At 37.5% G+C, this 72,089-nt stretch overlaps 1 protein-coding gene across 2 annotated transcripts; it reads right to left on the reverse strand.

Annotated features, from left to right (window-relative positions):
- Positions 1-13,790: 13,790 nt before the first annotated feature.
- LOC110775621 (uncharacterized) lies at positions 13,791-28,420 on the reverse strand. 2 transcript variants are annotated; one of them, XM_021980229.2, is made up of 9 exons: positions 28,131-28,419; positions 27,816-28,043; positions 27,615-27,736; positions 27,350-27,410; positions 19,943-20,083; positions 18,312-18,419; positions 16,630-16,858; positions 16,300-16,551; positions 13,791-14,513 (listed from the first exon to the last, which is right to left on the reverse strand). In XM_021980229.2, the coding sequence occupies exons 1-9, from the start codon at positions 28,314-28,316 to the stop codon at positions 14,431-14,433; spliced, it is 1,410 nt and encodes a 469-aa protein (XP_021835921.2). In that variant the 5' UTR covers positions 28,317-28,419; the 3' UTR covers positions 13,791-14,430. The 2 variants fall into 2 exon arrangements, with proteins under 2 accessions (XP_021835921.2, XP_021835922.2); XM_021980230.2 differs by lacking the exon at positions 18,312-18,419 and having other exon boundaries at positions 28,131-28,420.
- Between the last annotated feature and the right edge of the window lie 43,669 nt (positions 28,421-72,089).

A 72,089-nucleotide genomic window follows, 5' to 3' on the forward strand; every position in this document is an offset into this window, starting at 1 on the left:
CCGGAATCGGAAAATTTAATCGGAAGCGCATCGTACGAATAAGCATCGGACGAGGCCTGCCGGACGAGGCCCAGCACGAAGCCAGGCCATCGCCCAGCAAGCCAAGCGCGCCGCACAAACAGCCACGCTAGGCCCAGCGCAAGGCCAGGCCCAGCAGGCTGCGCAGCGCGCACAGCGCGCACAGCACGCGCAGCGCGCAGCGCGCGCGGGCGCTGCGTGGGCTGCTGCTCGCGCGCACGCATGGGGCCCATCGTGGCTGCCGTGCGTGTGTGTGCAAGTGTTTGTGTTCGTGCACGTTTCCTAAAACATGCAGAGTTCGGTTAATGATTAAATTCCTAATTCTATTTGATAAATTAATTAAATTAGAGTTCTTGTAGAATTCTAGGTTTAATTAATTTGTATCTGAATAGGATTTCGATTCCCTTTCCATACCCCTATAAATATGAGGCTAGGGCTCACAATTTATAAGAAGTTTCAAAGTATTCAAAAGTGAGTTTTTTGAGAGAAAATTAAAACACACATCTTACTCATAAAGTGCCGAAATTTTCTAGTACCTTAAGGGCGATTCTAGTTGGTCAATCTTAAGGCGGATCCGGACGTGCTGTGGACTATCTACGGAGGGACGACACTTGGAGTCCTAAAGACTTGTTCTTGTTCGGTTCGGGCGCAGCTAGGGAGGGCACGCAACAAAGAGTATGCATCTAAATTATGCTATATGATTATGTGTAAATAATATGTTGTCCTGGGTTAATGGTTGTTTCCGCATGATCTATGTAATGTCATATGTATCATAACCTAACAGTGGTATCACGAGCCCCTTATTATTTTCATAATCTAAATTGCATGAACATGGTTAAATATTACAAATTTGCAAGAATTAAAAGGGGTGATTAATTTTCGTAATTGTTAATTAATTGCAAATTGCGTTTATTTAATTATACGTACGCAGTTTTTCGGCAGTTTCTTCGTTACTCATCCGAATTGAGTGATTTTTGTGTCAATTCCGCATGTAAAAGGCATTCTAAAATTTTGACAAAAATAATATTTTTCTGCCGAACCTAGAATTCTCAAATTCGAAGCCTAACTATGACTTTTCGAAGGTTTTAGTTTTTCGAATGCAAAATTTCGTAAATTTAAGATGTTAAACTAAATATTTGCGATTCTTGTTGATAAATCTTGAATTTTTGATTGACCTACTGCATATGTTTAACAAGTTTGAATGCCTAGTCTTGTTAATTATGCAATCTAATTTGTAATTATGATTAATTTGTTGAAAATTAGAATAATTTAGAATTAATTTGATTTTCCTAATTAATTGTAATTTAATTAGAAACCTATGATTAAAAACCACCATAAAAATTGTAAATTTATGATAAATTTTAAATTTTTATGACCTAGACTTGAATCCATAACAATCGGAAATCAATTGGATAATAAATTTTCGATTTTTTCGCCCTAAAATTATGAAATTAATATTATTTATTAATTTGTCATTAATTTTAAATATAAATTTTAAATTTTTTATGCGATTCGTTCATAAAACTTGCACACACGAAGCAATGGACGCTTCGTGTTACCCTTAAGGGGTGTTGTATAATGCGGGCATGCGACGACGAGCAAGGGAGCTCGTCGCCCGTGCGGCACGAATGCAATGAGCAAGGGCGTAGTGCACGAGCACAAGGCAGCAGCCCTGCCTTGTGTCGTGTGCCACGAGCAATGGACGAATGGGCATGGGCGAAGGGCGAGCCAAGGCAGTCGCGTGTGGGCAGCAAGCGAGCTGCGCCACAACGCGCGCTGCCTCGCACAAGAGCGCGCAGCCTCGCGCGCAGCGAGCGCAAGCTCGCGTGCCACGAGCGCTGCGCCCAGCATTGCTCGCGCGCACAACGAGCGAGGACTCGCGCGCACAGCCAGCATTGCTCGCGCGCACAGCGAGCGATGTCGCCCGCCCAGCGAGCGATGTCGCCCGCCCAACGAGCGATGTCGCGCGCCCAGCGAGCGATGGCTCGCGCGCCCAGCGAGCGATGTCGCGCGCCCAGCGAGCGATGTCGCGCGCGCACTGCGAGCGATAGCTCGCGTGCGATGAGCGCTGGCGCGCGCAGCGAGCACCAATGCGTGCGGAGGCTTGCGATGGGGATGCAGCAGCTATGCGACGAGCGCATGGGCTGCGCGCACATGGCCAGCAATGGCTGTGTGCGTGCGGCCCATGGGCGTGCAACGCGTAGGGTGTTTGTGTTACGATTAAAGATCGTTTTGAATGTTTAATTTGAAAATTCCAGTTCACGTAATTTTAATTAATTTTAAAATTAATAATTTAAATTATTTTCTTGGATTTTAATTTTGAATATTGTAATTATAATAAATGTTATTTATTCTAATTATTTTACTAAAATTAAAATCATGAATTAATTTAAATACGACTGAAATTAAATTAAACTTTTTGGATTCAATTATAAATTTATATGAGCTTTAAATTTTAATTAAATTTGTATGTTTCCGGTTAGACTAGAAATACATTTTTATGTTTAAAATCAGTAAAGCATATGAATTTATTGGTTTAAGTGGGAGCGCTTTTTAGTCATAAACTCTTGATTAGGTTTACAAATCCTTAAGGTTAAAACAACTTGATTAGAATTAATAAGGACTGAATAATTGGTAGATTATTGGTGCCCTTGATTAATTGCTGCAAATGTTTACGTGATGCATAATGTGTTTTACTAACCAGCTATGTGGGCCATTCATGATAATGAATGGGTGAATGGTATATATTGTATATGTACTGTTTTGCAGGTTATGAAGTGACTAGTATGGCCCAAATAGGATAGAAAATATGGTCTGCGTACCATTAATTTGAATGTAATTGGTTTAAAGTACCAAAGTTATTTTTCAATTCAAATATGGTCTGCGTACCATCAAATAGTTGTAATTAGTTATAATTTATCCTATTTGAAGAAAATGGTGCCTCCCACGGAGATTTTCAAGACGGACTTTGAAGTCAAAGCTTCAAGATGAAGTCGGGCCATACTAGATCACATTTATCTTATGCATGTTTTAAGTTATTTATTGTTTTAAATATGTCTTAAAATGCATGAGATCAAAAGCTTGATTATGTTGCATGATTAAGGATTTTAGTTCACTTAAAATCTAACCAACATAGTAAGAGCCTTAAGTTCCAAACTTAAAAATTGAGTTATAAGGTGCCATGCCAAAATATACACTTGCTTGGATATCCTTTACATCAATCTAGTAATAGTTTTCGCTCAGCGAGGTGTTACTTATTGGTCCTAAAGGGGCAAGGTACACAAATAATTGTGAGTACATGTTAGTTTTGGTGAAACTCAACGATATAAGTAAGGAGTCCTTTTATGTCGTGGGAAAATCGATAGGTTTACCTAACAAGTTCTTAGACGTACCTATCAACCAAGAGTAGTTTCTAGACTATTAGCAAAAGGCTTTTGCTTACCTAAGATATTTTAGGATTAAGTCGACAAACTGTGCTTAGTTCTTCAATGATTTTAGGATCTTGGAATCATTTTATTCACACCTGCCGGAACACATAATTCGAATAAAATGCTAATGACTTGCTTAGATTGCATGATTGCTTTCATTTTCAAGTTATTATTCATGATAAATGTTTAGACTTTGCATGCTTCAATGTATGTTTTAATTATTGTTTATAATTAAATATCCTGCACTGCAATAAATCCTTTTAGAAAGGTAACAGTAAATTTCCTCGATTGGTAGTGAATCCAAGAACGATTCACGGAAATGAGAGAAAGTGAGCAATTTAAAATGTACGTTTCTTATAGCGACTTTTATGGTTGTTTTCGAACATCAAAGTCGAATGGCAAACCAATTGGTGCTTGTGAATTCAAAATACACTGTAGTTTTGAGATCATAAAGCATTGAGTTTAATACGCTCAGCTTTACCAATGGTTAACAACCTAATATCTTTGTCCATTTAATTCTCGAATGAGTCTAGTCCCTAGACATTCGAATAGATCGATGCTTAGAGAGCTTTTGAAGCTTCTGGTAAGATCATCTAGTTGAAGCAAAATATTCAACATAAATTAAAATGGTAAAAACCTTGTTGGTGACATTGGACATGTCTAACAAAGTATAAAAGTCAACACTAAAGAAATCAATTCTTAAGACTATAAGAAAGGGTACAAGAAATAGGAAAACGAGGAACGAATGAAAGGAATTTACGATTCCGTTTCTACCTATAAGTTTATGTTTAAAGAGAAGTGACCTAGCAATCAAACTTCCTTGGTATCATATACCGCTTGAGGTTCTTACTTCGGTAATAACTCAAACAATGGAAGCTAGGATACACTAATGACCTACAAGTGGGAAATGAAGCATGGCAATGCTACATTAGTTGTAGGGTCATCTAGTTTGTTTTAAGTCCTTTCAAAGGCTGGAACTTAATGGCTATTTTGTTCCATAATCAACATACCTAAATTTCTGTTTTCAAACACAGAAAGACTCACATTCAAGAAAAACAAAAACAATGTTTGTTTGTTTATTTGAATGAAATGGTCAATTACAGGTTGAGTCAATATGCTTGATTAAAACAAACAACTCTTTAAAGAACTTTACTAGGTTCAAATCAACCCCTTGATTTGAGTTCCACTAATCTTTGGCACTGTTGCTTAGACCATATCAACAAGTTAACATTCAAAAGCTCTATTTTGATAGACTTTTGAAAATTGATTGATTTATAGATCAATTTAAGACAACTAGTCTTACTTGTTGAAAGTAACAAAAGATATGAACTATTGTTAGAACGCCTAGACAATAGAGTTCAAAGCTAAAGAAAGATTTTATGACTTTATTATGGATTTGAGTGAATATAGGTTTATTTACTCAAATGTGATATAAATTTGAATCTGTTTGGCTAGTTCAAAGATTCAGAAGTATAAAATCCACTTGGCAAGAAATCATAAAGATCTAGGTTAGATCATGTTCATGATTACTTGAGACCAAATATGATCATCAATGATTGTGTGTTCACAATCTAGGTCCATAAGATATGGCATATCTTAGTTGGGATAATCGAAGTCAATTAGTACTTGATTCGATTAATGATGAATCATAAAGACTTTTCCTATAATTTCTAAAACAAAATGCTCAACTACCACCAAACTAAACCAAATTCGTCAAAGCTTTTGAAAAGTAATTTCAGAATAACTTTTCATAAAATATCTAGAGAGTTGCAAAACTCAGTGGGAGCTTAGTGTTTTGTCATTCGACAAACTAAGGCCCAAGTATAGATATATGTTTCATTGTGATTTATTCAAATGAGACACAAGGGTATTGCTTCTACCACGAATTTTTGAGAACATAATGTTTGTTTGCTCGAAATAATGTCCTTTTGGAGATTCGTTTCCAAAATGACAAGTGGGAGAAAATAGACCTCGAAAGTTTTCGAGGCGAACAACAAACATAAACGGACATTCCGGAGGCTTTTCGAAGTACTTCAGAAAATCCGAACTTATTCTTTAAGGACTTTAGAAGTGGCTTTAAAGAAAAGATATCTCTTAGAAGACTTTACAAGTGCTTCAAGGAGAACAGAATATTCAAAGGACTTTCAAGTGGCTATTGATATTCTATTGTTTGATGTTCTATACCCAAGTAGGCATAGAATTCAAGTCACTGAAACTATGAGATTCTTCTATTAGATAGTGAAGAAACATAGAGATCAGGTCAATGAAACTATGAGATTCTTCTATTAAATAGTGAAGAAACCTACAACTTGCAGTCAAACTATTATCATGTAGATTAATGAGTTTGTGACTTGTAAGAAAGCTATGACGAAACCCAGATTCCCTAAAATGGTTAGAGGCCATATATAGACTCAAATGTTTTAAATGGTTAGAGGCCATAAAACATACTCAATGTTTTGATGACAAAATTGAAATTTTGTTGATTTGCAAGAATAGTTTCACACCTATTGGTTGCAAGTTTGTTTTAAGGATAAAAACCATCAAACATGGAATTTGTGTTCACACACAAAGCTAGATTAGTTGCTAAAGGTTACAAGCAAATTCACGATGTGGATTGTGTTGAAACCTCATGCATAATCGTAATGCTCAAGTCTATAATTCAAGCAATGATTGCATATTGGTACATATAGCAATTGGATGACAAAACGTATTCCTCAATCAAATGTTGGAATAAACTATGTACATGGTATGTCATAGGAATTGTGGATCCAAATAAATGCTTGAAAGAAAAGCTAGTTTATAAAATCTAAGTACAGATTTAAGCAAGCAATTGGGAATTAGAAATGTATTTTAGTGAAGCTAATAAGTATTTTAGTTTCATAAAATGTACATGATTTTTATAGATATATAAGAAGTTTAGTGGGAGTACATAAAAACTTATTTGGTCCTATGTGTATCACACACATATCTCTCTATTGTGAAATAACATTCAAATGCTAATGACTTAGATTTGAAATTATTCATCAATGATGGACCATGGCGAAACTTAGTACATACTGGGTATTAAGATCTATTTACAAAGATCTTATGATATTGTTTTGGATTAAGTAATGGCATTTACTAAATCAAACACGAAAGACTCCATTGGAGATATTCGACCCATATGAATAAATCTAAGTAAAGGATGTTTGAACTATGTATAAGCATTTACTAAGTTAAACATCAAAGAATCTAAGTAAGATTCTTAAACCTATATTATATGTCAAAGAATTTAGCTGGATTTAGTATCTACTGAAACTAGATGAGCTAAAGTTACAAGAATAGAATTCAATTGGGAATTATTCTGCAAAAGAATTTATCATGTATGATATAATATGAGGATCGCCAAAAACGTATCGTATGACTTTAGCCATGACGAACATATACCAATCTCTATTGATCTAAGTAAAGATCAACTAGATTGAGATCAAGAATACTTATGGTACTTGAAAAGGTACATAGGAATAGTTCTTGATTCAAGGAAATAAAGATATGCTAAATATTGATGCTACACGCATAAACACTGGCAAAGGATCAAGCAAGACCCTTTGGAGTTAACCATTGATAAGGACGAGCTATAGAGCATCGTGTTTTGAAATGGCAACATGGATTGGAGACCATGAGTTGTTGCGTGGGAAATTAAAATAATAATTTCTATGTTCTAAGATATAGTTGGAGAGTCTTCCACATATCTATGAACTGCTTGGATAGGTAAATCCAAACAAAGCATCACTAGCAACCTATACAGTTGAAGTAAAAGTAATTATTGCCTAAGAAGCAATAAAACAGGGTTGTTTAAAGTTCTTCACTGAACTTGGGTAGATCACCTATCTGCTGGCTTGATGGTTCTTCATTGAAAAATGCGTAGAACCACTCTTGAAGCAAGAAAAACGTCTGCTAACTTGATGGTTCTTCATTGCAAAATGAGTAAAACCACCATCGAAGTAAGAAAGACTAGATCACATAATAAACAAACTCGAAAAGATCTTATCATCATATCTCGAAGAACATTCGATGAAAAGGATATTAAGATTGGCAAAGCATGATAACTAAACCTATGCAACAAGTGAGAAGCAACAATCACATTGTAGCACTGGAAATCAAACATAGCTTTGAATTCCATGAAATGTTTTAAAGATGGGTTAGAGGCCCATGGTTGTAAAACATTGGGGTTGAACATTTATCATATATGAAATGTGTTTTCATATTCCATTTAATCTTGGTTTAGTGTTAAATGATGAGTCCCTTCAATTTGACAATGTATTCAAGATAGACTGTCAGGACCAGTCCTGTGACTAAGAAATGTCTATCAAGTGAACTTGAATGTCAAAAGTTGAAAATGGTCCCTAGTCGGAGTTTTCTATAAAAAAAAATTGGACGCATAGAAAACGTTAGACGACTAGAATGCAAGATGACTAGTAGTTCTGTTTCTTGAACTATGTGGACATGGCAATGTCATAATCATTTGCATAGATACTTACTTTGGGAAGACTAGTATCGGACAAGACCTATGAAACTTTACTGTAAGAGATGAAAATCTGTCATGAGTAAATTTCATTAAATTATTAGACACTAAATCCTCAATACCTGAGTGATTTGAGATTACTTGTTTGAGAACTGGTTGCTTTGACGTTGACCAACCGTCGCACCGTAAAAGGAGGCTATAAAGGCAACGCTCAGGTAATCACCTATCAAACGAAGTCTAATCTCAAGATCGCAAGATTGGGATTGTCCTCCCATAAATCGGGATGAGATGCTTAAAAGTTGTACAAGGCCACTCGGAGAGCTAGAAACTGTGAAATGCATGGCCGTGCTCGGATGAATCATAGGCTATGATTATCTGTTTATTTGATCAGTTGAACTCTGAAACCAAGGAACACCTCTGGACATAATAAGGATGACAACTCTTACCTTATGTTCAAGAGCAAGCATCGAGCGACAAAGGAATTAGGAAATGCACACTTGTCCCTAAGGACAAGTGGGAGACTGAAGGAAATAATGCCCTTGGTCCAAGTATGCATTCTATGTTAAGTCTAATAAATGCGGTTCAGTATTAATTAACAAGTTAATAATTCAGTGAGATCAAGTGAGCTGAATGCCTAGCTAGAGGCCGCTTCAGTTCAAGTGGAATTAATGATATTAATCCACAGCTTACTCTTGACTGAACCCGTAGGGTCACACAAATAGTACGTAAACGGATCAAGTATTTAATGGCATTAAATACTCCATCTATGAATATTCGGAACCGACGGATCTTGGTTTCAGTGGGAGCTAAGATCGTCACAGGCAAGAAATGAATACTCCGGAAACGATGATATTGCCGGAAACGAAAATATGGATCGTATCGGAAATATAAATATTATCCAAGTCGTAGATGTTGCCGGAAACGGAAAAATGGTACGTATCGGAAAATATTATCGGAAATGGAAATATTGCCAGAATCGGAAATATTGCCGGAAACGGAAATATTGTCAGAATCGGAAATATTACCGGAATCGGAAAATAATTCCGGAAACGGAAATATTAAATATTTGTTCGAAACGGAAATTAATTCCGGAATCTGAAATATTAAATATTGTTCGTATCGGAAATGAATTCCGGAATCGGAAAATTTAATCGGAAGCGCATCGTACGAATAAGCATCGGACGAGGCCTGCCGGACGAGGCCCAGCACGAAGCCAGGCCATCGCCCAGCAAGCCAAGCGCGCCGCACAAACAGCCACGCCAGGCCCAGCGCAAGGCCAGGCCCAGCAGGCTGCGCAGCGCGCACAGCGCGCACAGCACGCGCAGCGCGCAGCGCGCGCGGGCGCTGCGTGGGCTGCTGCTCGCGCGCACGCATGGGGCCCATCGTGGCTGCCGTGCGTGTGTGTGAAAGTGTTTGTGTTCGTGCACGTTTCCTAAAACATGCAGAGTTCGGTTAATGATTAAATTCCTAATTCTATTTGATAAATTAATTAAATTAGAGTTCTTGTAGAATTCTAGGTTTAATTAATTTGTATCTGAATAGGATTTCGATTCCCTTTCCATACCCCTATAAATATGAGGCTAGGGCTCACAATTTATAAGAAGTTTCAAAGTATTCAAAAGTGAGTTTTTTGAGAGAAAATTAAAACACACATCTTGCTCATAAAGTGCCGAAATTTTCTAGTACCTTAAGGGCGATTCTAGTTGGTCAATCTTAAGGCGGATCCGGACGTGCTGTGGACTATCTACGGAGGGACGACACTTGGAGTCCTAAAGACTTGTTCTTGTTCGGTTCGGGCGCAGCTAGGGAGGGCACGCAACAAAGAGTATGCATCTAAATTATGCTATATGATTATGTGTAAATAATATGTTGTCCTGGGTTAATGGTTGTTTCCGCATGATCTATGTAATGTCATATGTATCATAACCTAACACTAGCGAATCGGAGGCGGAGGCTATACTGGATATCCTTACATCTTATGAAATAGCCTCAGGTCAGAAGATTAACTTGGAAAAATCGGAAGTTTCTTTTAGCCGTAATGTTAGCACAAATATGCAGAATACCCTTCAATCGAAGTTAAACTTTATGGCGGTAAAGGAGCACGAAAAATATCTTGGGCTCCCAACCTACATTGGGAGGTCTAAGAAAGTTGTTTTCCAGGTGATCGAAGACCGAGTGAGGAGGAAGATCAAAGGATGGAAGGAGCGTAGTCTATCAAGGGCCGGAAGGGAAATTCTTCTTAAAACTGTGGCACAAGCTATCCCTACATACGCTATGCAATGTTTCAAGATACCAGAAGGTGTGGTTAGCAATTTGAACTCAATGTGTAGAAATTTCTGGTGGGGACAAAAAGGCAATGAAAGGAAGCTAGCAATGATAAGCTGGAGCAAAATGTGCCAACCGAAGTCAATTGGGGGAATTGGGATGCGAGACTTAAGGGCATTTAATACTGCCTTGCTAGCCAAGCAAGTATGGAGACTTGTCACAACACCACATTCATTTGCTGCAAGGGTCCTGAAAGGTAAATATTTCCCTAGAACGTCTATTTGGGAAGCAAAAGTAGCCACGAATTCGAGCTTCACTTGGCGCTCAATTCTGTCGGCTAGGGAAGTAGTACAGGAAGGTGCTAAGTGGATAATTGGGGATGGTAGAAGTGTCAGGTTATGGGGAGATGTTTGGATCCCTACTCTACCAGGGGGGCGTGTACAATCCCCTCCCCCAAACAATGAGATGGCAAGGAGCACGGCGTATGAATGGCGTAATGAGAACGGAGAAGGGTGGAACACCAATGCTCTCAGTGAGTATCTATCCAATGAGGAAGTTGAAGCAATACAGAGAGTATCGTGTGGGGAAAGTGACCAACCTGATTTTGTCTCTTGGGTCCATACAAAAAATGGTGAGTTCACAGTCCGTAGTGCCTATCATATGGTGATGCAAAAGGAGAGTGGTGGAGAAGGATCCTCTACGAATGAATGTCACAAGAGCCTGTGGAAGAGAATATGGCGAGCTGAAGTCCCCCCAAAGGTGAAGAACTTGGTCTGGAGAGCCGCAAAGGAGGGGTTACCCACCATGGCAACACTTGCCAAACGCGGGATCCCAGTCGACCGCATGTGCCCAAGGTGTGGTGAGGCAACAGAAACTACAGTACACATGGCCCTCCTATGCAGGGAAACCAAAACCCTATGGAGACTTTCTCCATTGCGGCTCGAAGTGAGAGAATGGCAAGGTAGCTTCCTGGAATGGTGCATTGAGTTTTCTGAAAAGTGTGTAGAGGATAGAGCATGGGACATGGCCATGATGTTCCTATGGCAAAACTGGAATGCCCGAAACATGTGGGTGTTTGAAAGGAAAAAAACAAATGAGAAGCTGTTGTACGACAGAACCATGAGACTAATTGGCGAGTACGAAGCTGAGAATGCCAGAATTACACCCCAACAGGGAACCGGTAGCACAGGGATGGAGAATGTATGGAGACCACCAGATGTGGGCAGATGGAAGATGAATACGGATGCAGCTCTAGAAGGAAATACGGTGGGGATGGGGATGGTGATTCGTGATCATGTTGGAGATGTGGTAATGACAGCTGGAAGTAAGATGGAGGGTGCAGCAACACCATTGCACGCAGAAGCCATGGCAGCACGGTTCAGTATGCGCTTTGCCTATGATGCTGGATACAGGAGCATAATGTTGGAGACTGATTCTTTGAATTTAAGCAGAATGTTACAAGAGAAATGCAAGGAGCAGACAGTCACTCAGGTGGTTGTAAACGATATCTTAGCATTAGCCAGCAAATTCATTAAATGTACCTTTCATTTTGCTAAACGATCTTGTAACATGGTGGCACACACCATGGCTAAGGCTTCCCTATCTTTCGAGGAAGCACTAGTCTGGCTAGATGAGTGCCCACCACACATTGCTCCACTCGTTTTGGAGGACAAAGATTCAATGAACTCATAAGCCACAGAGCTTTTCCCGTCAAAAAAAAAAGCAACGTTTGTTAGTTTCACGCATGCTGATGCCAACTTTAATCATTTATATCTTAAATTCTCTTTATGCAAAAATTATAAAAAGTTGATATTTTGAAAATACACATTGAGACGAATCTAACAAAATCCCATATGACTATGTTTTATCTTATATAAAAAACAATACGAATAGTCAAAGTAAATTATATGAATAGTGGCAAAAGTTCAAACGTTGCGAGTATTAAAAGACGGAGGAAGTACAAATTATGAATTAAGTTTTTAAATTTACTTTTAACAAATAACACGGCAAGTCAGCAACTCCTTAGTTGCGGTCTTTTAATCTTATTTTATTTAAATAAACACTTCGTAGTTTTTATCCCGTGCGATGCACGAGTTTCTTAATTTAAACATTCTGGTATATCATTTATTTATGTAATATAAAGTAGGATACGCAAATTTTGAAGTAATAATTAAAATGTGAAGCATTTGGAATATTAAGAAATTATATTTGGAATGTGAAACAAATAAAATTATTTTTGAAATAAAATGAATGATCTAATTAATTAAGGAGGAGATTGAAAAGGATGAATACAAATGATGATTTAACAAAAAATAAAATAATATAAAATAGATGACACGTGGCAGAGATGATACGTGGCATCACTTCATACAAACATTGTGTTTTAAAATATTAGAATAGAATAGATTTAACCTCGTAACAGGGGCTAAAACGTGCACTCTTAAACTTATAAGAAGTACGTAGTATGTCTTATTACACGATATACATTGCTACTCGTCCACTCTTAAACTTATATGGAGTATGTTTTTAAAATTGTTTTGTAAAAATAACATTGACTAGGTCTTTTCCCATACAACATTAGTTTTATATAAATTTATAGTACTTGATCAAACCTGGTTAAACTTATGCACCTAGCGACCTAGTCTAATCGAAATTTGTTTGAAATTATTAGACCTTAGTTTTATTTAAATAAGGTGAAGAAAATGCACATTAACGCCAAATTTTTCATCAATCAAAACCACAAAAGATCAACCCCTAGCGTTAATAATATAGAACCCATGACTCATGTTACCTATTCACTTACTACACAATGTAAGTGAATAGGTAACATGACTTATTCACTTACTACACAATGTTACCTATTATCTTTTCCAAACGAATATAATAAGTGCTAATAAATGACAGAATTTTTTTTAATAAAAATAGAAATTAATTAAATTATTTATTGCAAAAAAGACATAGTTATAACTCGGGAAATTGCCCGAGCCAAAATGAGTAACACGGTAATTCTCCATGATAATCGATACTCGTCCTGCCTCTACCCGTTCAACTAAAAACGCACACGGGACAACATATTCGAACTCTGCGAAGTATCATTTTCGGCTGTATTTTTGCATGAGAACATTTCCTCTCTTTTTTTGTTAACGTCTACATTAAGATATACATTCATTGTTTATTATTTCTCTCTCATGGTCCTCACACTTACTCAATCATCTTTTCTCAAAATAAATTATCTACCCACTATCGAATATTTACGATAAAAAATTATCACATTCACCACTTGTATCATTATTTTAAGAAAATAAACTCACTTGCTTTAATCTTTATATCGGTCAACATATAACTCCTACAAAAATAGAAATAGAATATTACTTATTCAATTTATAGAAACTGATTAGAATTTATCTAAACTTATTTATATAAGGAGAAAATATTACACCTTAACGTACACCACTTTTTTCATCGATCAAAACCATAAAAGATCAAACCCCTAGCATCAATATACAGAAGTGCTAGAGTGCTAGTGTTAATTCACACGATGCATGGGTGTTATTTAAATAATTTGTTCCTTAGACTTTGTTTGAAAACGTAAATTAGGAAATGATATTTAGTAAAGCATGTAAAGTAATTTGTACATAAAATGGCACCATCAAAGGCTCAAAGATGACGATTCTGCAGCCACCACAAAAGTTAGTAGGATCAGATTACATGATACTTTGTGTTAGAGAGCAAGATAAACAACCATTTTCATACAGAATGTGTAAATGGTTATCAAATCGTATTAGACCTAGACTGTGTACTCTAGCTATTCCAGTATTACTGTACTGCGCTATCTATTATTATTCGAAGCAAGTTAAACTCAAGTGTCGAGCTGTGGTCTTTCTGCAATCATATCAAACCACCCATCAGATTCAAGTGTTCAACAACATAGAATCACGGCTATTTCATGGTACAATAAACAAGTTGATATGCTTGGTAACTGCTCCATCCTCCATCTCAGGCGAGTAGACAAAAGCCTCAGAACCATAAAAGGTTACAGAGATGAAGATGAAAGCGATGTGAAACCCGTTTTTACATCTTTGATTGGTATTTGCCCACCTCCAAGCCTCAATTATGTTGATAAGAGACATCCAAAATAACAACGAACCTGAGTTGAATAGGCAGAGCACCAGAGCTGAGAGGAATGACAACTTAATCATCCATTTTCATTCTTTGTCAATCATGCTTGCATTTGCAAACCCATTTTCTGCTCACAATTATTGTTGCACAAACCAGTCCAGAAAATGCAAGGACCAACACTGCAACATTCAAGGTCAAACTTAAGTCACAAGCCACCAACGGAAAATGTATAAACAATCGTGACAAGGCAACTCATTTGACATCCTACCTATGACATATTGGGTCTTGGGATATCATGCACAATCTATCCATCAGCATGTCAACACCCACAAACACAAAGGGAGAAAAGAGGCTCAAGCACAAAGATAAGGTGTGATCTTGATATGGTCTATCAACTGAGAGGGATATAATTGCAAACAATTTCAGGAGTTATTTTTTCCGGGTTATCAAATTTGTGTACTTAAAGTGCATATCTTTTATCCTCAACAGATGTCATAACTGTGAAAATAGTAAACATATGAGAACCATGTTCGTGTTACCAGCAAATAAAGTGAGACGAGACTCATGAAAGTTTGTGATAATCCCCTTTGATATAATTTCTATAGACTGAGCCTAAAAATATGACTTGTATATGCATAAAGCTTTGAATGAGTAGGACTGTAGGAGATATGGACATGGGGCATGAAGGATGGAATTATGAGCATCTTAAAGCTAAGAATCAAGGACAGTTCTCAAAAAATATCTTTCAAGACTAATCAATCTCTCGACTTGACATGGACACCTAAGGTAGGGTATGTTCGGTACCACTGTCTGTTTTGTGTTTTAAGTTTTTACAAAACTGAAACTATTTTTGGTTTTGCTTTTGCTTTTGCTTTTTTACAAAACCAATATAAAATGCAACATGAAAAACTATCATCTCTAGAATTTTCATATTCGGTTCCTCCGCTTCCTTCGTCAAACACATCCATGTCTCACAAGAAAACCCCCAAATACATATAATTCTTTCGTGATCTTTAATTCTCTCGTGATCATTAATTATAAGAATTGTTAATTATCCAAGACCCCAACTAAATTGGTATAATACAACTTTGCTTATTCGAATTAATATTTTACTTTTTTGGAATTCACTTTAGCATGACTAGCAACCACCATTAACACCAACTAAGGGCTTCCATTGCCAGCTCTTAAAATTGAACATTTTTTTTAAAACTCAAATTTAATGTACAGAAATCAAATTAAAAGAAAATGTATTATAAGTGTGAAAAGCAAAATATTGAGGATCTTGAAGAGGTGGTTTAGGTTCTGGGTAAGCTTGGTAAATCACATGATTCCTAGACTCCTAGTTCATGATGTAGATCTTGTAGGTCGTAATGAAATCTTGTCTCCGACTGCTGCTCGACCACTTTTTGGAGCTTTCTCAGCAATGGCAGTGAAGGAATTGCTTAGTACCATCATCAATGGAGAAGGAACGGAAAGGAACTGTTGATAAATTATGGGAACTTGATTTTGGAGGAGAGGGAACATGAGAAGAGGGAAGAGGGATTGGCAAAGGAGAGAGATAGTGCTCGTCTTCCGGATTTTTTTTCTAAAAGCACTTTTAGTGGTTTTCCTGTTAATAGTTATGATTTTGTTTATACAGTCAATAATTAGTTTTTTTAATTGATTCTTTTTTGTTTTTTATTTTCTAAAAGAACACGGATATCACGGAAAACAAAGTGATGTCGAACACCGCATTAGAAATCTCCAAATGTGTTCCATCTCCACTGAAGAGTTTCCATTTTCCAGAGTTGTGAATATATATTAAACACTTAGTTTCAGACTTTTAGGTACAGGCGTACAGCCGAAGTGCTTGGGCCTTCTACTATAGTAGAACAAAATGGTAATTACATATAGCTGGAAGTAGAAAAATAAGAAGAGAAAATGTTTGAGACACTATCACATGAATGAAAAATAGGTGTAACATACCAGATAATGCGCAAAATACAAGAATGGCCAAGCGGTGTCGGACGATCCATGGCAGATCAACTTCAAGAGAGCAATGTTTCTTCCTCGAGGCTGATTCGTTGATGGCAGCTAGTTCCAAGTTTCTTTCTTGAATATCAGATAGCAGGATCTTCTTACTTATGACTGGTGACCCATTGATATCTCTAACTTCGACTTTCAAAAACACGGGATCGGAATTCCAATGCACCTCAATGACACCAAAATTGGGTTGCCCTGTACAAATATCATGATGAGATCTTGTCCATCACCCGCCTTAAATTATGGAACTAACAGCTGCCAAGACAAATTTACCATAAACACATGACTTGTATCTGCAATTTTGCTCCACAACTCTCGCTGTAGTTGGCAGACACCATGCCATCAGTCTCACTAAGAAATGCAATGATGGTGGGACTACCCCCTCAATAGATTGTGTCAGCCCACTTGAAGTAATGTCATACAGTGGATATCCAGTAGCACAGTTATATTGTGCAATTTCCGCAAAATGGACATCTCCGCTGATGAAAAGAACACCGTCCCTCTTTACAAAATAAAGATGGTCAGGTTAAGGGAACAAGCACTTTTATCAATTTAGACTCATTTCCAACTGATTTTTGAAAACCATCAATACTTTTCCAGCAATAGTAATAAAGAAAGACATTGCGTAGAGCCTAAGCATAAAAATTGGTCTTTGGATCCTATGGATATGTAATGGAAAATTTGTCAAAAATAACCTTCTAAAACACAAACTCTGTGACACACGGAGTAGCACATTTTTTTTTCTTTTTTTTTTCTTTTTTTTTGTGAGGAAGTACCTTATAAATAAGTTTTTATTAAAAAACAGCATCTTATCACCAGAATCCGGCTTAAAAGTCAAACATGGGCTGCTGACACTTGTTTTTCTCTCCTTTTTTGCACGTGTTGCACACTCTCCAGCCCCTCATCTTCTTCTCTTTCTCCCTAACATCAATCTTCCCCTCATTTTCTTCTCTTTCTCCCTAACATCATTCTTCGTCTCATCTTCTTCTCTTTCTCCCTAACCTCACCCCATTCTTTTGCTCTACCTCCTGATGATATCATGGAAGCCCCACAGTCAACCTCCTTCATATAACCTCACCCCATTCTTTTGCTCTACCTCCTAATATTATTTTTATTGTTTTCATCTTCTTCATGTGCCACTAAATCTTTCTCCGACTTTAATCTCAAATAAGACCAAAATATTTTTACCTAAGCAGTCACCTACAACAAAGTACCCCTTAAATTAAAATACCTAGGGAACGTAATCTTAACAATATATCCTTCACCAAATGATCTCCACCACATCTAAATATCAATATTTTGCCAAACGTTTAAAAAGAATTACCCTTTTTATTTTAAAGGTCACAGTAGTACAGTACATAATTACATATATATCAAGAGCGCTTTGAAAATCTTGGGGAAACATATACATTTGCCTATCCTAAAATTTCTTTGGCTGGACTTTGCAACATTATTTTTGAGGGGCCAAGTAGTGTTTCAAATTGGTAGAAGGAGATCCTGGAAGAAGGAGAAGAAGAGCAAGTTGTAGATGGAAGAAGAAGATTAGGAGGAGAGAAAGAGGTAAAGAGTATGTCTGCATGTGAGAGGAGAGCTGAGGAGACAAAAGAAAATAAAGAGAGTGTACTTCATGCTCAAAAGATGATGAAAAGGCAAAGGTCAACAACTGCAAAGGTTTTCTACCGGACTTTATCACAAAATAAAATAAAAATTATTAAAGGTCAACAACCGCAAAGGTTTTCCAAGGTACTTTATCACAAAATAAAATAAAATAAAAATTATTAAAGGTCAACAACCGCAAAGGTTTTCCAAGGTACTTTATCACAAAATAAAATAAAAGTTAATAAAGGTGTTATGTCAACTAAAAGGTTTTTTTTTCCCAATAAACGCAAAAATACATCTTCTTATGCTAGCAGAAAAATATCATGTCAAATTTCAAAGATCGAGAAAGTTGTCACCTTACTATCATTTATTAACTGAAAGAGGTGTTTCCTCTCTTTTGGAAACCGTCCCCAACCTTCGACAGTAAAGAAAGGACTAGTAACAGCTGAATGATTTGATAAGACCTAAATGGAAATGAGAATAAAGTTAAAAGTCAATGTAGCAATTTCCACATCATCCAACTAACAAGGAGATCAATAAGAAATAAAATTTCAATCTTAAAAACAATAACAATAGTAATATGTGTACTTCATTTGTTCCACAATGAGTTTCACCTCAGCCTTTGTGAGTCTGTGACTCACAAAATTGCGAGTCACAGATTATTAGGTGTACATTAATTGTGAGACACAAGGAATAATAACCACAAACACAGACACACACACACACACACACACACACACAAAGCTGATCAGAGGAGGAAAGTATTTCAATACAACACAAAAAAGGGAAGTGGAACAACTAAAAGAACGGAGGAAAGTATTACCAATCTAGGTTTGTGAAGGAGTTGCGAACCCCTCCTTCCTCTTCCTTGCTTTTCTTACTCCTCCTGTGAGTGGTCGAGAAAGGGGCCCTAGATTAAGTTATACTAATGAGGGGTTCAAAACTTCAAATACTAGCATTACTACTAATACTTTCACTACAACTGTTATCACTACTTTATGATTATAGTTGATAATTTTAACCCCAAAGAAGGAAGGTACTAAGTAGAAAATGTATCTGCGTGGGTCTGTCAGATACAACCTTTTCACCGGTTTCACTAGTTACTGCTAAGGCTCTGTGCATCTTTACCTTCCTAGACCCCCTCTCCCCTTTATGGAATTTACTTTAGTATTAGTCGATGAACGAAATGTTGTTAAAATCGCGATTTGAATTGTAGAATTTTACGATTTTACGATTCAAACATATGCAAACGATTAAATCGCAAGTAAATCACAATCTTAATCACAAGTACAACCGGTAGAATCTGATACAATCGTAACATTGTACATAGTCTTACGAATCTACCCAATTCTACAAAAATGTCTATATAGGCATTTAAGAAGATTTATAAGAAAATGAGGTAAGCCTGTAAAATATGTTCTCTTATTTCTTGTAACTTAACGCACTAAAAAACTACGAAAACCCATTGGAAAAGCCTATGTATTCTTGATACTTTTGAAAACACACTTTTTTTGAGGGGAAGATTATAGTTGTTAATTAAGAGGAATGAATGGTTAAAATAGTATAGGTGAAGTTTAATGAACATATAGGTATAAGGTAATTTATTGCATACATATGAGCTTTTAGTGTTGTTCAATTGTAAAACTGGGTAAACACTTGCATATTTGGCCACAGATCTTATTTCCACCAATTTGGTAGAATCTTACAATTCTACGATTCGATTTTACGGTTCGACTCTGAGAACCCCTTCTGATTCAAAGCAGAATCGGCATTTTAATAACATACACACTTTTGCAACCATAGTCTCAACTCTCAACAAAGGTGTTGCAGTCTACACAAGCACAAAGAGATTCCTCATCTTCCATTAAACACCTTAATCAGATCAGAATGATATGATTAAGGAATACTCATTAATAATTGACCAACAAATTTTCACTTAATGAAGTACCAGTACGCTAACAAAAAAAAGTATAATTTTCTATAGTACCTGTACAGAGGAGCCAATAATGGTAATGGCTGTTGGTGGACCATAGAGCTGTTTCTCCAACCATTCCCATTGTGAACTTCCCAAAATACTCCCATCAATTGATAAAGGATCTCTATAGTATCTAGTGTCAAGGAGAATGACCTGCACTTTCATAAAAGTGAAAACTGAAACAAGGCTAAAACAGCAAAATATGAGATATTATTAATTATCAGAATTGAAAGAGGAAGATAGCAACACTTCTACAGATTTAGACATGTTGCCTTGTCTACATATTACTCATGTGAACAGGTGTGAAGGAACTGTTTCTCACTTAGAATTTGAGTATGAATCAGACATCTCGATCACTATTAACTAATAAAGTCCTTCAATAGACCAAAGAGTTTCACCACAAATCAACAAATACTTTGTTGTTTCTTCCGCTGGAAATGCATTATGGGATTAATAAGTACACCATGATTTTAAAACCATGTTATCACCACCCAAGAGGAGCCAAAGATTCATTTCCGATGTCCATTTCCGATGTCCATTCCGAAGGAGCCAAAGATTCACTTGTTCTTTTGGTTGAAATGACTCTTAATACCTCTTCGCTTCCTTTCCATGAAGTAGAAGATGGTTGTCCCGTTGTCCCTTTTGGGTCAATTGGAAACAACCTCTCTGCAATTGCAGGGGTAAGGTTACGAACGTCCGAACCCCCCCCCCCTACCCCGCTTTTTGCGGGAGCCTCTTTGAGGCAATGGGGTAATTGATAGATGCGTTTTTTATATAGTTTTTACCCCCGTCCCAAGGGCACTTTTGTTCTCATTTGAGCTCTTCGGAGCCAATTTTTGTGCTAATGTGCGTTATGAAGTTTAATTAGTTGCAGGACCGCCCTTTAATGATAATTGGTCTTTTGAGACTCATTTCTATTGTTCCTAGACGACTACACACACCCCGAGCAAGTACGGGATATTTTAGCCAACTTTAAGGGGCCACAAAAGGCAAACTAAGCCCAAAGAAGTTAGGCTCGGGTCGAAGACTTCAAAGCCCGTGGAAAAAGCCTAATTGCACCGAATACCGGTGGCCTCGGTTTCCCAAAACGGTCGTTTTTCGGATCATGGAGATGTACCATTTGCATTCGCATTCGTCCGGATTTGGAAATCCGGAGGCACCGATTTTGAAGACAGTGGAATCTGGAGCAGGCATAGCGGTTTTCAGTGCTTTCCCTTATTTTGTTCGGTTTTCTTTGTGCGTTTTAAGGGGAAGCTATAAATATTAACTTGAGTTTTTATTAGCGGGGACCTATTATCTTATTATTCAGCACTTTTAGCTTTACTTAGTTCTATTTTTACTCTCAAACTTGTTCCAAATACATTTTATTGTTTCAATTAAAGTTCGAAGCTTTCGTTCAATTCGTCGTTCATATTTCCGGTATTAATTCATTTCTTGTCTAATTATTCTAGATTAATTATGTTTTCATTAATATTGATTGTTTTATTTATGTTTAGCATGTGTGAGTAATTTTAATCTAAGGTTTTAGGAATCCATGAACTAATATGAAGGGATGAACTACTATTGCTAATCGTTGGTATTGTTGGTTGATTTCCTATTGATTAATTTCTTTTACTATGCGATTAGATTTGCGCAGGTTTAATTGTATTAGTCTAGCAATATCAAGTTAAGATTTGAGAAATGCAATTTGATGTTTAGGCTTGTTTCAATTGGTAAAATCGGGGGTTAAAACATAGCGAGAGCATGCTAATTCCAAATCTAGGATTAGTATCGATCCGAGAGAACATGCTAGTCTAATTAATCGCTTTATTGATTATTAGTGATTGTTTATCATCCTGGAATATTGTTTATTGGTGAACTTATACCTTAGGCCTTTTATTAACTGATTTATCCCTATTTAGTTATTGTCGTAGTTTAATTACTTAAACCAAACCAATTTTCTGTTTCCAGATAGTCTAGACCTTGTTTTTAATAGTAAAAAGAAAGCTAGTTTCCCTTTGGATACGATCCCTACTTCCCTTACAATATTTTAGTTGGTGAACGTTAGGTTTATCTTTGATAGGAGTGCGATTTAACATGTGAATAATGATAATGATAATGATGTTATCACCACCCAAGTTCTGATAATATCCTGAGATGCCAGCTCAAACAGCATAATGAACGGATCTCCGACAACCTTGTGTCAATACCAGCCATTTTTATACCTCTGTACACTGGTCCCTGCCGTCAGCAAACATCATATTGTGCCAAAAGTATAGCATCATCTTTGCACTACTCCTGAACACGCTTCGTGAAGTCTGACTCCGGGATTGAAATGGCAGCAAACATCTCCTGGGATTTCGTACTCAAAGTATCCGGCACAGAATTATGTCAACCAGATTAGTAGCCCAAATTGGCTGAACATAATTGATCAGCTCTTGACACTTATATATTGGGTATGCACTTGAGAAACAGCAGCCATATTCATAACAGCACTGGCTACAACCATTGTACAAATAGTCAAATACCATAAAACATCAATGTTGGACTTTGAACCAATGACAAAAAGATCCCCTTATATAGTTTTTCCAAAACTCATGAAATCTACACCAACTGAGGTGCATCAACCATGAGTGCAAATTTTGTGGACGAGGCCAACCACAAGAGGCGTCAGCCGCGTCAAAGATTTTTAGAAAACTAGAACAGTAAGTGCCAACTTATATGAAACTTCAATTTGTATTGTTGTATCGCACGGACAGAAGCCAAAGAGGCTAATAGTTAGGTAAAGTGGGAACCATGGCCTCATTAGAAGGCTAAATTGGAAGTGCTTATTAGAAGAAGGCCTAATCTAGCTCTACATTTGATCCCTTGATGTTCAACTTAATATTCTCAAGTATCTCTCAACGCCTAATGAAAATTATATAATTCAAGAAGAATGTGGAGAAAACATCCACCTTGAAGATCCATGCAAGGAAGATCAAAAACAAAACTCATATATCCACTCACACGATTAGTAAAACACTGCAAAGTTTACATGGTTTCCCTTGTTTTAGAAATATATGTGATCAAAATACCTAGAAAAAAAATTTGAAGAGGAGTTTGGGAATCAAAATGGTACAGTGGTACTGTGGTACCTCGTGTCTATAATGTTATTAAATATATCAGATATGTATAGGTTATGACTTGTGCTAGCAAGATCAACCAGTATGTGGAGCACCTTATTTTTAACAAGTCACGTCAAGTTCAACATTGAGAAGGCCAAGTGTTAACAAGGCTCTTGCAGCATCCCATGCCAATAAAATATTAAGCGTTTGATTTGAGATTTGTTACAGGGTTCTACAAGATTAGCAGTGATACTTCCGCCTCTTTCAAAAAATGGCCCCATTCTTGTAAAAACATCACCGTCAAATGTACTCGATTCCACCAGTACCATGTAATCATCGAGGGAGAACAAGAATTTTGAAATGTTTTTACAAAATCACATTTCCTGTTGGCTTACAGCTTACATGATGATAACATTTATAGGTAAACCCAAAATGAGGCTGAGCTTCCTTGGAATCAGGGACCTTTGCGCCGTCTTGGTACTGATCTTCTTCCAAATCTGGGGTGTAAGTTTCAGCAACAATTTATCCCCAACGCTGAACTCCAAAGGACGCCTCACTTTGTCAGCGAGTGTGCGAGTTGACGAGCTGGGCGACTGAGTAGCTAGTCGGGCAGTGTGCAACCCTTGATGGGCGCGCACACGTGCAGGGTGGGCGCACGGCACACGTGTGGGCAGTTGGCATGCAGTTAGTGAACATATGCATTTGATAGAGACAACGCATGGCAATTTGGATGGATCGCTGAGTCAGCGGCGGTTGAGGATTAACGGATAAGATCGACAGGCTGTACAAGGCAGTTATGCTATGTGATTAAACTCATAATAAAGTGTCGTTTAAGAGTTGTAACTGCCGCCTAGAGAGGGGCTTGTCTCTCCCATGTGCCTATAAATAGATGACCTTGGGGGTTTGTAAGGCATCCGATTCCTCGGTTATGCATATACGCTTGTAACGCTGCCGGAATCTCCCATATAAAATATGTATGTTGTTGCCTTGAGAAATAAAATGCTAGTCCACGAAATAATCTAAGTGTTCGTACTTGTGCAATTCTGCAATAATGTCTAAGGGTCAAATACCCTTCTTAGTCATTAGAGTAGACTGATTTAGAGTGTACGTTCTAGAGCCGCACGGCGTGAAAAATTCAGTATGTGACAGTTGGTATCAGAGTCAGCTTTACGGCTTTCGTCGTGGTAGTTTATGTCTTATTCGAAGAGGAAATTCAAGAAGGTAGCTCGTCCCATTGCACCCTACCTTCGTGAACAGAAGCGGTTGAAGAAGGAAACGCTTCGTGAGTACGAGAAAATCTTTTTCCAGTCGTCGAAGTCCTTAGACTATACTTTGGATTTTCTGTATCTGGGTTACGATTATTATCAAGTGCATATCGGTAGAGAGAACACAATAGTTCGCGGTGGCTTCCATTAGTCCCACCGGATTGGCATTCTTTAAAAGTTTGCAAGAAAGGGAAAATCCAAAGAAGACGATGGCCTTGAAAACTGCCGAAGTTAACAAGGCAAGGATCCAGAGAATAGAAGAATGTTTGGGAACGTCGGGTGATGACGAATTGCCAGTTAACACTGTCCTTGATTCGATTCAACTCATTTCAAATCGATTGAACGAAATGAATGGAATGCTGCAGACCCTTGGCGAGAAAGCGAGGATTCCCCGACCGGAAAACCGGAAAAGGGATATGGAGGTAGATGTTGAATTGAACTTCCTCCAAGAGAAAATGACAATACTTCGCAAGGCGGTAGGCTCGACCCCCGATAATTCCTCTCACCATCATGATCGTAAGAAGATCCCAGAACCAAAGGCTTTTGATGGATCTAGGGGCTCCAAGACCCTAGAGAATTTCATATGGGATGTTGAGCACTTCTTCAAAGTCAGTAAGAAGAAGGAAAGCGGGAAGGTTGATATTGTTGCGTTGTACTTGTCCGATGACGCAAAACTTTGAGGGTGGTCCCGCCAAGAGGCAGACCGAAGGGAAAACAGAGAGGAGATAACTACTTGGGACGTAATGAAGGCTAAATTACGCAAGCAGTTCCTCCCCAACAACACCTCTTGGGTCGCTCGTGACAAGTTGAAGGATCTCAAACGCACGAGCACCATCCGTGAGTATGTTAAGAAATTTATGTCTTTAATGCTTGATATTACTAACATGTCCGAAGAGGACAAGTTGTTTCAGTTCATGTCCGGTTTGAAGCCTTGGGCCCAGAGTCCAGACCGAGTTGAGAAGGCAGATGGTTGAAGCTCTTAATTCTACGATTGTTGCTGCGGAGACCCTTATCATTTGGAAGATCAACAGTGGGTCCGATGGTAAGGAAAAGGGGAAGGAAGTTGACCGGGATCAAGGCAAGAAGCAGAAGTTCAATAAGAAGAAAGGCCACAATGGTTCCCGAGAAAAGTCCGACTATCAACGTTCTGAAAAGGACCTTCCCTCCTCCAGCAACGAGAAGGCCCGTTTCAGTGATGGTTGTTTCATTTGCAAAGGCCCCCATATTGCCCGAAACTGTCCCAAGCGTCAACAATTGTCCCCACTGTTAGCGGATAAAGAAGACAAAGAAGAGACCCCAAAACGTTAGACACGGTTCCTTGATATGAACACTATTAAGGTGCTCAATGCCATGAATGTCGAGCATCAGGAGCCCGTGGGTTGGTGTGAATGGCAAAGATATTCTGGCTATGATCGATACTGGTGCTACCCACAATTTTATCAAAGATGTTGGTGCGAAGAAGTTGGGTTTGCAAATTCAACCCTCTGGAGACACAATGAAGACGGTTAATTCCGCTGCTCTTGAATCAGTGGGTGTTATCAAGGATGCCCAAGTTTCCATCGGTTCATGGAAGGGGAAAGTAGACTTGTTGGCTGTGAAGATGGACGATTACGATGTGAAGATGGACGATTACGATCTGGTCCTTGGCAACAAGTTCTTCAACAAGGCAAAGGCGTTGGTTGCCCCTCACCTTGGTGGAATTCTGATTGGGGACGAAACTTCTCCTTGTTTCGTCCATGCTAAGTCTTCTTCTCGTGGTTCCTCTTCTAATGGAATGCTCTCAAGTCTCAACCATGCAGGTGTGTAAGGCCTGAGGAAAGGTGAACCAACATTTTAGGCTGCTTAGGTTGAGATGAAGAAAGACGTGTATGTTAATGTGCGTGATGAGATCGCGGTACTGCTGAAAGATTTCATTAGTTTGATGTCGGAGGATCTCCCTAAAAATCTTTCTCCAAGGCGTGTTGTAGACCATGTGATCGAGTTGGAGCCTGGTGCAAGGCCTCCTCCATGGATGTGTGGGCATACAAGAAAGGATCGTTTGAGGAATGAGATTATTAGGAAGAAAGTAGAGGTTGCACCGATTGAGTTTAAGATGATGGAAAATCGTTTAAGATGGTTTGGACATGTGAGCAGAAGACCAAGTGATGCCCCGGTTAGGAGGATAGAAGGGGGGCAAAGTGATAGAATTGCAAGGGGTAGGGGAAGACCTAAGAAAACTTGGAGGAAGGTGATTGAGCACGATATGAGCTTTCTTGGGATTGAGGAAAATATGGCGTTGGATAGGACAGAGTGGAGGGAGAGAATATACATTGATAACTTCAGTTGATTTATACAGATTTCATGTTTTTGTTTCTTTCTATTTTTTATTTTATTTTTATTCTTATCTTTATTTTTATTTTATTTTTAAAATTCTTTAATTTTTTTTTAATTTACATGCTATTTTGAAATATACTTATTTTACTTATTCATTTATTTTAAACTTTACTTATTTTTATTATCTCTTACAATATTTCTTCTATAATATATATACATTTTTCTCTTATCTTACTTTCATTAATTCCACTTTCTCTTCCTTGTTTTTTTGACGATCTCCTACGACGATTCATGTTAGCCGACCCCAAATCATGTTGGGACTAAGGCTTTGTTATTGTTGTTGTTGTTGTTCTTCTACTCTTGTTTAATTTCATTTTTGAAATGGAACCATCTATCCATATACTAAACTGGTGAACTCTAGAAACTTGGATTGTACTATTTTGAAGGTTCTAGCCTTCTAGGTACTATATCTCTTCCCTTTTGCGTCATAAAAAGCCATTGATATTTTTTTTTAAAAGAAGGTTTATAAGTCTGGGTACCCTGTGACCCGACCCGGGTTAATCGGGTACCCGGTTTTAAAGGGTCGGGTCATAGGCCGACTTATCTACTACCCGCGAATTCGGGTACCCGCTAATGAACACCCCTAGTTGCATGGCCCTCTACTGCTGTAACTTTTTTTCCTTTAATTTCCAAGACTTCAATCGGTTCTTCTTTTCAACAAAACAAAAAAATTACCCAGGAAAAATGAGTAAAAGTACCTTAATTTGCCTGCCAATTGGTCCAAATGTGTAAGATGTATAGACACCAGCTTGCTTTCTCCTGTCCAGTAAATAAAGATGCAATGACCATAAGTGAATAAGAGTACAAGTTTACATAATGATATGTTTTCGCAACAAGTGCCACAAAAGGCGCGAAAGTTGTAGAAATCGATAGTCTTTGAGGATCAATACAATGTGGGAATTCTGCAAGGAATGTGACAATAAATCAATAAAAAGGTTCATGTAATGGTAAACACAAAATCACCTGGGACTATCTAAAGGTTCATCCAAGAAATCAAGAAGAAGCCTTTGATTGGTATCCTTGGCAGCAAACTCTTTGCCGGCATCATTCAATCCATAATCATGATCATCCCATGTTCCAATAACCTACACCAAAATTACTAAAATTAGAATACTCTATACAAAACAAACAAACAAAAAGAACATCCTAAAGTACTCTGTATACCTTGGTATGGTTGCGGAGACGAGAATAACCTGGATGATTCTTAGCCATGTTGAATTTAGATTGCATTTCATGTTCGGAAGAAGGGTAAAACCTAGGAACATTTCGCCAAGGTCCAAAAGTGCGTTGTTTTCCGAATAATCGAAAAGGGCGTTTATTATCTCCATAGATATTGTCTCCTAACCAAATAAACAATTGGGGATTGAATTTATTGATTGCATTCCATATTATCTGCATTTCAATTCCAAACAATTTTTAATTCATACTCACAATTTTAATTTGTTATTAATCTATAAAAGGAGAGAGAAAGAGAGAGACCTGGGGATTGGTTTGATGAGAACAAGAGCCGAAAGCAATTCGGGAGACGGGAGCTTGAGTGTCGACATGGGCGGCAGGAGCACCGGCGGTGGTGATTAAGAAGCAGCAAATGAGGAAACCTGCCGCTTCAGACCGCCGTGGAATACGCCAGTTGTGGCACCCTTTCAATCGGAAAAAACCCCACATTCCAATTTTAAATTTAATCTCAATTTCGACTTCAGTGATGATAGATCAGAGAAAATGAGACCATAGAAGAGAAAAGAGAAAGGAGGGAGTAAAGTAACCGCTTTTTCAATTCTGTTTTCTGAAATGCATAAAATATTTTCTAACTTGAGTACAAAATATTGAAAGACCGATTATACCCCTGATTTTAATTTTTAAAATAAATAAATTATTTTCTACATTTAGGTTTTGTTAGACTTATTTTGACTTATTTCCGATAAAATAATTCAGATAAATTTATTTTAGTTAAGTTCAGATAATATAAGTTTAGCAAAATAAAGTTTTTTCCAGACATTATGACGCACAAATAAGTTTATTTCGGACAAAAAGAATTCCCAGATAAATTAAGTTCGAATAAGTTCAACTAAGTTCAGACAAGTTCATTTAAGTTTGGATAAGTTTAGATAATAAAAGTCCAGATAAAATAAGTCGAATAGAGCGAAGACTTATCAAATTAGCAACACAAACTTGATCATAAACTCATGTGCACGATACAAGTTGACGCTCACGAGTCACGACTTACGAGCATCGACTTCTACTGTACGAGTCACGAGCATCGACTTGTGCTTTTGGCTAATTAGTCACAAGCTTAACTCAAAAAATTATATTCTATTTGATACTCCCTCCGTCCCAGGATACTCGCACCGTTTTGACTGAACACGTTTGCTAATGCACAACTTTGGCTACCAATATCTTTAACTATATATTATAAAAACTTTTAAAATACTAATATTTTGAAAATATATACGAATTAGTAAGATGAAGTCAACAATACATTATATACTAACATTTGTTTTAAGATACTAGAAATAAAATAAGGGTCAAAGTGAATTATGTGAATAGTACAAAAAGTCAAAATGGTACGAGTATTCCGGGACGGAGGGAGTAAAAATTTAAACAAATAAAACATAAATAAAAAAATATTTTATACTCCGATCCGCTACGTAAGGATCTGTTTGGTTCAACTGGAATACAAACTTGATCATAAACTCATGTGCACGATGCAAGTTGACGCTCACAAGTCACGAATTATGTGAAGGAAATAATGCCCTTGGTCCAAGTATGCATTTAATATTAAGTCTAATAAATGCGGTTCAGTATTAATTAACAAGTTAATAATTCAGTGAGATCAAGTGAGCTGAATGCCTAGCTAGATGCCGCTTCAGTTCAAGTGGAATTAATGATATTAATCCACAACTTACTCTTGACTGAACCCGTAGGGTCACACAAATAGTACGTAAACGGATCAAGTATTTAATGTAATTAAATACTCCATCTATGGATATTCGGAATCGACGGATCTTGGTTTCAGTGGGAGCTGAGATCGTCAAAGGCAAGAAATGAATACTCCGAAAACGATGATATTGCCGGAAACGGAAATATGGATCGTATCGGAAATATAAATATTATCCAAGTCGTAGATGTTGCCGGAAACGGAAACATGGTACGTATCGGAAAATATTATCTGAAATGGAAATATTGCCGGAATCGGAAATATTGCCGGAAACGGAAATATTGTCAGAATCGGAATGAAAGAAATAATGCCCTTGGTCCAAGTATGCATATAATATTAAGTCTAATAAATGCGGTTCAGTATTAATTAACAAGTTAATAATTCAGTGAGATCAAGTGAGCTGAATGCCTAGCTAGAGGCCGCTTCAGTTCAAGTGGAATTAATGACATTAATCCAAAGCTTACTCTTGACTGAACCCGTAGGGTCACACAAATAGTACGTAAACGGATCAAGTATTTAATGGCATTAAATACTCCATCCATGGATATTCGGAATCGACGGATCTTGGTTTCAGTGGGAGCTGAGATCGTCACAAGCAAGAAATGAATACTCCGGAAACGATGATATTGCCGGAAACGGAAATATGGATCGTATCGGAAATATAAATATTATCCAAGTCGTAGATGTTGCCGGAAACGGAAACATGGTACGTATTGGAAAATATTGATGGAAATGGAAATATTGCCGGAATCGGAAATATTGCCGAAAACGGAAATATTGTCTGAATCGGAAATATTATCGGAATCGGAAAATAATTCCGAAAACGGAAATATTAAATATTTGTTCGAAACGGAAATTAATTCCGGAATCGGAAATATTAAATATTGTTCGTATCGGAAATGAATTCCGGAATCGGGAAATTAATCGGAAGCGTATCGTACGAATTAGCATCGGACGAGGCCTGCCAGACGAAGGCCCAGCACGAAGCCGGGCCATCGCCCAGCAAGCCAGCGCGCCACAACGCACCAGCCAAGGCTGCGCCAGGCCCACCGCAAGGCAGGCCCAGCGCGCGCCAAGGCTGCGGCAGCGTGTGGGCCTCGTGGCATGGGCTGCGCGCGCACGCATGGCGCCCCTCGTGTTCTGTTGTGCGTGTGTGTGTGTGTGTGTGTGTGTGTGCTATACGAATCCTAAAGCTATCAGGTTTCGATATATGATTAAATTCCTAATCCTAAAAGGATAAATTAATTAAATAAGAGTTCTATTAGGATTCTAGTTTAATTAATTCGTATCCTAATAGGATTCCAGTTCCTTTTCCATACCTCTATAAATAGGTGCCTAGGGTCATAATTTATAGATACAATTGAAGTATTCTAAAGGTAAGATTTTGAAGAAAAATCAGCCATACACTTGCACCATATTAGCCGAAATTCCTAAGCAACCTTAAGGGCGATTCTAGTTGGTCAAGCTTAAGGCGGATCCGGACGTGCTGTGGACTATCTACGGAGGGACGACACTTGGAGTCCTAAAGACTTGTTCTTGTTCGGTTCGGGCGCAGCTAGGGAGGGCACGCAACAAAGTGTATGCATCTAAACTATGCTAAATGATTATGTGTAAATAATATGCTTTCCTGGCTTTATGGTTTTTCCGCATGATTTATGTTTTGTCATATGAATCATAACCTATCAGTGGTATCACGAGCCTCTTATTATTTTCATAATCTAAATTGCACAAACATTGTTAAATATTACAAATTTGCAAGGAATTAAAAGGGGTGATTAATTTTCGTAATTGTTAATTAATTGCAAATTGCGTTTATTTAATTATATGTACGCAGTTTTTCGGCAGTTTCTCCGTTAATCATCCAAATCGAGTGATTTTTGTGTCAATTCCGCATGTAAAAGGCATTCTAAAATTTTGACAAAACTAATATTTTTCGCCGAAACCCAGAATTCCCAAATTCGAAGCCTAACTATGACTTTTCGGAGGTTTTAGTTTTTCGAACGCAAAAGTTTGTAAATTTAAGATGTTAAATTAAATATTTGCGATTCTTGTTGATAAATCTTGAATTTTTGATTGACCTACTGTATATGTTTAACAAGTTTGAATGCCTAGCCTTGTTAATTATGCAATCTAATTTGTAATTATGATTAATTTGTTGAAATTCGAATAATTTAGAATTGATTTGATTTTCATAATTAATTAATAATTTAATTAGATACCTATGATTAAAAACCACCATAAAAATTGTTAATTTGTGTTAAATTTTAAATTTTTATGACCTAGATTTGAATCCATGATTAATCGGAAATTAATTGATTAATAAATTTTTGATTTTTCGCCCTAAAATTATGAAATTAATATGTTTTATTAATTTGTCATTAATTTTGAATTAAAAAATTTTAAATTTTTATGCAATTCGCTCATAAAACTTGCACGCACAAAGCAATGGACGCTACGTGTTACCTTTAAGGGGTGTTGTATAGTGCGGGCATGCGACGACGAGCAAGGGAGCTCGTCGCCCATGCGGTACGAATGCAGCGAGCAAGACGAGTGGCGCGCGAGCACAAGGCAGCAGCCCTGCCTTGTGTCGAGTGCTGCGTGCATGTGGGCAATGGGCGAACAGCGATGGCATGGCACGAGCAGAGGCGCGCGCGCGCGCGAGGGCGAGAGCGGGTCGCCCAGCGATCGCAGCTCAGCGCACCAACATGCGTGGCCTCGAGCGCTTGCTTGCGCGAGCGAGCGAGCACCATTGTAGCTGCTACGATGTGCCATGGGCCAGCGACAGGCCGAGCAATCGACGGGGCTTGGGCGCAAGCCCAAGTGCTCGTCATGTTACGATTGTCGAGTTTTAAATTTTAATTTGAGATTTTCAGTTCATGTAATTTTAATTAATTTTAAAATTAATAATTTAAATTGTTTTCTTGGATTTTAATTTTGAATATTATAATTATTATAAATTTTATTTATTCTAATTATTTTACTAAAATTAAAAACCTTGAATTAATTTAAATTCGACTGAAAATAAATTAAATAAGTGGATTCAATTATAAATTTATATGAGCTTTAAATTTTAATTAAATTTGTATGTTTCCGGTTAGACTAGAAATACATTTTTATGTTTAAAATTAGTAAAGCATATGAATTTATTGGTTTAAGTGGGAGCCCTTTTTAGTCATAAACTCTTGATTAGGTCTACAAATCCTTTAAGGTTAAACAACTTGATTAGAATTAATAAGGACTGAATAATTGGTAGATTATTGGTGCCCTTGATTAATTGCTGCAAATGTTTATATGATGCATACAATGTGTTTTAACTAACCAATTATGTGGGCCATTCATGATAATGAATGGATGAATGGTATATATTGTATATGTACTGTTTTGCAGGTTATAAAGTGACTAGTATGGCCCAAATAGGATAGAAAATATGGTCTGCGTACCATTAATTTGAATGTAATTGGTCTACAAAAGGTCTTGCGCGCACAAGGTGTTCAATAAATTTATTATACACCAACATAACTTTTATGCAGTTTTTTTGTAACTTTAACCTATTTTTCTGTAACTTTTATATTATAAAATTAAAAAGTTGATAGATAAACATTTTAAAGGGTTAAATGATTAATTTATACATTATTAGTAATTTCGAAGAAAATTTTTTTATTCAAATGAAAAAATTAGTAAAAGTTGACTCAAAATGCTTAAAAGTTACATTTATATATGTAAAAGTTATCTATTTTTTAATGATAAATTTTTTCATTTTAGTAAAACTTATTTCTTCAAAATCACTAATAATGTATAAAATTAATAATTTAACCTTTTAAAATATTTATCTATCAATTTGTTGTTACTAATATAAAAGTTAATCAAAACTAAGTTAAAGTTATAAAAAATATGGTTAAAGTTATCTTGGTGTACAATAAATTTATTGTACACCTTGTGCGCGCATGACCTTTTGATTGGTCTAATGCACCAAATTTGTTTTTCAATTTAAATAAGGTCTGCGTACCATCAAATAGTTGTAATTAGTTTTAATTATAGCTTATCCTATTTGGAGAAAATGGCGCCTCCCACGGTGAAATTCAAGACGAAGTTTCCATTTTCGAGACGGACTTTGAAGTTGAAGCTTCAAGATGAAGTCGGGCCATACTAGATCACATTTATCTTATGCATGCTTTAAGTTATTTATTGCTTTAAATATGTCTTAATTATGCATGAGATCGTGGCTTGATTATGTTGCATGATTAAGGATTTTAGTTCACTTAAAATCTAACCAACATAGTAAGAGCCTTAAGTTCCAAACTTAAAAATTGAGTTAAAAGGTGCCATGCCAAAACAACCCTTACTTGGATATCCTTTACATCGATCTTAGTAATAGTTTTCCGCCATAGCGAGGTGTTACTTATCGATACTAAAGGGGTAAGGTACACAAATAATTGTGAGTACATGTTAGTTTTGGTGAAACTCAACGATATATGTAAGGAGTCCTTTTATGTCGTGGCAAAATCGATAGGTTTACCTAATAAGTTCTTAGACGTAAATAAAAATATATTTTATACTCCGATCCGCTACGTAAGGATCTGTTTCGTTCAACTGAAATACAAACTTGATCATAAACTCATGTGCACGATGCAAGTTGACGCTCACAAGTCACGAATTATGTGAAGGAAATAATGCCCTTGGTCCAAGTATGCATATAATATTAAGTCTAATAAATGCGGTTCAGTATTAATTAACAAGTTAATAATTCAGTGAGATCAAGTGAGCTGAATGCCTAGATAGAGGCCGCTTCAGTTCAAGTGGAATTAATGACATTAATCCACAGCTTACTCTTGACTGAACCCGTAGGGTCACACAAATAGTACGTAAACGGATCAAATATTTAATGGCATCAAATACTCCATCCATGGATATTCGGAATCGACGGATCTTGGTTTCAGTGGGAGCTGAGATCGTCACAAGCAAGAAATGAATACTCCGGAAACGATGATATTGCCGGAAACGGAAATATGGATCGTATGGAAATATAAATATTATCCAAGTCGTAGATGTTGCCGGAAACGGAAACATGGTACGTATCGGAAAATATTGATGGAAATGGAAATATTGCCGAAATCGGAAATATTGCCGGAAACGGAAATATTGTCTGAATCGGAAATATTATCGGAATCGGAAAATAATTCCGGAAACGGAAATATTAAATATTTGTTCGAAACGGAAATTAATTCCGGAATCGGAAATATTAAATATTGTTCGTATCGGAAATGAATTTCGGAATCGGGAAATTAATCGGAAGCGTATCGTACGAATTAGCATCGGACGAGGCCTGCCAGACGAAGGCCCAGCACGAAGCCGGGCCATCGCCCAGCAAGCCAGCGCGCCACAACGCACCAGCCAAGGCTGCGCCAGGCCCACCGCAAGGCAGGCCCACCGCGCGCCAAGGCTGCGGCAGCGTGTGGGCCTCGTGGCATGGGCTGCGAGCTCGCGGGCTGCACTCGCGCGCATGGCGCCCCTCGTGGGCTGTTGTGCGTGCGTGTGGGTGTTTTTGTGCTATAAGAATCCTACAGCTATCAGGTTTCGATATTTGATTAAATTCCTAATCCTAAAAGGATAAATTAATTAAATAAGAGTTTTATTAGGATTCTAGTTTAATTTATTCGTATCCTAATAGGATTCCAGTTCCTTTTCCATACCTCTATAAATAGGTGCCTAGGGTCATAATTTATAGATACAATTGAAGTATTCTAAAGGTAAAATTTTGAAGAAAAATCAGCCATACACTTGCACCATATTAGCTGAAATTCCTAAGCAACCTTAAGGGCGATTCTAGTTGGTCAAGCTTAAGGCGGATCCGGATGTGCTGTGGACTATCTACGGAGGGACGACACTTGGAGTCCTAAAGACTTGTTCTTGTTCGGTTCGAGCGCAGCTAGGGAGGGCACGCAACAAAGTGTATGCATCTAAACTATGCTAAATGATTATGTGTAAATAATATGCTTTCCTGGCTTTATGGTTTTTCCGCATGATTTATATTTTGTCATATGAATCATAACCTATCACGGAAATATTATCGGAATCGGAAAATAATTCCGAAAACGGAAATATTAAATATTTGTTCGAAACGGAAATTAATTCCGGAATCGGAAATATTAAATATTGTTCGTATCGGAAATGAATTCCGGAATCGGGAATTTAATCGGAAGCGTATCGTACGAATTAGCATCGGACGAGACTTGCTAGACGAAGTCCCAGCAGGAAGCCAGGCCCTCGCCCAACAAGCCACACGCTTCAACACACACACAAAGCCTCGCCAGGCCCAGCGCAAGGCCAGGCCCAGCAAGGCATGGCGCGCGCGGAACAAGTGGGCTGCGACGGACATGGGCTGCGAGCAAGAGCAGCTCGCGTGGGCCGCGAGGCTTGCGCGTGCGGGCTGTGCTCGTGCTCGTGCTCGTGTGCGGTTGTGTGCAATACGAATCCTAAAGCTATTAGAAATCGTTCTATGATTAAATCCTAATCCTAGTAGATAGAATTTATTTAATAGAGTCCTAACAGGATTCTAATTAAACTAAATTGGTATTCTAATAGGATTCTAAGTCCTTTTCCATAATCCAATAAATATGTGCCTAGGGTCACAAATTTATATACAAGTTTCAAGTATTCAAAACTAGGATTTTTAAGCAGAAAAATCAGCCATATTACTTGCCCTATTAGCCGAAAATTTATAGAACCTTAAGGGCGATTCTAGTTGGTCAATCTTAAGGCGGATCCGGACGTGCTGTGGACTATCTACGGAGGGACGACACTTGGAGTCCTAAAGACTTGTTCTTGTTCGGTTCGGGTGCAGCTAGGGAGGGCACGCTACAAAGTGTATGCATCTAAATTATGCTATATGATTATGTGCAATTAATATGTATCCTGGCATCTAGGTTTTTTCGCATGATTTATGTTTTTCATATGTATCATAACCTAACAGTGGTATCACGAGCCTATTATTATTTGCATAATCTATAAATTGCTTAACATGGTTAAATTTTACAAATTTGTAAAGAATTAAAAAGGGGTGATTAATTTTCGTAATTGTTAATTACTTGAAAATTGCGTTTATTTAATTAATATGTACGCAGTTTTTCGGCAGTTTCTTCGTTACTCAACGAAATCGAGTGATTTTTGTTTCAATTCCGCATGTAAAAGGCTTTCTAAAATTTTGACAAAAAGAATATTTTTCGGCCGAACCCAGAATTCCCAAATTCGAAGCCTAACTATGATTTTTCGGAGGTTTTAGTTTTTCGGACGCAAAAGTTTGTAGATTTAAGATGTTAAATTGAATATTTGCGATTCTTGTTGATAAATCTTGAATTTTTTATTGACCTACTGTATATGTTTAACAAATTTGAATGCCTAGACTTGTTAATTATACAACCTAATTTGTAATTATGATTAATTTGTTGAAATTCGAATAATTTAGAATTGATTTGATTTTCATAATTAATTAATGATTTAATTAGGTACCCATGATTAAAAACCCCCATAAAAATTGTTAATTTATGATAAATTTTAAATTTTAATGACCTAGATTTGAATCCATGTTAATCGGAAATTAATTGATTAATAAATTTTCGATTTTTCGCCCTAAAATTATGAAAATAATATGATTTATTATTTTGTCATTAATTTTAAATTAAAAGTTTTAATTTTATAAAATTCGCTCATAAATGTTACACGCACAAAGCAATTGAAGCTACGTGTTACCCTTAAGGGGTGTTGTATAGTGCGGGCACGCGACGACGAGCAAGGGAGCTCGTCGCCCATGCGGTACGAATGCAGCGAGCAACGAGCGTGGCATGCACAAGGCAATGGCTGCCTAGGGGCTGTGTGCTACGCGTGTGGGGCGATGGGGCGATGGGCAAGCAAGTGCAGCGAGCAAGGCAAGCACGTGTGGGCAGCGATGGATGCTGCCCCACAACGTGCGTTGCCTCGCCCAGCAGCACGCCAAGGCAGTAGCCAAGGCAGCGACAACCGCAGCACAACGTGCACGCGGGCAACGTTGGCTGGCCTGTCCAGAAAGTGTTGCCCAGCAGCGCGCCAAGGCGATGGGCGAGTAGGCTGCGCGCAAGCGTGGCTCGCTGGGCCTGACGCATTGGTGCGTTGTTGCTTGGGCTATGCGGCACGATCAATAGAGTGACAAGGGGTTTGTTGCTTGTTGGACTTGACGAGGCATGGGCGCAAGCCCATGGCGTTGTCTTGACCCGATTGGTTCGTTTTAATTTTAATTTGAAATTTTCAGTTCGGAAATAATTTTAATTAACTTTAAAATTAATAATTTAAATTGTTTTCTCGGATTTTAATTTTAATTATTATAATTATTATAAAATTTTAATTTATACTAATTATTTTACTAAAATTAAACCTTGAGTTAATTTAATTTCGTTTAATTCAACTGAAAATAAATTAATTGGATTCGATTATAATTTTATATGAGCTTTAAATTTTAATTAAATTTGTATGTTTCCGGTTAGACTAGAAATACATTTTTATGTTTAAAATTAGTAAAGCATATAAAGTTATTGGTTTAAGTGGGAGCCTTTAGTCATTAACTCTTGATTAGGTCTACAAATCCTTTAAGGTTAAACAACTTGATTAGAATTAATAAGGATTGAATAATTGGTAGATTATTGGTGCCCTTGATTAATTGCTGCAAATATTTATGTGATGCATAACGTGTTTTACTAACCAGCTATGTGGGCCATTCATGATAATGAATGGGTGAATGGTATATATTGTATATGTACTGTTTTTCAGGTTATAAAGTGACTAGTTGTTAGGTTATGATACATATGACAAAACATAAATCATGCGGAAAACCTTAATGCCAGGAAACATATTATTTACACATAATCATATAGCATAATTTAGATGCATACACTTTGTAGCGTGCCCTCCCTAGCTGCGCCCGAACCGAACAAGAACAAGTCTTTAGGACTCCAAGTGTCGTCCCTCCGTAGATAGTCCACAGCACGTCCGGATCCGCCTTAAGCTTGACCAACTAGAATCGCCCTTAAGGTTCCTAGGAATTTTCGGCTAAAATGGTTGCAAGTGTTTGGCTGATTTTTGCTTCAAAATCTTACCTTTTAATACTTCAATGTTGTATATAAATTTGTGACCCTAGGCACCTATTTATAGAGTTATGGAAAAAGGACTTATAATCCTATTAGAATACTAATTTAGTTTAATTAGAATCCTGCTAGGACTCTATTAAATAAACTTTATCTATTAGGATTTAATCATATAACGAATCCCGATAGCTTTAGGATTTGTGTAACACGCACACGAGCAGCGTACAAGCACCGCACGCCCATGTGCAAGCCTTGCGGCCCACGCATAGCGCACAGCGCTGAGGCCCACTTGCTCGCAGCCCATCGCTGAGCTCGCGCGCGCCAAGGCTTGGCTGGGCCTGGCCTTGCGCTGGGCCTGGTCGAGGCTTGGCGTGTTATTGGATGCGTTGGCTTGCTGGGCGATGGCCTGGCTTCGTGCTGGGCCTTCGTCTAGCAAGCCTCGTCCGATGCTAATTCGTACGATACGCTTTCCGATTAAATTCCCGATTCCGGAATTCATTTCCGATACGAATAATATTAAATATTTCCGATTCCGGAATTAATTTCCGTTTCGAACAAATATTTAATATTTCCGTTTCCGAAATTATTTTCTGATTTCGATAATATTTCCGATTCTGACAATATTTCTGTTTCCGGGAATATTTCTGATTCCGGCAATATTTCCATTTCCGATAATATTTTGCGATACGTACCATGTTTCCGTTTCCGGCAACATCTACGACTTGGATAATATTTATATTTCCGATACGATCCATATTTCCGTTTTCGGCAATATCATCGTTTCCGGAGTATTCATTTCTTGCTTTTGACGATCTCAGCTCCCACTGAAACCAAGATCCGTCGATTCCGAATATCCATAGATGGAGTATTTAATGCCATTAAATACTTGATCCGTTTACGTACTATTTGTGTGACCCTACGGGTTCAGTCAAGAGTAAGCTGTGGATTAATATCATTAATTCCACTTGAACTGAAGCGACCTCTAGTTAGGCATTCAGCTCACTTGATCTCACTGAATTATTAACTTGTTAATTAATACTGAACCGCATTTATTAGACTTAACATTAAATGCATATTTGGACCAAGGGAATTATTTCCTTCAGTCTCCCACTTGTCCTTAGGGACAAGTGTGCATTTCCTAATTCCTTTGTCGCTTGATGCTTGCTCTTGAACATAAGGTAAGAGTTGTCATCCTTATTATGTCCAGAGGTGTTTCTCAGTTTCAGAGGTTAACTGATCAAATAAACAGATAATAATAACCTATGATTCATCTGAGCACGGCCATGCATTTTACAGTTTCTAGCTCTACGAGTGGCCTTGTACAACTTTCAGCATCTCATCCCGATTTATGGGAGGACAATCCCAATCTTGCGATCTTGATATTAGACTTCGTTTGATTGGTGATTACCTGAGCGTTGCCTTTATAGCCTCCTTTTACGGTGCGACGGTTGGTCAACGTCAAAGTAAGCAGTTCTCAAACAAGTAATCTCAAATCACTCAGGTATTGAGGATTAGTGTCTAATAATTTTAATGAAATTTAATTATGACAAATTTTCATCTCTTACCGTAAAGTTTCATAGGTCTGTCCGATACTAGTATTCCCAAAGTAAGTATCTATGCAAATGATTACGGCATTGCCATGTCCTCATAGTTCAAGAAACAGAACTACTAGTCATCTTGCATTCTAGTCGTCTAACGTTTTCTATGCGTCCATCTTTATAGAAAAATCCGACCAGGGACCATTTTCAACTTTTGACATTTCAAGTTCACTTGATAGACATTTCTTAGTCACAAGACTGGTCTTGACAGTCTATCTTGAATATATCGTCAATTTGAAGGGACTCATCATTTAATACTAAACCAAGATTAAATGGAATATGAAAATAAATTTCATATATGATAAATGTTCAACCCCAATGTTTTACAACCATGGTCCTCAAACCCATCTTTAAAACAGTTCATGGAATTCAAAGCTATGCTTGTTTTCCAGTGCTACAATGTGAGTGTTGCTTCTCACTTGTTGCATAGGTTTAGTTATTATGCTTTGCCAATCTTAATATCCTTTTCATCGAATGTTCTTCGACATAGGATGATAAGATCTTTTGAGTTTGTTTATTATGTGATCTAGTCTTTCTTACTTCGATAGTGGTTCTACGCATTTTGTAATGAAGAACCATCAAGTCAGCAGACATGTGATCCACCCAAGTTCAGTGAAGAACTCTTTAACGTAAACAACCCTGTTTTATCGCTTTTTAGGCAATAAGTACTTTTACTTCAACTGTATAGGTTGCTAGTGATGCTTTGGTTGGATTTACTTATCCAAGCAGTTCACAGATATGTGGAAGACTTTCCAGCTTTATCGTAGAACATAGAAATTAATATTTAATTTCCCACGCAACAACTCATGGTCTCCAATCCATGTTGCCATTTCAAAACACGATGCTCTATAGGTCGTCCTTGCCAATGGTTAACTCCAAAGGGATCTTTCTTGATCATTTTCCAGTGTTTATGCGTGTAGCATCAATATTTAGCATATCTTTATTTCCTTGAGTCAAGAACTGTTCCTATGTACCTTTTCAAGTACCATAAGTTTTTCTTGATCTCAATCTAGTTGATCTTCACTTAGATCAATAGAGATTGGTATATGTTTGTCATGCCTAAAGTCATATGATACGTTTTTGGAGATCCTCATATTATATCATACATGATAAATTCTTTTGCAGAATAATTCCCAATTGCATTCTATTCATGTAACTTTAGCTCGTCTAGTTTCAGTAGATACTAAATCCAGCTAAATTCTTTAACATATAATATAGGTTAAGAATCTTACTTAGATCCTTTGATGTTTAACTTAGTAAACGCTTATACATAGTTCAGACATCTTTTACTTAGATTTATTCATATGGGTCGAATATCTCCAATGGAGTCTTTCGTGTTTGATTTAGTAAATGCCATTACTTAATCCAGAACAATATTATAAGATCTTTGTGAATGGATCTTAATACCCAGTATGCACTAAGTTTCGCCTTGGTCCGTCATTGATGAATAATTTCAAACCTAAGTTATTAGCATTTGAATGTTATTTCACAATAGAGAGATATGTGTGTGATACACATAGGACCAATTAAGTTTTACGTACTCCCACTAAACTTCTTATATATCTATAAGAATTATGTGCATTTTATGGAACTAAAATACTTATTAGCTTCACTAAAACACAATTCCAATTCCCAATTTCTTGCTTAAATCTGTACTTAGATTTCATAAGCTGGATTTCTTTTCAAGCATTTATTTGGATCCACAAATCCTATGACATACCATGTACTTAGTTTCTTCCAACATTTGATCGAGGAAGATGTTTTGTCATCCAATTGCCATATGTACCAATATGCAATCATTGCTTGATTTATAGACTTGAGCATTACGATTATGCATGAGGTTTTAACACAATCCACGCCATGAATTTGCTTGTAACCTTTTAGCAACTAATCTATCTTTGTGTGTGAACATAATTCCATGTTTTAATGGTTTTTATCCTTAAAACCAATTTGCAACCAATAGGTGTTATCCTATTCTTGCAAATCAACAAATTTTCAATTTTGTCATCAAAACATTGGTTATGTTTTATGGCCTTTAACCATTTAAAACATTTGAGTCTATATATGGCCTCTAACCATTTTAGGGAATCTAGGTTTCGTCATAGCTTTCTTACAAGTCACAAACATATTAATCTATATGATAATAGTTTGACTGCAAGTTGTAAGTTAGTTTCTTCACTATCTAATAGAAGAATCGCATAGCTTCAGTGACATGAACTCCATGTTTCTTCACTATCTAATAGAAGAATCTCATAGTTTCAGTGACTTGAACTCTATGCCTACATGGGTATAGAACATCAAACAATAGAATATCAATAGCTACTTGAAAGTCCTTTGAATATTCCGTTCTCCTTGAAGCACTTGTAAATTCTTATAAGAGATGTCTATTGTTTAAAGCCACTTCTAAAGTCCTTAAAGAATACGTGTTCGGATTTTCTGAAGAACTTCGAAAAGCCTCCGGAATGTCCGTTTATGTTTGTTGTTCGCCTTGAAGACTTTCGAGGTCTATTTTCTCCCACTTGTCATTTTGGAAATGAATCTCCAAAAGGACATTATTTCGAGCAAACAAACATTATGTTCTCAAAAATTCGTGGTAGAAACAATACCCTTGTGTCTCATTTGAATAAATCACAATGAAACATATATCTATACTTGGGCCTTAGTTTGTTTGAATAACAAACGCTAAGCTCCCACTGAGTTTAGCACTCTTTAGATATATTATGAAAAGATATTCTGAAATTACTTTTCAATAGCTTTGAAGAATTTGGTTTAGTTTGGTGGTAGTTGAGCATTTTGTTTAGAAATTATAGGAAAATTCTTTATGATTCATCATTGATCGAATCAATTACTAATTGACTTCGATCATTCCAACTTAGATATGCCATATCTTATGGAGATAGATCGTGAATTTACTACACACAATCATTGATGATCATTCTTGACTTAAGTAATCATCAACATGATCTAACCTAGATCTTTATGATTTCTTGCCAAGTGGATTTTATACTTCTGAATCTTTGAACTAGCCAAACGGATTCAAACTTATATCACTTTGAGTAAATAAACCTATGTTCACTCAAGTTCATGTGAAATAATAAAGTCATAAAATCTTTCTTTAGCTTTGAACTCTATTGTCTAGGCGTTCTAACAATAGTTCATATCTTTTGTTACTTTCAACAAGTAAGACTAGCTTGGCTTGAATGATCTAGAAATCAATCAACTTTCAAAAGTCCATCAAAATAGAGCTTTAGAACGTTAACTTGTTGACATGGTCTAAGCAACAATGCTAAAGGTTAGTGGAACTCAAATCAAGGGGTTGATTTGAACCTAGTAAAGTTCTTATTGTTAAAGAGTTGTTTGTTTTAATCAAGCATATTGACTCAACCCATAAATGACCATTTCATTCAAATAAACAAACAAACATTGTTTTTGTTTTTCTTGAATGTGAGTCTTTCTGTGTTTGAAGCAGAAATTTAGGTATGCTGATTATGGAACAAAATAGCCATTAAGTTCCAGCCTTGAAAGGACTTAAAAAACAAACTAGATGACTCTACAACTAATGTAGCAATGCCATGCTTCATTTCCCACTTGTAGGTCATTAGTGTAGCCTAGCTTCCATTGTTTGAGTTATTACCGAAGTAAGAACCTCAAGCGGTATATGATACCAAGGAAGTTTGATTGCTAGCTCACTTCTCTTTAAACATAAACTTATAGGTAGAAATGGAATCGTAAATTCCTTTCATTTGTTCCTTGTTTTCCTATTTCTTGTACCCTTTCTTATAGTCTTAAGAATTGAATTCTTTAGTGTTGACTTTTATACTTTGTTAGACACGTCCAATGTCACCAACAAGGTTCTTTACCTTTTTAACTTATGTTGAATATTTTGTTTCAACTAGATGATCTTACCAGAAGCTTCTAAAGTTCTCTAAGCATCGATCTATTCGAATGTCTAGGAACTAGACTCATTCGAGAATTAAATGGATAAAAGATGTTAGGTTGTTAACCATTGGTAAAGCTGAGCGTTTAAACTCAATGCTTTATGATCTCAAAACTACATTGTTTTTTGAATTCACAAGCATCAATTGGTTTGCCTTTCGACTTTGATGTTCGAAAACAACCATAAAAGTCGCTATAAGAAACGTACATTTAAATTTCTCATTTTCTCTCATTTCCGTGAATCGTTCTTGGATTCATTACCAATCGAGGAAATTTACTGTTACCTTTCTAAAAGGATTTACTGCAGTGCAAGATATTTAATTATAAACAATAATTAAAACATACATTGAAGCATGCAAAGTCTAAACATTTATCATGAGTAATAACTTGAAATTAAAGCAATCATGCAATTTGAACAAGTTATGGGCATTTTATTCGTATTTATTGTTCCGGCAGGTGTGAATAAAATGATTCCAAGATCCTTAAATCATTGAAGAATTAAGCACATTATGTATTTTGACTCAATTCTAAAATATTTTAGGTAAGAAAAAGCCTTTTGCTAATAGTCTAGAAACTACTCTTGGTTAATAAGTACGTCTAAGAGCTTATTAGGTAAACCTATCAATTTTGCCACGACATAAAAGGACTCCTTACTTATATCGTTGAGTTTCACCAAAACTAACATGTACTCACAATTATTTGTGTACCTTACCCTTTTAGGATCAATAAGTAACACCTCGCTGAGCGTAAAACTATTACTAGATTGATGTAAAGGTTATACAAGTAAGTGTTATTTTGGCATGGCACCTTTTAACTCAATTTTTAAGTTTGGAACTTAAGGCTCTTACTATGTTGGTTAGATTTTAGGTGAACTAAAATCCTTAATCATGCAACATAATTAAGCCACAATCTCATGCATATTTAATACATATTTAAAAGCAATAAATAACTTAAAGCATGCATAAGATAAATGTGATCTAGTATGGCCCGACTTCATCTTGAAGCTTCAACTTCAAAGTCCATCTTGAAAATGGATTGGAAACTTCGTCTTGAATTTCACCGTGGGAGGCGCCATTTTCTTCAAATAGGGTAAGCTATAATTAAACTAATTACAACTATTTGATGGTACGCAGACCATATTTGAATTGAAAAACAAATTTTGGTGCATTAGACCAATTACATTCAAATTAATGGTACGCAGACCATATTTTCTATCCTATTTGGGCCATACTAGTCACTTCATAAGCTGCAAAAAAGTACATATACAATATATAACATTCACCTATTCATTATCATGAATGGCCCACATAGCTGGTTAGTAAAACACGTTATGCATCACATAAATATTTGCAGCAATTAATCAAGGGCACCAATAATCTACCAATTATTCAGTCCGTATTAATCTAATCAAGTTGTTTAACCTTAAAGGATTTGTAGACCTAATCAAGAGTTTATGACTAAAATTTCTCCCACTTAAACCAATAACTTTATATGCTTTACTAATTTTAAACATAAAAATGTATTTCTAGTCTAACCGGAAACATACAACTTTAATTAAAATTTAAAGCTCATATAAAATTATAATCGAATCCATTTATTTAATTTATTTTTCAGTTGAAAAAATGAATTTAAATTAATTCAAGGTTTAATTTTAGTAAAAAAATTAGTATAAATTGAAATTTATAATAATTATAATATTCCAAATTAAATCCCAAGAAAACAATTTAAATTATTAATTTCAAAATTAATTAAAATTAATTAAAATTATTTTTCGAACTGAAAATTTCAAATTAAAATTCAAAGCGACTCAATCATAACACGACGAGCACTTGGGCTTGCGCCCAAGCCCCATCGAGTGCACGACCGATCGCACGACCCATGGCACAACGCAGCAGCAGCCACGCGCAAACGCAGCAAGCCAAGCCACGCTTGCGCGCAGCCTGCTCGCCTGCATGCATCGCAGCAGCTACCGAAGGAGTACTCGCTCGCTAAGCGCAAGCAACCCCTCGTGGCGAGGCAGCGCTCGTTGGTGCGTAGAGCATCGATCGTTGGGCGACCCAGCTCTCACCCTCGCGCGCGCGCCTCGTCATGTGCCACGCCCATCGCCCTTCGCTCATAGCACACATCACACACGCCCAGGCTCCCTTGCCTTGTGCGCGCGCCATGCCTTGTTTGCTCGCTGCATTCGTACCGCACGGGCGACGAGCTCCCTTGCTCGTCGTCGCGTGCCCGCACTATACAACACCCCTTAAGGGTAACACGTAGCTTCCATTGCTTTGTGCGTGCAACATTTATGGGCGTTTTTCATAAAAATTTAAAATTTTCAATTCAAAATTAATGACAAATTAATAAAACATATTAATTTCATAATTTTAGGGCGAAAAATCAAAAATTTATTAATCAATTAATTTCCTTTTAACATGGATTCAAATCTATGTCATAAAAATTTAAAATTTAACATAAATTAACAATTTTTATGGTGGTATTTAATCATGGAAACCTAATTAAATCATTAATTAATTATGAAAATCAAATCAATTCTAAATTATTCAATAATGCTTGGGCTCAGATTCAAAATAACAGCTTTTGCGTGGGTTCGAAGGGGAGACCTCTCGCTCCTTCTTTGTCGCCATGGCTAATACTCGCTCAAAAGCTCGAAATTCCTCCAATGGAGGCAGCAAGAGTAAAAAAAGAATGCCACAATCGTCTACAAAGGTCCCAAACAAGAACAAGCCACAACTTCACATTGAGAATTCCTCTGTTTTGGCGGTTGAAGATGATTTTTCGTCGCTCTCTGATGGAAACCCAAATGATCGAGATTTCGATTCTAATGAAATTCTTACTCCAAAAGCTAGTTTGGAGCATCTACAACACCAATCCCAGGTGCGAGGTGAATTTAATGCCTGGTTGACCGCCCTCAAAAGTGGTAAGGATGTTCGAACCCATTTTCAATCTCTTTCAAAATCTGGCGCGAATAATGTTGATATGCTTCCTGCTTTGCCTATGCATATGTCTGGATTGAATTCTGGTAATGATTGCGTGCTCCAATCTGATAATTCTAGCGTTGTTGCCCAATCCCCTGTTTTAGACCCTGTTTTGACCCCTCTAGTAACAATCGATTTTGAAGACATTAAGGAAGAGGTTGCTTATTGGGAGTCAGCTGTTGTATGCTATGTTTTGGGGGCAAACCCTCCCCAAAATGTAATGGAAGGGTTTGTTAGAAGGATTTGGGGGAAATATGGTGTTGAAAAGGTGTCTCAGGTGGGGAGGCGGATATACTTGGTTCGATTCACTACTATGGAGAATTGCTCCAAAGTGCTGAGTAGTGGACACCAATTCTTTGACTCTAAACCACTGATTGTGAAGCCTTGGTCTGCTGATGAGAACTTTAGCAAGGATCCTGTTAAGACTATACCTATTTGGGTTCAGTTACCAGGATTAGAGGTGAAGTATTGGGGTGAAAAATGTTTGAGTAAAATTGTTGGACAGGTGGGGAAAATGATCAAAGTTGACATGGCCACATTGAATAGAGATAAACTGATGTTTGCAAAAATACTGATTGAGGTGCAAATTGATCAACAGTTCCCTACTGTGATCCACTTCATGAATGAAAAAGGTGCCAAAGTTGACAAGAAAGTCAACTATGAATGGATTCCTATCATCTGTAAGGGATGCAAGGGAATGGGACATGATATGGCTAAATGCACCAGACTGGCTGCAGGGCAAACCAAGAAAATGTGGGTGGCAAAAATCCAACAACCCAACACTGTGAAACCTGTGGTAGCTGCATCTGTTGGAACAACATCCACCTCAACTGGCTTCACTCAAGCCACTAAATTCAGTAGGGAGATGGGGCAACAATTGAGACCTGTGGTTACTAACAATTCATTCCAAGCTTTAACTGTATCTGATGATGGTGTTGAGGGTACAAAGGATAACTGTACTAGGATGAATGGTAATGTCAGCAAGGTGGGGCATGGAGAGGCAGTATTAGGCAGGGGGGTGACATCCCCTATGCCTAATGGATAGAATCCTTTGCTGGAATGTGAGGGGACTAAATAAGCATGCAAAACAAGTAGAGGTGAGACAGATGATTCAATCTCACCACATTGGCTTATTTGGTCTCCTGGAGACTAGGGTGAAAGCTGGAAAGATGGGTACACTCTACCTCAATGTGTGTTCATCTTGGTGCTTCACCACTAATCTAGCTTGCCATAAAAATGGGAGGATTGTGATTGCTTGGAACCCTGCTGCTTTTACTTTGCACATTGTTCATATGAGCTCCCAAGTAATTCATTGCTTTGTCACCCCCAGGTTGTCAGGGGTTGGCTTTTATTGTACCTTTGTGTATGGCATGAACTCTCCAGCAGAGAGAGAGGATCTTTGGACAACTTAGACTGACTTAGCCAGTTGTATTAATTCAGCTTGGCTGATAATGGGGAACTTTAGTGCAATAATGAATATGGAGGACATGATTGGTTCCCCAGTTAGGATGCATGATGTGTTGCCTATGAGACAATGCATGGCTAGATGTAAGCTCACAGAGGTGAAAACTGTTGGCAGGCATTTTACATGGAACAACAAACAGGAAGGGTGTGATAGAGTGTTTACCAGAATTGATAGGGTTCTTTCCAACTCTCTATGGAGTGACAGATTTGAAACTGCAGAAGCTATGTATTTACCTGAAGGAACTTATGATTATAGTCCTATGATTCTTCATACCACCAATCACCATTGTCAGAAGAAACCTTTTAGGTTCTACAACATGTGGACCAGTTCTTCAGATTTTCTACCCCTGGTTACCAGACAATGGCAAAAATATGTCTATGGTTGCCATATGTTTAGGGTCACTCAGAAGCTCAAGTGGATAAAGAGTGAGCTTAGAACCCTAAACAACAAAGGCTATAGTGATGTGGAAACTATAAAAATCATTAAGCAAAAACTGCTTGCTGAAATTCAGGATAAGCTTCACCAAGATCCCTATAATGCCACTCTTGCTGCTGAAGAAAAATTTATTGCTGAAGCTTACAGGGAAGCCAAAGATAATCTCAACTCTTTCTTATACCAAACTGCAAAACTGAAATGGCTAGAAAAGGGGGATGAGAATTCAAAACTGTTCTTTCAGAGTATAAAGCAAAGAAGAAAACACAATGCCATTTACTCTATTCAAAACCTCAATGGGGAGTGGTTCACTTCTCCAGATCAGATTCAGGAAGCTTTCTTGGAGTTCTATGGTAATTTATTTTGTTCTCATTCTGATAATAGGACTAGTGTGGATCCTGTGATAATGAATCATGGACCTAGGCTAACTGATGACCACATATCCAAGTTAGTTTGTGATTTCAGTATGACTGATCTGAAAAGGGTACTTGATGACATCCCTAACAACAAGGCACCTGGGTTAGATGGATTCAATAGCCATTTTTTCAAAACCACCTGGGAGATAGTTAAGGGGGATATGTTTGCTGCTGTTTCTGATTTTTTTAGAACAGGAAAAATGCTAAAAGAGATCAATGTTGCTTCCATTACTTTGGTTCCCAAAGTAAGTGTTCCTGCCACAGTTGGTGATTTTAGACCCATAGCATGCTGTTCTGTTCTTTATAAATGTATCTCTAAGTTGCTGTGTGAAAAGCTAAGTTGTGTGCTCCCAGACATCATCTCTCAAAATCAGGGGGCTTTTGTTGCTGGGAGGTCCATTCTCCATAATGTTCTTATCTGTCAAGACATTGTCAAAATGTATAGAAAAGGCCAGCCCCAACCCAATTGTCTTCTGAAACTTGATTTGCAGAAAGCATATGATACAGTGGAGTGGGAGTTTATTAAGGAGGTGATGCAGGATTTGGGGTTCCCTCCATTCTTCATTGGTTTGATCATGAATTGTTTATCCACTACTCAGTACTCAGTTATGATTAATGGTGTTCCATATAGACTTATCCACCCAAGAAGGGGTTTGAGACAAGGGGATCCTCTCTCTCCCTTTCTCTTTACCCTTTGCATGGAGTATTTCTCCAGAACTATGAAAGCTGTGGAAGAGTGCCCAGGTTTTAAATTCTATTCTAGATGCAGGTACTTGAGGTTGAATCATTTATGCTTTGCAGATGATCTGCCGATGTTCTGTAAAGGGGAACAAAGGGTCATTAATATGATGATGGAGGGATTTAAGGTCTTCTCTAATACCACTGGCCTGAAGGTCAATGCTTCTAAATCTTCCCTTTATTGCTGTGGCATGAATGATCATCAGATTGAAGCCATCACAACTTTAACTGGGTTTGTTCAGGGGAGTTTACCTTTCAAATACTTGGGTGTACCTGTTAGCCCTTGGAAATTGAAAACCTGTGATTGTGAGCAATTAGTGGATAAGATGACAGCAAGAGTTAGGCACTAGAGTTCTAGAAACTTGTCCTTTGCTGGTAGAGTTCAGTTGGTTAATTCAGTGTTGATGAGTATCTGTGTTTACTGGTGTCAGATGTTCTTACTTACCAAAAATGTTCTAAAAAATATTAACTCTATTTGTAGAGCCTACCTCTGGTATGGAACCTATGATGATGCAAGACCTGGGCCTGTTGCTTGGGATCACCTTTGTCTCCCCAAACCTCATGGTGGTCTAGGGTTTAGAAACCTTTTGCTGTGGAATCAGGCTGCTATGGGGAAGCAAGTTTGGGCCATTGCTCAAAAACAGGATAATTTATGGGTGAAATGGATTCATGCAGTTTACATCAAGGAGAAAAATTGGGATGGTTTTACTGCTCCTTCTGCTGCCAGTTGGGTGGTAAAGGTTGTGTGCAAAGTGAAGAATTGTGTTACTCACCAGCTGCAGTCATCTCAGTGGTATTCCACTAGTAAATACTCCATTAAAGACACTTACAATCAAATTGCAACTGCTGGTGATAGAGTAACTTGGCAGAAATATGTCTGGAATAGGTTGACTATTCCAAAACACAGATTTATCCTATGGCTCACAATGCTTGACAGATTGAAAACTAAAGAGAGACTTCACAAGGTGGGGATTGTTCCTGATGACCTGTGTCCTATCTGTTTCACTCATACAGAAAAGATTGACCACCTTTTCTTTAACTGTGAGTTCAGCAAGCAATGCAAGCAGCTGGTTCTGGATTGGCTTGGGATCAATCTAAACAGATTCACTGTAATCAGCCTCCTCAAAGGGGTTCAAAGATACAATAGAGGAAAATGCAAAAAGGCAATCCTGTTTACTGCCATTGCCAGTTTAGTGTATAATGTATGGAAAGCCAGAAATGTAGCTGTTTGGGCTGCTAAAGTGCCTACTATCCACTCCACAGTTGCTAACATCAAGGCAGAAGTCAAAGGAAGGGTTTACAACCTGCTTAGTAAGAAGACTAGGCCTAGTGATCTCAATTGGTTCAACAGTTTGTAAAGGAGAGCTTGTTGCTCTTCCTGTGTGTTTCTTAGGCTAAGTGTTCTTAGCCTTTCTGTTCTTTGACCTTGTGGCTGTTGCCAAAGGTTAAGGGTGTAATAACTGTTTTTGTGCTAATCAATATATCCTAATTTGCCTGCCAAAAAAAAAATTCTAAATTATTCGAATTTCAACAAATTAATCATAATTACAAATTAGGTTGTATAATTAACAAGTCTAGGCATTCAAAATTGTTAAACATATACTGTAGGTCAATAAAAAACTCAAGATTTATCAATAAGAATCGAAAATATTCAATTTAACATCTTAAATTTATAAACTTTTGCGTTCGAAAAACTAAAACCTCCGAAAAGTCATAGTTAGGCTTCGAATTTGGGAATTCTGGGTTCGGCCGAAAAATTCGATTTTTGTAAAAATTTTAGAATGCCTTTTACATGCGGAATTGACACAAAAATCACTCGATTTGGTTGAGTAACGAAGAAATTGCCGAAAAACTGCGTACATATAATTAAGTAAACGCAATTTGCAATTAATTAACAATTACGAAAATTAATCACCCCTTTTAATTTCTTGCAAATTTGTAAAATTTAACCATGTTATGCAATTTAGATTATGAAAATAATAAGAGGCTCGTGATACCACTGTTAGGTTATGATACATATGACAAAACATAAATCATGCGGAAAACCTTAATGCCAGGAAACATATTATTTACACATAATCATATAGCATAATTTAGATGCATACACTTTGTAGCGTGCCCTCCCTAGCTGCGCCCGAACCGAACAAGAACAAGTCTTTAGGACTCCAAGTGTCGTCCCTCCGTAGATAGTCCACAGCACGTCCGGATCCGCCTTAAGCTTGACCAACTAGAATCGCCCTTAAGGTTCCTAGGATTTTTCGGCTAAAATGGTTGCAAGTGTTTGGCAGATTTTTGCTTCAAAATCTTACCTTTTAATACTTCAATGTTGTATATAAATTTGTGACCCTAGGCACCTATTTATAGAGTTATGGAAAAAGGACTTATAATCCTATTAGAATACTAATTTAGTTTAATTAGAATCCTGCCAGGACTCTATTAAATAAACTTTATCTATTAGGATTAGGATTTAATCATATGACGCATCCCGATAGCTTTAGGATTCGTGTAACACGCACACGAGCAGCGCACAAGCACCGCACGCCCATGTGCAAGCCTTGCGGCCCACGCACAGCGCACAGCGCTGAGGCCCACTTGCTCGCAGCCCATTGCTGAGCTCGCGCGCGCCAAGGCTTGGCTGGGCCTGACCTTGCGCTGGGCCTGGTCGAGGCTTGGCGTGTTATTGGATGCGTTGGCTTGCTGGGCGATGGCCTAGCTTCGTGATGGGCCTTCGTCTAGCAAGCCTCGTCCGATATTAATTCGTACAATACGCTTTCCGATTAAATTCCCGATTCCAGAATTCATTTCCGATAACGAATAATATTTAATATTTCCGATTCCGGAATTAATTTCCGTTTCGAACAAATATTCAATATTTCCGTTTCCGAAATTATTTTCCGATTTCGATAATATTTCAGATTCTGACAATATTTCCGTTTCCGGGAATATTTCTGATTCCGGCAATATTTCCATTTCCGATAATATTTTCCGATACGTACTATGTTTCCTTTTCCGGCAACATCTACGACTTGGATAATATTTATATTTCCGATACGATCCATATTTCCGTTTCCGGCAATATCATCGTTTCCGGAGTATTCATTTCTTGCTTTTAACGATCTCAGCTCCCACTGAAACCAAGATCCGTCGATTCCGAATATCCATAGATGGAGTATTTAATGCCATTAAATACTTGATCCGTTTACGTACTATTTGTGTGACCCTACCGGTTCAGTCAAGAGTAAGCTGTGGATTAATATCATTAGTTCCACTTGAACTGAAGCGGCCTCTTGTTAGGCTTTCAGCTCACTTGATCTCACTGAATTATTAACTTGTTAATTAATACTGAACCGCATTTATTAGACTTAACATTAAATGCATACTTGGACCAAGGGCATTATTTCCTTCACTAGTATGGCCCAAATAGGATAGAAAATATGGTCTGCGTACCATTAATTTGAATGTAATTGGTCTAATGCACCAAAGTTTGTTTTTCAATTCAAATATTGTCTGCGTACCATCAAATAGTTGTAATTAGTTTACTTATAGGTTATCCTATTTGAAGAAAATGGCGCCTCCCTTGGTGAAATTCAAGACGGAGTTTCCAATCCATTTTCAAGACGGACTTTGAAGTTGAAGCTTCAAGATAAAGTCGGGCCATACTAGATCACATTTATCTTATACATGCTTTAAGTTATTTATTGCTTTAAATATGTCTTAATTATGCATGAGATTATGGCTTGATTATGTTGCATGATTAAGGATTTTAGTTCACTTAAAATCTAACCAACATAGTAAGAGCCTTAAGTTCCAAATTTTAAAAATTGAGTTAAAAGGTGCCATGTCAAAATAACACTTACTTGGATAACCTTTACATCAATCTAGTAATAGTTTTACGCTCAGCGAGGTTTTACTTATTGATCCTAAAGGGGTAAGGTACACAAATAATTGTGAGTACATGTAAGTTTTGGTGAAACTCAATGATATAAGTAAGGAGTCCTTTTATGTCGTGGAAAAATTTATAGGTTTACCTAATAAGCTCTTAGACGTACCTATTAACCAAGAGTAGTTTCTAGACTATTAGCAAAAGGCTTTTGCTTACCTAAAAGATTTTAGAATTGAGTCTAAATACATAATGTGCTTAATTCTTCAATGGTTTTAGGGTTTTGGAATCATTTTATTCACACCTGCCGGAACACATAACTTGAATAAAATGCTTAATGAACATTAAATTATGCATGCATGCTAGAATTTAAGTTTATTAAGAGAAACTGTGAATGATTATTTATTTGTTTATTCTTTTCCATTGTAGTTTTAACTATGGCAAACAACAATCAAAACATCATCATGGGTTCTGAGCTTATTGTCAAGCTAAACCTAACAAATTTTCTTGAATGGGAAGCTAAGCTAGTTGAAATAGTCAGACTCAATGGACTTGAGTATGTACTATTACATCCCATGCCAAGCTACTATGCCAGAGACATGACCCCTGAAAGATTTGCCGCCTGGGATGCAGATCTCAAAAAGGTTATGAGTATCATGCTGAACAATATCCCTGATGAATGGGCTAGAAGGTTTGCAGCTTACGAACCTTTTACGCTCATCAAGAATATGAAGGATATCTGTCGTGGAAGCACGGAGGACAGGGAACTAAACGTCCATGAGTTGATTGAATCAATGTCTGGTCTAAAGGTTAGTTCTCCTAATAGGTGTTATAGGATGGAGGTCCAAGAAACACATGTTCAGCTCCTTCGCACTAAACAGAGGGTAGGCGTCCCACTTAGGTTCCATGTGGAGCTTATGCTTTCATATTTTGATCGCCTGAGTCTGTTAGGAACACCAATAAGCGAAAGGATGGCAGTCTCTGTCTTGCTCAATTCACTGCACAGTGGGTTTAGTCGCTTCAAGCAACTATACCTAAGTGAACGAAGAGAAGAAACAGTTGCAGACTTTGTTCACCTTGTCAGAAAGGCTGAGATAATACTCGACTGTGAAGCCAAGGATTTACTCAAGGCTAAAGGGAGACCCTTCAAGAAAGGTGGAAAGTCCAAGGGCAATGCTAAAACAAAGTAGGACAAGTCCACATCAAGCTGTCTTTATTGTGATGGAATAGGCCATTACAAAAGAGAATGTCCAAAGCTTAAGGAAGATCAGAAAAACGGAACAGTCGTTCCATCTTTAGGTATTTTCGTTATAGACTGTATACTTGCTAATTCAACTTCTTGGGTATTAGATACAGGTTGTGGCTCACACTTATGTTCCAATCCACAGGGACTAAGAAGAAGTAGAAGGTTAAGCAAGGGTGAAGTCAACCTACGAGTGGGAAATGGAGCACGGATTGCTGCATTAGCTGTAGGAACTTATTATTTGTCGTTTCCCTCTGGGCTAGTTTTGGAACTGGAAGACTGTTGCCATGTTCCAAGTCTTACTAAAACATCATTTCTGTTTCTTGCTTAGATGCTAAGGGATTTTCGTTTTTAATAAAAGACAATAATTGTTCGTTTTATTTTAAAGAGATGTTTTATGGATCTGCTAGATTAGTCAATGGACTTTATTTATTAGATCACGACAAACAAGTTTATAACATAAATACCAAAAAGGCCAAAAAGGATGATTCAGATCTCACCTATCTGTGGCATTGTCGATTATGCCATATTAACTTGAAACACATAGAAAGACTTCAAAAGGAAGGAATTCTATAACCATTTGACTTAGAGGATTATGGTAAGTGCGAATCATGTTTACTTGGCAAAATGACAAAGCAACCTTTTCTCTAAAGTTGGAAAAGAGAAACTGAACTATTGAATTTAATCCATACAGATGTATGTGGACCAATGAGTACAAATGCTAGAGGTGGTTTCAGCTACTTTATCACTTTCACTGATGACTTCTGTAGATATGGTTATGTCTACCTAATGAAGCATAAGTCTGAATCCTTTGACAAATTCAAGGAATTTCAGAGTGAAGTAGAGAATCAATTAGGCAAGAAGATTAAGGCAGTGCGGTCTGATAGAGGCGGTGAATATCTGAGCTATGAATTTGATGACCATCTGAAAGAATGTGGAATTCTATCAGAATTGACTCCTCCTGGAACACCACAATGGAACAGTGTGTCGGAACGGAGGATTAGAACCCTGCTAGAAATGGTTAGATCAATGATGGGTTAGGCCGAACTTCCAATAGAATTTTGGGAACATGCACTAAATACAGCTGCACTCACTATAAATAGAGCTCCCTCTAAAGCTGTTGAAAAGACTCCATATGAGTTATGGTTTGGAAAGCCTCTGAATGTGTCTTTTCTTAAGATTTGGGGATGTGAAGTATACGTCAAACGATTAATTTCAGACAAACTTCATCCAAAATCTGAAAAATGTATCCTTGTGGGCTATCCAAAGGAAACAAAGGGTTATTACTTCTACATTACATCTGAGAACAAGGTGTTTGTTGCTCGAGATGGTATCTTTTTGGAAAAGGATCACATTTCCAAAATGACAAGTGGGAGAAAAGTAGACCTCGAAGAAACTCGGGTCGAACAACAAACTCTAGAGAATGCTCAAGATGACATTCAAGATGAAACTCATAGATCTTTAGAAGTATCTGGTGAGAATCATGGAACATCTAGAGATGTAACCCCGCGTAGATCGCAGAGATATAGATCTCAACCGGAAAGGTACTTAGGTATTTTGACGAACGAGAGCTATGACGTTCTAGTACTTGAAAGTGATGAACCTGCGACTTACAAACAACCTATGACGAGCCCTAGCTCCAAGGAATGGCATGAAGCCATGCAATCTGAATTAGACTCCATGTCTGAAAACCAAGTATGGGATTTGGTCGATTTGCCAGTTGGCTACCAAGCCATTGGAAGCAAATGGGTTTTCAAACTGAAAAAAAGACAAGGATAGAAAACTTGAAGTTTTCAAAGCTAGATTGGTTGCAAAAGGTTACAGGTAAGTCCACGGTGTGGATTACGATGAAACCTTTTCACCAGTTGCAATGCTAAAGTCTATTCGGATAATGTTAGCAATCGCTGCATATTACGATTACGAAATATGGCAGATGGATGTCAAAACCGCTTTCTTAAACGGCATCTTAACAGAAACTGTGTTTATGACACAGCCTGAGGGTTTTGAGGATCCAAAGAATGCTAAAAAGGTATGCAAGCTAAAGAATTCAATCTACGGATTGAAGCAAGCATCAAGGAGCTGGAATATACGTTTTGATGAAGCAACCAGTGACTTTGGTTTCATCAAGAGCGCAGACGAATCTTGTGTATACAAGAAGGTCAGTGGGAGCAAAATTGCTTTTCTAGTATTATATGTCGACGACATATTACTTATCGGAAATGACATTCCTATGTTGAACTCTGTCAAGATTTGGCATGGGAAATGTTTTTCGATGAAGGATCTAGGAGAAGCACAGTACATACTGGGCATCAAGATTTACAGAGATAGATCTAAGAAGATGATTGGACTTAGTCAAAGCACTTATATCAATAAGGTGCTTGAAAGGTTCAAGATGGCAGACTCCAAGCGAGGCTACATACCCATGTCTCATGGAATGACTCTAAGCAAGACTCAGTGCCCAAAAACACTTGATGAGCGTAGACGAATGAATGCGATTCCATATGCATCATTGATTGGTTTAATAATGTATGCTATGATATGTACACGCCCGGATGTTGCGTATGCACTCAGTGCTACGAGAAGATACCAGCCAGACTCAGGAGAGGCACATTGGATTGCTGCCAAGAACATTCTGAAGTACCTGAAAAGGCACAAAGATGACTTCCTGGTCTATGGTGGAGATGATGAATTAATTGTTAAAGGCTATACGGACACAAGTTTCCAAACCGACAAAGATGATTTCAGATCACAGTCTGGGTTTGTCTTCTACCTCAACGGAGGTACAGTAAGCTGGAAAAGTGCTAAGCAAAGCACCATTGCGGATTCTACAACTGAAGCGGAGTACATTGGTGCACATGAAGCAGCAAAGGAAGCTATATGGCTAAGGAAGTTCATAGGTGAACTTGGTGTAGTCCCCTCCATTAAAGGACCAATAGCCTATATTGTGATAATAACGGAGCTATTACACAGGCAAAGGAGCCTAGACACTACCAAAGAGTCAAGCATGTACTTCGTAGATTTCACCTTCTACGAGAGTTCGTTGAAAGAAAAGAAGTCGAGATAAGCAAGATTGGAACTGATGACAACATCTCAGATCCATTGACTAAACCTCTGCCGCAGGCGAAGCACAACTCGCACACTGCAGCTATGGGTATCAAGCATATTGGAGAATGGCTTTGATGTCCTTGTTTAATGTTTTAAAGTTTTAGAGTTTAATACTTTGTAAAAAATTATTGGTTAATCATTCACAATAAATGAATAGAATTCATTTTCCATTTAATTTGTGGTTTATTAAATGATGAGTCCCTTCAATTTGACGATATATTCAAGATAGACTGTCAGGACCAGTCCTGTGACTAAGAAATGTCTATCAAGTGAACTTGAATGTCAAAAGTTGAAAATGGTCCCTGGTTGGAGTTTTCTATAAAGATGGACGCATAGAAAACGTTAGACGACTAGAATGCAAGATGACTAGTAGTTCTGTTTCTTGAACTATGTGGACATGGCAATGTCGTAATCATTTGCATAGATACTTACTTTGGGAAGACTAGTATTGGACAGACCTATGAAACTTTACTGTAAGAGATGAAAATCTGTCATAAGTAAATTTCATTAAAATTATTAGACACTAATCCTCAATACCTGAGTGATTTGAGATTACTTGTTTGAGAACTGGTTACTTTGACGTTGCCAACCGTCGCACCGTAAAAGGAGGCCATAAAGGCAACGCTCAAGTAATCACCTATCAAACGAAGTCTAATCTCAAGATCGCAAGATTAGGATTGTCCTCCCATAAATCGGGATGAGATGCTAAAAGTTGTACAAGGCTACTCGGAGAGCTAGAAACTGTAAAATGCATGGCCGTGCTCAGATGAATCACAGGCTATGATTATCTGTTTATTTGATCAGTTGAACTCTGAAACCGAAAAACACCTCTGGACATAATAAGGATGACAACTCTTACCTTATGTTCAAGATCAAGCATCGAGCGACAAAGGAATTAGGAAATTCACACTTGTCCCTAAGGACAAGTGGGAGACTGAAGGAAATAATGCCCTTGGTCCAATTATGCATTTAATATTAAGTCTAATAAATGCGGTTCAGTATTAATTAACAAGTTAATCATTCAGTGAGATCAAGTGAGCTGAATGCCTAGCTAGAGGCCGCTTCAGTTTAAGTGGAATTAATGATATTAATCCACAGCTTACTCTTGACTGAACCCGTAGGGGCACACAAATAGTACGTAAACGGATCAAGTATTTAATGGCATTAAATACTCCATCTATGGATATTCGGAATCGACGGATCTTGGTTTCAGTGGGAGCTGAGATCGTCAAAGGCAAGAAATGAATACTCCGGAAACGATGATATTGCCGGAAACGGAAATATGGATCGTATCGGAAATATAAATATTATCCAAGTTGTAGATGTTGCCGGAAATGGAAACATGGTACGTCTCGGAAAATATTATCGGAAATGGAAATATTGCCGGAATCGGAAATATTGCCGGAAACGGAAATATTGTCAGAATCGTAAATATTGTCGGAATCGGAAAATAATTCCGGAAACGGAAATATTAAATATTTGTTCGAAACGGAAATTAATTCCGGAATCGGAAATATTAAATATGGTTCGTATCGGAAATGAATTCCCGAATCGGGAATTTAATCGGAAGCGTATCGTACAAATTAGCATCGGACGAGACTTGCTAGACGAAGGCCCAGCACGAAGCCAGGCCCTCGCCCAACAAGCCACACGCTTCAACACACACGCCAAAGCCTCGCCAGGCCCAGCGCAAGGCTAGGCCCAGCAAGGCATGGCGCGCGCGGAAAAAGTGGGCTGCAACGGACATGGGCTGCGAGCAAGAGAAGCTCGCGTGGGCCGCGAGGCTTGCGCGGGCTGTGCTCGTGCTCGTGTGCGGTTGTGTGCAATACGAATCCTAAAGCTATTAGAAATCGTTCTATGATTAAATCCTAATCCTAGTAGATAGAATTTATTTAATAGAGTCCTAACAGGATTCTAATTAAACTAAATTGGTATTCTAATAGGATTCTAAGTCCTTTTCCATAATCCTATAAATATGTGCCTAGGGTCACAAATTTATATACAAGTTTCAAGTATTCAAAACTAGGATTTTTAAGCAGAAAAATCAGCCATATTACTTACCCTATTAGCCGAAAAATTATAGAACCTTAAGGGCGATTCTAGTTGGTCAATCTTAAGGCGGATCGGAACGTGCTGTGGACTATCTACGGAGGGACGACACTTGGAGTCCTAAAGACTTGTTCTTGTTCGGTTCGGGTGCAGCTAGGGATGGCACGCTACAAAGTGTATGAATCTAAATTTTGCTATATGATTATGTGCAATTAATATGTATCCTACCATCTAGGTTTTTCCGCATGATTTATGTTTTTCATATGTATCATAACCTAACATTATGTGCATCGACTTGTGTTTTTACGAGTCACTGCATCGACTTGTACTTTTGGCTAATTAGTCACATGCTTAACTCGAAAAACTATATTCTATTTCCTAAAAAAAAATTAAACAAATAAACATAAATAAATTATATTGTACTCCGCCACGTACGGATCTATTTGGTTCAACTGAATTTGATTGAAATTCACTTATTCCGTATCTAAACTTAACGTACCTTATTTTTGTTTAAAAAAAACTAATTTGTATGCTAAGTGCCTTAAAAAACTTATTTATATTGAATGTATGAACTAAAGTTATATGAACTTATAATAACTTGTTATTTTTGCTAACTAGTTGAACAAATTAAACCAACCATATCGCCATGAACTAGAGCTGATCAACATTGACCAGGCCCGCTGGCCCGGCCCGAAAAATACCGGGTTTTGGGCAGAATTTTTCTGCACGATTATCAAGCCCGGGCCGAACTTTTTAAAAAATTTGCGGGCTTAGGGCAACGTAAAACAACAATTTTAATTATAAATTAGGCCCGGCCCGAAAATGGCCCGCTATTTTGTCCCGAAATAGCGGGTGTTGGGCACAAAAATCGCCCCAAAGTTTGGCCCGGTCAGGCCCGACCCGACATATTGGGCATATTTTTATGCCCTCGGCCCAACCCGGCCCGCCTTTGATCAAGTCTACTATGAACGTGCACTCATTTACAATATGAACAATTATCCCAGGTAAATATTTACACTTATCCCAGAGCATCTTTAATGGTCAACTGATACCGTTGTAGTTTGATAAGCCACGTCGTTTTTTTAAGCAACAACATTTTCTACCTACAATATGCTCCGACAGTTAGTGATAGATTACGTAAATCACACATATTGAAGTTCTTGCCATTCACTGAGCACTAAAGATCTCCCTCAGTTCTAAGAGTTTAAACCATAAAACCCTCACAGTGGACTCGGACTCGGGCAACACTGTCAAGTGGTGTAATGGTGTCATAAAGGTACCCTGAAACTTAAACTTCACCATCAATTTCATATGTGGATTGTTGAAAAATGGTCGGGAATAAGCAACGTATACAAAAATCGGGAATTGAATGTGGTAGCGGATTCCATGGCTAAATAAGGCATGCTTAGAAGAGATGAATTTGTAGCGTGGCTCTAGTGGCATAGCTTGGTAGTAATTGTAGTATGATTCTCCCCATTATACTAATGTAACCATGTAGGCAGTGGTGGATGTTAAGGTTATGATACATATAATTGAATATAAATCATGCGGAAAAACCATAAAGCCAGGAATCCAAATTAATTGCCACATAACAATTAGCATAATTTAGGACACATACACTTTGTAGCGTGCCCTCCCTAGCTGCGCCCGAACCGAACAAGAACAAGCATTGGACTCCAAATGTCGTCCCTTCGTAGATAGTCCACAGCACGTTCCGATCCGCCTTAGATTTAATTAACTAGAATTGCACCAAAGGTTCTATGAATAATTTTCGGATATTATGGCAAATAATATACTTAGTTTTAATCCTTAAAACTTGATGTATGATTGAAAATTATGTTGTCATAAATTTATGAATGCCATCACATATTTATAGAGTAGGAATATGGAATTGAAATTTTACTAGGACTCAAGAATTCTAACTCAATTAGAATTAGAGTTCCATTAAAATTAGTAATTCAGAAAATTAATCTAATCCTAATCACTTAAGGATTCGATGTATGCACAAACTCCAACACGCACACGAGCACGGCTCACAAGCGAGCAGGCCATGCCCGCCCGCGGACACGAGCTCGCTTCATTGCTCACAGCCCGCGTGCTGTGTCGCAGCCCAAGCGCTGCTTCGCAGCCCACTTGCTCGCAGCCTTGGCGCGCTGGGCCTGGCGTTGCCTTTGGCTGCTGTGACGCGCGCTGGGCTTGCTGGACGTGGGCCTGGCTTCGTGATGGGCCTTCGTCTAGCAAGCTCGTCCGATGCTTAATTCGTACGATACGCTTCCGATTAATTTTCTGATTCCGGAATTCATTTCCGATACGAACAATCTTTAACATTTCCGATTCCGGAATTAATTTCCGTTTCGAACAAATATTTAATATTTCCGATTCCGGAATTATTTTCCGATTCCTATAATATTTCCGATTCTGACAATATTTCCGTTTCCGGCAATATTTCCGATTCCGGCAACATTTTCATTTCCGATAATGTTTTCCGACACGTACCATGTTTCCGTTTCCGACAACATCTACGACTTGGATAATATTTATATTTCCGATATGATCCATATTTCCGTTTCCAGCAATATCATCGTTTCCGGAGTATTCATAATTTGCCTTTGACGATATCAGCTCCCACTAGAACCGAGATCCGTCGATTATGAATATTCATAAATGGAGTATTTAAATCCTTTAAATACTTGATCCGGTCACGCACTATTTGTGTGACCCTACGGGTTCAGTCAAGAGTAATCTGTGGATTAATATTATTAATTCCACTTGAACTGAAGCGGCCTCTAGCTAGGCATTCAGTTCACTTTATCTCACTGAATTATTAACTTGTATAATTAACACTGAACCGCATTTATTAGACTTACCATTAAATGCATACTTGGACCAAGGGCATTATTTCCTTCAGTCTCCCACTTGTCCTTAGGGACAAGTGTGTATTTCCTAATTCCTTTGTCGCTCGATGCTTGCTCTTGAACATATGGTAAGAGTTGTCATCCTTATTATGTCCAGTGGTGTTTTTCAGTTTCAGAGTTCAACTGATCAAATAAACAGATAATCATAGCCTATGATTCATCTGAGCACGGCCATGCATTTTACAGTTTCTAGCTCTCCGAGTGGCCTTGTACAACTTTCATCATCTCATCCCGATTTATGGGAGGAAAATCCCAATCTTGCGATCTTGAGATTAGACTTCGTTTGATAGGTGATTACCCGAGTGTTGCCTTTATAGCCACCTTTTACGGTGCGACGGTTGACAACGTCAAAGCAACCAGTTCTCAAACAAGTAATCTCAAATCACTCAGGTATTGAGGATTAGTGTCTAATAATTTTAATGAAATTTACTTATGACAGATTTTCATCTATTACAGTAAAGTTTCATAGGTCTGTCCGATACTAGTCTTCCCAAAGTAAGTATCTATGCAAATGATTGTGACATTGCCATGTCCACATAGTTCAAGAAACAGAACTACTAGTCATCTTGCATTCTAGTCGTCTAGCGTTTTTTATGCGTCCATCTTTATAGAAAACTCCGACCAGGGACCATTTTCAAATTTTGACATTCAAGTTCACTTGATAGACATTTCTTAGTCACAGGACTGGTCCTGACAGTCTATCTTGAATATATCGTCAAATTGAAGAGATTCATCATTTAATGAACCACAAATTAAATGGAAAAATGAATTTTATTCATTTATGTGAATGGTTAACCAATAACGTTTTACAAAGTATTAAACTCTAAAACTTTAAAACATTAAATAAGGATATCAAAGCCATTCTCCAACATGCTTGATTCCCATAGCTGCAGTGTGCGAGTTGTGCTTCGCCTGCGGCAGAGGTTTAGTTAATGGATGTGAGATGTTGTCATCAGTTCCAATCTTGCTTATCTCGACTTCTTTTCTTTACGAACTCTCGTAAAAGGTGAAATCTACGAAGTACATGCTTGACTCTCTGGTGGTGTCTAGGCTCCTTTACTTGTGCAATTGCTCCATTATTATCACAATATAGAGCTATTGGTCCTTAAATGGGGGGGACTACACCAAGTTCACCTATGAACTTCCTTAGCCAAATATCTTCCTCTGCTGCTTCATGTGCAACAATGTACTCCGCTTCAGTTGTAGAATCCGCAATGGTGCTTTGCTTAGCACTTTTCCAGCTTACTGCACCTCCGTTGAGGCAGAAGACAAACCCAGACTCTGATCTGAAATCATCTTTGTCGATTTGAAAACTTGCTTCCGTATAGCCTTTAACAATTAATTCATCATCTCCACCATAGACCAGGAAGTCATCTTTGTGCCTTTTCAGGTACTTCAGAATATTCTTGGCAGCAGTCCAATGTGCCTCTCCTGTGTCTGACTGGTATCTGCTCGTAGCACTGAGTGCGTACGCAACATCCGGGTGTGTACATATCATATCATACATTATTGAACCAATCAATGATGCATATGGAATCCCACTCATTCTTCTACGCTCATCTAGTGTTTTTGGGCACCGAGTCTTGCTTAGATTCATTCCATGAGACATGGGTAGGTAGCCTCGCTTGGAGTCTGCCATATTGAACCTTTCAAACACCTTATTGATATAAGTGCTTTGGCTGAGTCCAATCATCTTTTTAGATCTATCTCTGTAAATCTTGATGCCCAGTATGTACTGTGCTTCTCCTAGATCCTTCATCGGAAAACATTTCCCAAGCCAAATCTTGACAGAGTTCAACATAGGAATGTCATTTCCGATAAGTAATATGCCCTCGACATATAATACTAGAAAAGCAATTTTGCTCCCACTGACCTTCTTGTATACACAAGATTCGTCTGCGTTCTTGATGAAACTAAAGCCACTGACTGCTTCATCAAAACGTATATTCCAGCTCCTTGATGCTTGCTTCAATCCGTAGATTGATTTCTTAAGCTTGCATACCTTTTTAGCATTCTTTGGATCCTCAAAACCCTCAAGCTGTGTCATAAACACAGTTTCTGTTAAAACGCCGTTTAAGAAAGCAGTTTTGACATCCATCTGCCATATTTCGTAATCGTAATATGCAGCGATTGCTAACATTATCCGAATAGACTTTAGCATTGCAACTGGTGAAAAGGTTTCATCGTAATCCACACCGTAGACTTGCCTGTAACCTTTTGCAACCAATCTAGCTTTGAGAACTTCCAGTTTCCCATCCTTGTCCTTTTTCAGTTTAAAAACCCATTTTCTTCCTATGGATTAGTAGCCATTTGGCAAATCGACCAAATCCCAATCTTGGTTTTCAGACATGGAGTCTAATTCAGATTGCATGGCTTCTTGCCATTGCTTGGAGCTAGGGCTCGTCATAGCTTGTTTGTAAGTCGCAGGTTCATCACTTTCAAGTAATAGAACTCCATAGCTCTCGTTCGTCAAAATACCTAAGTACCTTTCCGGTTGAGATCTATATCTCTGCGATCTACGCGGGGTTACATTTCTAGATGGTCCTTGATTCTCACCAGATACTTCTAAAGATCTCTGAGTTTCATCCTGAATGTCATCTTGAGCATTCTCTAGAGTTTGTTGTTCGACTCGAATTTCTTCGAGGTCTAGTTTTCTCCCACTTGTCATTTTGGAAATGTGATCTCTTTCCAAAAAGATACCATCTCGAGCAGGGGCGGATCCAGAAATTTATATATGGGGGTCCAAAAAAATTATGATTTTCTTTCTTTTAAGTGGCTTAAATTTGAAAGGTAAATAATCGAAATATTATAAACGCCTTAATAAAATATGTAGAGTATTTAAGAACTTTAATTTTAGGTTTTCATAACAATAAAACTCTATACCTAGTCCAAATTACAACAAAAACTTGGCGCGATTTCAATTTAAAATGAAAACGGGTTTTTCATACTTTGAAGGAAATACTTTATTAAAATAATTGGCATTGAACAAATAGCACACAAAGACACTTGTGGGGCATTATAAAATCTACATACGAAATAATTAATTAGACCTCTAAAAAGTTCAAAGTAACATGCAACTATAAGTCTATAAAAGTGAAGTATTACATACATTATTAGAAGTATATATCTTATGGAAAATTTCGAACATATTTTAAAGAAAAAATAACACTTCTCTTTATTTTTTGTGTTTTTATAAAGAAAAATCATGAATCATTATAGAAACAAAAATAATAAAAAGTGAAGAAGAAAAAACGACTTACAAAGGAAAAAAATGAAGAATTTAGAGGATTGACGAATGACAAATAAAGTTTAAAGAAATTGTAAAAAAATATCTATTATGAGGATTCGAACCCAGATTACCTGGGTAAAATATAAATTAAGGAACCACTAAGCCAAAGTTATTTAATTGTCATTATTGCACGTTCATTAGATGTATTTTAACTATTTTTAGTGCAATTAATTACTTCGACATTAATTTAGCAAATTTTTTTGGAAAATAATGGGGGTCCCTTTGGACCCCTCCGGGGTCATGTAGGTCCGCCCATTATCTCGAGCAACAAACACCTTGTTCTCAGATGTATTGTAGAAGTAATACCCCTTTGTTTCCTTTGGATAGCCCACAAGGATACATTTGTCAGATTTTGGTTGAAGCTTGTCTGAAATTAATCGTTTGACATATACTTCACAACCCCAAATCTTAAGAAAATACACTTTTGGAGGCTTTCCAAACCATAACTCATATGGAGTCTTTTCAACAGCTTTAGACGGAGCTCTATTTATAGTGAGTGCAGCTGTATTTAGTGCATGTCCCCAAAATTCTATTGGAAGTTCGGCCTGACCCATCATTGATCTAACAATGTCTAGCAAGGTTCTATTCCTCCGTTCCGACACACCATTCCATTGAGGTGTTCCAGGAGGAGTCAATTCTGACAGAATTTCACATTCTTTCAGATGGTCATCAAATTCATAGCTAAGATATTCACTGCCTCTGTCAGACCGCAGTGCCTTAATCTTCTTGCCTAATTAATTCTCTATTTCACTCTGAAATTCCTTGAATTTGTCAAAGGATTCAGACTTATGCTTCATCAGGTAGACATAACCATATCTACTGAAGTCATTAGCGAAAGTGATAAAGTAGCTGAAACCACCTCTAGCATTTGTACTCATTGGTCCACATACATCTCTATGGATTAAACCCAATAGTTCAGTTTGCTCTTTCTCCAACTTTAGAGAAAGGTTGCTTTGTCATTTTGCCAAGTAAACATGATTCGCATTTACCATAATCCTCTAAGTCAAATGGTTCTAGAATTCCTTCCTTTTGAAGTCTTTCTATGCGTTTCAAGTTAATATGGCCTAATCGACAATGCCACAGATAGGTGAGATCTGAATCATTCTTTTTGGCCTTTTTGGTATTTATGTTATAAACTTGTTTGTCGTGATCTAATAAATAAAGTCCATTGACTAATCTAGCAGATCCATAAAACATCTCTTTAAAATAAAACGAACAACTATTGTCTTTTATTAAAAAGGAAAATCCCTTAGCATCTAAGCAAGAAACTGAAATGATGTTTTTAGTAAGACTTGGAACATGGAAACACTCTTCCAGTTCCAAAACTAGCCCGGAGGGCAACGACAAATAGTAAGTTCCTACAGCTAATGCAGCAATCCGTGCTCCATTTCCCACTCGTAGGTCGACTTCACCCTTGCTTAACTTTCTACTTCTTCTTAGTCCCTGTGGATTGGAACATAAGTGTGAGCCACAACCTGTATCTAATACCCAAGAAGTTGAATTAGCAAGTATACAGTCTATAACGAAAATACCTGAAGATGGAACGACTGTTCCGTTCTTCTGATCTTCCTTAAGCTTTGGACATTCTCTCTTGTAATGGCCAATTCCATCACAATAAAGACAACTTGATGTGGACTTGTCCATCTTTGTCTTCTTTCTTGACTCAGCATTTCCCTTGGACTTTCCACCTTTCTTGAAGGGTCTCCCTTTAGCCTTGAGTAAATCTTTGGCTTCACAGTCGAGTACTATTTCAGCCTTTTTGATAAGGTGAACAAACTCTGCAACTGTTTCTTCTCTTGGTTCACTTCGGTATAGTTGCTTAAAGCGACCAAACCCACTGTGCAGTGAATTAAACAAGATAGAGACTTCCATCCTTTTGCTTATTGGCGTTCCTAGCAAACTTAGGCGATCAAAATATGAAAGCATAAGCTCCACATGGAACCTTAGTGGGACACCAATTCTTTGTTTAGTGCGAAGGAGCTGAACATGTGTTTCTTGGACCTCCATCCTAAAACACCTATTATGAGAGCTAACATTTAGACCAGACATTGATTCAATCAACTCATGGACGTTTAGGTCCCTATCCTCCGTGTTTCCACGACAGATATCCCTCAGATTCTTGATGAGCGTAAAAGGTTCGTAAGCTACAAACCTTCTAGCCCATTCATCAGGGATATTGTTCAGCTTGACCATAAGATCCGTATCCCAGGCGACAAATCTTTCAGGGGTCATGTCTCTGGCATAGTAGCTTGGCATGGGATGGAACAGTACATACTCAAATCCATTGAGTCTGACTACTTCAACTAGCTTAGCTTCCCAATCAAGAAAATTTGTTAGGTTCAGCTTGACCATAAGATCAGAACCCATGATGATGTTTTGATTGTTGTTTGCCATAGTAAAACTACAATCGGAAAAAAATAAACAAATAAATAACCATTCACAGTTTCTCTTAATAAACTTAAATTCTAGCAAACGTCCATAATTTATCATTTATTAAGCATTTTATTCAAATTATGTGTTCCGGCAGGTGTGAATAAAATGATTCCAAGATCCTTAAATCATTGAAGAATTAAGCACATTATGTATTTAGACTCAATTCTAAAATATTTTAGGTAAGCAAAGCCTTTGCTAATAGTCTAGAAACTACTCTTGGTTGATAGGTACGTCTAAGAACTTATTAGGTAAACCTATCTCATTTGCCACGACATAAAAGGACTCCTTACTTATATCGTTGAGTTTCACCAAAACTAACATGTACTCACAATTATTTGTGTACCTTACCCCTTTAGGATCAATAAGTAACACCTCGCTTAGGCGGAAAACTATTACTAAGATTGATGTAAAGGTTTATCCAAGTAAATGTTATTTTGGCATGGCACCTTTTAACTCAATTTTAAAGTTTGGAACTTAAGCCTCTTATATACTATGTTGGTTAGATTTTAAGTGAACTAAAATCCTTAATCATGCAACATAATCAAGCCATAATCTCATGCATAATTAAGACATATTTAAAGCAATAAATAACTTAAAACATGCATAAGATATAAATGTGATCTAGTATGGCCCGACTTCATCTTGAAGCTTCAACTTCAAAGTCCGTCTTGAAAATGGATTGGAAACTCCGTCTTTTGAATTTCACCATGGGAGGCGTCATTTTCTTCAAATAGGATATGCTATAATTTAAACTAATTACAACTATTTGATGGTACGCAGACCATATTTAAAGCAATAAAATTTGGTACTTTGGACCAATATTACATTCAAATTAATGGTACGCAGACCATATTTACTATCCTATTTGGGCCATACTAGTCACTTCTAATAACCTGCAAAACAGTACATATACAATATATACCATTCACCCATTCATTATCATGAATGGCCCACATAGCTGGTTAGTAGAACATATTATGCATCACATAAATATTTGCAGCAATTAATCAAGGATTCCAATAATCTACCAATTATTCAATCCTTATTAATTCTAATCAAGTTGTTTTAACCTTAAAGGAATGTAGACCTAATCAAGAGTTTATGACTAAAAGCTCCCACTTAAACCAATAAATTTACATGCTTTACTAATTTTAAACATAAAATTGTATTTCCTAGTCTAACCGAAAACATACAAATTTATTTAAAATTTAAAGCTCATATAAATTAATAATTGAATCCTTTAATTTATTTTCAGTTGAATTAAACAAATAAATTTAAATTAATTCAAGGTTTTAATTTTAGTAAAATAATTAGTATAAATAAAATTTATAATAATTAGATTATTCAAAATTAAATTCCGAGAAAAAATTAAATTACGAATTTTAAAATTAATTAAAATCGTTTCAGAACTGAAAATTTAAAATTAAATTCAAAGCGCATCAATCGGATCAAGACGAGGCCATGGGCTTGCGCCCATGCCCCGTCGAGTGCACGAGGCAGCAACGCCCCTCGAATGATCGCATGGAAATGCACGAGCAGGCCACACGCATACGCAGCCAGCCCAGCCACGCATGCGCGCAGCCCGCTTTGCTCGACGCGTTCTGGTCTGCTCGCTGGGCGAGGCAGCGCGCGCTGTGGCGCAGCATCCCTCGCTGCCCACACGCGTCTGCTCGCTCGGCTGTGCCTTGCCTCATCGCCCATCGCCCATGGCTCGCAGCACACACGCCCAGGCAGCCTTTGCCTTGCGCGCATGCCACGCCCGTTGCTCGCTGCATTCATACCGCATGGGCGCGCATGCCTGCACTATACAACACCCCTTAAGGGTAAACACGTAGCATCCATTGCTTTGTGCGTGCAACATTCATGAGCAAATTATATAAAAATTAAAACTTTTTAGTTCAAATTTATAGACAAATTAATAAATCATATTAATTTCATAAATTTAGGGCGAAAAATCGAAAATTTATTATTTAATTAATTTCCGATTATCTTGGATTCAACTCTAGGTCATAAAAATTTAAAATTTATCAAAAATTAACAATTTTTATGGTGGTTTTTAATCATGGACACCTAATTAAGATCGTCAATTAATTATGAAAATCAAATCAAATTCTAAATTATTCGAATTTCAACAAAATAATTACAATTACAAATTAGGTTGTATAATTAACAAGCTTAGGCATATAAATTTGTTAAACATATACAATAGGTCAATCAAAAAGTCAAGATTTAACAACAAGAAGCGCAAATATTTAATTTAACATCTTAAAAATTACAAATTTTGCGTTCGAAAAACTAAAACCTCCGAAAAGTCATAGTTAGGCTTCGAATTTGGGGATTCTAGGTTCGGCATCAAATCTATGATTTTAGTCAAAATTTTAAAACGCCGTTTACATGCGAAATACACTATAAAATTATACGATTCCAACCATTATTGACTAAACTGCCGAAAATTCTGCGAACATATAATTAAATAATCGCACGAATTTGCAATTAATTACAAAAAATAAAAAATTTCGTACATTAATCACCCCTTTAATTCATTGCAAATTCATAAAATTTAATCATGTTAACTAATTATTATGGAATTAATTAGAGGCTCGTGATACCACTGTTAAGGTTATGATACATATAATTGAATATAATCATGCGGAAAAACCATAAAGCCAGAAATCCAAATTAATTGCCACATAACAATTAGCATAATTTAGGACACATACACTTTGTAGCGTGCCCTCCCTAGCTGCGCCCGAACCGAACAATAACAAGCCTAGGACTCCAAATGTCGTCCCTCCGTAGATAGTCCACAGCACGTTCGAATCCGCCTTAGATGAAGGAAATAATGCCCTTGGTCCAAGTATGCATTCAATGTTAAGTCTAATAAATGCGGTTCAGTATTAATTAACAAGT

This window comes from Spinacia oleracea, chromosome 5, assembly GCF_020520425.1.
Source record: "Spinacia oleracea cultivar Varoflay chromosome 5, BTI_SOV_V1, whole genome shotgun sequence".
NCBI lineage: Eukaryota > Viridiplantae > Streptophyta > Magnoliopsida > Caryophyllales > Amaranthaceae > Spinacia > Spinacia oleracea.

Bases quoted from the DNA above. Each gene is read 5' to 3' on its own strand.
- LOC110775621 (XM_021980229.2), bottom strand. From the start codon at position 28,316: ATGTGGGGTTTTTTCCGATTGAAAGGGTGCCACAACTGGCGTATTCCA. The intron at 28,044-28,130 runs GTCTCTCTCTTT...ATTGAAATGCAG, and splicing joins CTCATCAAACCAATCCCCAG to ATAATATGGAATGCAATCAA. The intron at 14,514-16,299 runs GTATGTTACACC...TGAATGTTGCAG, and splicing joins TGTATTTTGCGCATTATCTG to TGTTGGTCCTTGCATTTTCT.